Raw genomic sequence first — 62,978 nt, 5'->3', positions numbered from 1 at the left:
TGTTTCCTCACTTAAAATCCAGGGCACAATATGGATATCCTTAAACCGTCAACGGTGCTCTAAAAATAGCCCCCTTTTTCTGCACAGTAAGAGTTGGAAGTGGGAGTAGGAGTAGGAATGAGTGAGGTGAGGGTGAGCGGTGGCGTCTGGCAGTTGGAAATGGTAGAAACAAAGAAACACCAACCTGCCAGACAGCTGTGAAAAGCGATGGGTCAGAGAATAAGAGGCCTCAGATGGAGAGAGAGAGACTAAGTGTGGAGGACTGAAAGAGTGAAAGTGGATAAGAGACGACCCCAATTGAGATGAAAGACGTCCCTGTAAAACTCTCTTTGGTTCTGGAAGTAGTCAAGTGAAGTTGGCTGGGATCACACGATTGCTTACCTGTGGCATACAAGGAACTTGGTGCAATTAGCAAGTTTTTTCCGGTTTTGTTTTAATTGAGAGAATTAATGACACCTGTGTTTATGATTTACATCACACATTCAGGGAAGGACTGAAAACACAGCACAGAACCCCTTGAAAACAAGCCACTGAAAAGCAGCTCCTTCTTTGCTTTCATCACCCTGATAACCCCTCCTCTGCAGGTTACTCCACAGCCCATCACTGGCTAAATATATGCCGAACAAAACAGCAATGCTACTAGTGGCTGCATTATTATCAGTATTAAGACTCGCAGATTCAAGCCCTCAGTTACCTAACAGATCGAAGTAGATTAAAAAAGTGGTTATCTACAACATGATATTTCCTTTGGTGACTAAGCCAATGCTGTTTCACATGGGCTGGCGACAACATTTCAGGGACACTTTGACAGTCGTCATGACCCTTAACATGGCTTCACAGCCTTGCCCATTGTAACGCAGCACTATGATACAGCATAATGTGAGGCTTCTTATGTCACAGCGTTCCTCTTAAATCAGATGGAAGCTGGTTAATGGTCCCATTTCCCTGATAGGGTTGCTTTGCCTTGATATACACTAATATGCAATGCATAGTGTTGCACTCATAAACAGCTCAGGACGAATGTGCAAATCTCAAGTTATCAGAGGGAAATCGTGTAATCTCTCTGGTAGCACTGAGCACCAAATTCCAAACCATGTTCTCATATTAAGATAATCATTAATAACATTAGTAATAAATATTATCATTAGTTTTTTACAGACAGGCAATTTTCCTGGTTCTTGTAAGTGTGCTGCAATCATACACTTTGATCCAATGGTAATCAATAATTACAGATATATTTCTAATCGTTATTTCCTCAGCCAAATTTAAAAAAAAAGAAAAAGTTTTTAAAATATAGAAGGAATATTTTTGAACTGACAGTATGTATAAATACCAGTATGGTTTCGTAACAAATCATAGAACTGGAACAGCTCTTACCAAAGTCATCAGTGACCTGAAGAGCAACAGTGATTCACAGAGTTTCATTCTGACTTCTGCTTGATCTCACTGTTGCCTTCGACTATGCTGATCTTGACATTTTAATTCAAAGGCTTCATGATTCAGTCAGGTTCTCGACCGCTTTCATACCTAAAGGGCAGCGGTTTTTATGTTTCAATAAGTAGTTTTAGAACTGCGCAAATAAAACAGGTGTTCCTCAAGGGTCTGCTCTTTGTTCATCACTCTTTAACTTTTACAAGCTATTGGTTGGTACTGTAAATAAAAACATCTCCTTTCACTCTTATGCAGATGATATGCAGTTGTACTATCATTTTGCTCTCAAGATCTATAAGCTCCGCTGATGACACTAACTGCTGGATGACTAGAAACGTTTTAGACCTTTAGCCAAGCCTTTAGCCAAGACAGAAATATTTTTCATATATATCATAATTATTTCTAAAACAGTAAGGAAGCATGGGCGGTGATTTTTGTTTGGATGATCATATTAATAAAGTCGCCAGAACAGCTTTTTGTCACTTAGAAAAATACATGTTAAAAGTTAGAGCATTCTTGTCTCAGCCTGGCTCTTGGTCCATGGATTGCCGGCATATTTAGAATGAAGCAGAGTCACTCATACATGGAAATTTGAACATATTACCCCAGTACTGAGGACATTTCATTGGCTCCCAGTTCAATAAAGAATTACCTTTAAAATCCTTTGATTAGTTCATAAAGGTCTCAATGATTTGGCCCTTCAATATATTTTTGAATGGTTCAGCGTATAAGCCTCTCTGGCCAGGTCTTTAACTGTTCCCAGAAATATATCTGAGTGTGCAGAGGGTTACTGTGGTCCTGTTCTTTGAAATAAACTGTCTGCTGACCTGAGGTCAGTTACAACTGAGTCTACGTCCAAAATATACTCAAATCCCTTTTATTCTCACAGACATACATTTAATAACTGTAATTGCAATTGGCATAGTATTAATACACTTTACACTCCACTGTTGTAGCATGAAGAGACAAAAATCATGGCACCAGTGAACATAGCTACAGCTGCAGAAAATACTAGTCAGACCTTCTCTCAGGTTTCACAAACAGTTCCTTTCCTTCATTTATGTTCAGTACACCCCCCACCCCCCGAGTCCCAGGCACAGTTAATAAAATATGAGAACAAATTTGAACAAATTTTAAGAACATTTGCCTCACAACAGACTGCTGGTTATTGGTCTCCATGAACATGTGCAATGATGTTTCACTGCTTTGTTTAGCAGGCTGTAATTGTCTTTGCTGATTCCTTGCCTCTTATTTGTATTTAGAAACAGCTCACAAAACAGGCCAGTGGTTTCTGGTCACCTACGTGGGGTTTACCTCTCTTACTGAGGACTTAGATTAAAACCCTTCTTCAAGATAGCCAAACTCTTTTTCAAAAGGCTTTGAATTGTAGCATTGAATAAGGCTAAAAGAGGATGAATATGTGTTTTATTAGTGCCCACCCCCACTTATGTTGTCTTATTATCATTTATTATGTGACACAAAAGTCTGTAAAAACAGTGTTTCTCTCATCGGCTGTGTGATGCTATCAGGGCACCCATAGGGCATCCTTATGCACTCTGTAAGAGCCTTATCCTTACACAAAGCTCTCCTCAGAGGAATAGCAGTGAAGGAAATCGTTCATGGAACACCATACTGGGCATCTCCATGAACTTTCATGTGATCACCACATTTTAAGTGTGCTGGACACTTAAAGAAGTGTTAATACATCAGATGCTTTTGTGTACATGCTAAAAGGTGTTGCTCTAATCCAATTACGGATTAGTAGGTTGTATTGTGTGTTTTCCTTCCTTTTCTTATTCCAAATTCGAGGGCCTAGCCTTCCATGCACTGAAAAAAAGGGATTGGCCAGCTCTTGGATTTATGTAAGCATCTTGCGTGTATTTAACACAATTGCCTCATGGTTTAAAGTTAAGTGTAACTATATAGTGTAGAAAATACATAATATGCAGAGCGGGTAGATTAAATTGTTCATATCATGTTCGAGTGAAGTAAGTCAATGATATAGCAATGTTAAATCTCGCGACACTGCACGGGATTTCAGTCTCGCACGCTTTGGATCGTGGTTTGAGTCAAGTCGAACAGCCGCCTCTACTTTTTTTGGTATACTGAAAGAAGTAAATTGGGTGGTTGTTATATTAAAAAAGTCTAACTTGTAAATTGAACACTAAATTTTCATGTTTCTATCTTGAACATAATTAAATCATGTAGGATCTGTACGGAATTCAACAACTTAATTTGTTGTTCTTGAGATGACATGATACAGTCTAGTAGGAGTGGTTAATTGCTGGACTCATGAAATTAACAAGATCACCTGAGATTTCAAACTGCAGGAAAATCACTAGAGTTATAAGAGGCAGATCACTACACACACACAACGTGTATGCTATTGCTTTTTATTGTGGTTTAACCTGTCAAGGACAAAAACGTACAGAAAATTCTGCATCAAGCCTTGAAATCATAGCTTTCCTACTTTTGTCAACCCTGGATTGGTGACATGGTAGTTAGCGCTGTTGCCTCACAGTAAGAAGGTCCTGGGTTCAAATCCACAATATGCCTAGTTTGTACTGGTTTCTCTCTGGGTATTCTGGTGTCCTCCCACAGTTAAAAGTCATGCAGTTATTAGAGTTAGCTTAGGTTGATTGGTGATTCTAAATTCACCATGAATGTGAACGCAAATGGTTGTTTGTCTCTATGTGATTGACTGGTGAGCTGTCCAGTGTGTAACCTAGCCCCCCTGCAACCAGGATAAAGATCGGAGGATGTTAGTTGTTGTAGATCCATTCAACTTTTATGTTAACCAGACTCTAGACTTTGTTGAACATTATGTAATATGAAGACAACATGTAGTATTTAAGCGATCAAGCAGTACTGTGGTAAAGGTTATTGAATAGTGTTGAAATAAAATGACAAAATTGTGAGGGATTAAAATATTCCAAGAGCTCAATTTACTTAATCTAAACATGTTTCAATCACGTTTTATGAACACAAAATGCACAGGTTTATTGACTATGAATAAGTTGTGTTGATTTAACTCAGTTGTTTAAGTTTCTGCCAAAGCAAAACATTTGTGTGCAACCAATGTCCACTATTGAATCAAGTAAATCCAACATGGCCTTTTTTTCAGTGTGAGCTATAATTGCGCTTAAGTACTATGATGCCAGCCTAAGCGTATACAATAGGCCTCTAAGCTGGCTCCACCTGTGTCAGATGAAGAAAACTCAGGTCACACAGGTACAGTATCCACCAGAGAACCAAATGACACATGTACAATTTTGCTTCATGGCTTCAACAAGAATGATAACATTTTATACTTTAGAGACTTTCTGCAGTCTTCTGCTAAATTAGGTGCTGGGAAATATACAGCGGTATTCATCTGTTTCTTTTGACTAATAAGTGGGCTGGAGCCTATCTCAGCTATCATAGAGACCGAGGACAGGTCATCAGGGCCGATAGTCATTCAAACATAAGCACAATTACATGTTTTTCCACAGCTAAGGTAACTTTCCCTTTACACTTATACTCCTTATTCATACTTGACTTATCTGTTTCGTTTTACATCACATTTAAATACAATGACCCTGAGAGAAAACCGAGGAGGGCTTGGCTTAAACGACCTCTAGAAGACTTTTTGAATATTAACGAGAATAGCAGTTGACTGAGGTAAGTCGTTATAATTTAGTCCAGACCCCAGTAATTGTCAGTTGTGTCCCTAGCTGGCATGCTGAAAGTCAGAAACCTTGCCCCTCGACATGTAAGTCACTGTTTTTCTTGCTGCTCTAAACACGTTATTTTTTCCCCCCCCTCTCCCGTGTTCTCCCTGTCCTTCTGTCCGTCTCTCTCCCCATCTGTCTCCCCTGGTTGCTCTCCCTCTACGTGCCTCCCAGGCCTGCCTCTCCACCTCTCCTCTCTCGCTCCAGCCTTTTTTTTTACTTTCCTAATGAGAGCGTGCGTTACGCAGGCATTCAGAAAACCTCTGTTAATTACATGACAAGCATCTCGTTCTGAGACACTAATGAAGAGGGATAGCGAGCTGGAGACGCCACTGGAGTGGTGGTGCTGCGTGTATGTGTGTGTGTGTTGGTGTGGTGGTGGTGAGGGTCAGTGCTCACCACTGGGTGGGGTGTTTGAACATGTGTGTGTGAGTATGTGTGTGTTTGAGGGGTGTGGGGATGGGGATTTTGGCGCCAGGCCAGCAGCTTATCAACCAGTGAAAGTTGGACTGTGCATCTAGTCCTCTCCCTTCATCTTCAGACTGCTTGCCTTTCATCTTACTATACTCCCATCTTTTTTTTTCTTTTAGTGTAAAACATCAGTGTTTTGATTTGTTTTTCCTAAGCACCATTACATTTACACTTATCAAAGAATGCATTAGCTTTGAACAGCTTTGACTATGATACACACAACTGCTCGATATCCTGATATCGTGAGCTGTGCTGGGCTTTTTTTTTGGTGGGTGGTGGGGGGGGGACCAAATGCATAGTGTTAGCTTCAGCACGAATCAGTTTGTTATGGAATTAATTAAACAAAGTATTGACTGGCAAAAAAGCAAGAGCTACAGTTCGTGCACACACATAGCTTACAGATAAATCCACACACAGTGGAGTCAGAAGATCAGCGGGGAAAGAGAGCATGAGAGAGAGAGAGAGAGAAGACCTAGGCAGAAGTCCAGCGACTCAGCATGTGATTTGGAGGAACTTGCTCTGTCAAGAGGCACACTCGAACAGAAGATTGCTGTCCCGTACCATCCCTCGTGAAACGCTTGAGAAACACAAACCATCTGGAGGCTATAGTGCACACTCTCAACCCATCAAATATTGAGGATGTTTGTCTGATTTACAGAGCCTATTTAGAACTGTTTGGACAACTTGGCTGAAGGATTGGTGCCTTAATTAAAAATAATATCAAGAGCTAATATTGCCCCCGAGACCTTTGCCTCGCAGTCAACAGTGCAACAAAGTCACGGTTCTGTGGCTGGAGATGAAAATCTGAGCCACAAGCACTTCTAAACGAGTATAGTCAGGCCCGAAACAAAGGCTTCTCCACATTCGTGATTTCACTGAGGTTACTGTCCCATGTGCCCCCCCACCCCCCCCCACCCCTTTTTCTGTCTGCTGATGCCAATAGCAACGTAGGCTGTTCTAGGCCCAAGTCCACCACAGTGATGGCATATTGATACTGTCATAAAACATTACATTCTTACTTTATTCATTAGAACTGTGCTTTAATCTAAAAATATCATGGGCAGAGAATAAAACAGAGTTTTCAACAGCAGAAAGATTAGGCCTGCACTTCTCTCGCTGAGCACCACAGCTCGGAAACGCTGAGGCCCAAAATAGATGTTCCTCTCATAAAGGGCTCCTTCTTTGTAGTCGACATACAGCAACAACATCTGCAGGGCAGTTTCTATGGGGGGAACAGATTCGGGCAGGCTATCAAAGAGAGGCGATCTCCTGTGAGAAGTGGTGGGTGGAGGACTTCCATATTCTCCCTCTCTGTCTGTCTCTCTCCTTCTTTTTTTGTTCTCCTCCCTCGCTCTTTTTATCTTGCGCTTCCAAAAAATCTGTAGCAATCAGGACGATGCTAATAAAAGACCATTAATATCACCTGTCAGTGCTATCTTTGGAAGATCCAAAACGAGAAAATGAGACAAAAGGATTCACAGTCTGGAGCTGCTCAACAAGATGTGGGATACCAGTGGAGGACAAACGGCTGCAGCGTTTGAGCAGTGAGCTGACAGGAAACCATCAAGAAAACAAGAAGGATGATGAATATTCCTATATATCGTAACTAAAAGGAAAAACATAGTTTAAAGTGATGCTTGAGAACAGTGTAATTTCAGTATAAATATTAGCATATTTTATATAAGGGGTTGTGTTTCAGTATGGGCTGTACATAATGCTGTCATGACCTTAAGTTCACATGGTTTTAGATAAAATAAAAACAAGAAAAAAATGTATTAAATGTTGTTCTTCTGGTAAAATAACCCAACATAAGTTTAATTCAGAGCTGATGCAGATGCAGTTCAAACCAAGAGAGTGAATGTAAAGGTCGTAAAATCCTGCAGGTTGTTTGACTGATGGTTTTCACCGACTGCGATGGCAAGGCGTTCACTATCTGTTTAATGTAAAACATGAGCAAAGCCAGCAGACAGGCTGAGGCTCTGAGCGGAAAAAGATGGCACAGTAATGGGGAGGTGAAAGGCAAGGGGCAAAGTGATGATAGTAGCTTCATGCAGAGCAGAAGTGTATCTGGGGCCTCGCCTTTGAACTGGTGAGCCGGCTAATTGAAACAGCATTGCCAGGGCATCGGCTGAAGATCTGGATCTCATTCACCCCCGCTTTTATTCAATTTGGTTTCATCACGGGGGCGCGTCTCGTGCTTTTTCTCTCCACATGGCAATAAGTCATACCCTCGCCTTTTGCCCTCGACGTGTTGCCCATCTGTGTCCCCTGGGGGCCCAGAGTGCTGAGGCCCTGAGAACACCAAGGGATTCAGATGAGGTCTTGAGAAAGCCCCTTATGGTACTTTTTCACGCCTCTCACCTTGGACTTGACCCCCACCCCACATCCCCACAGCTCTTCACTCACTCATACACAGACACACACACACACAGACACACACCTCTTTACCCCCCAGACTTAAGATTTACTGGTAAGAGCAGTGGTTGTCAGGAGGTTTGGACCGTGCACTTTCTAATTCAAACAAATGCGGCACTGGGGTCACGCTATTATCATGGAGCCACAAGGTGTTTCAGATGCCTCGCAAGTGTTGAGTGCTGAGCTGATAGAGAGAGGGGAGAAGAAGCGGGGGGGGCTTCATGCTGTTAGGGAGCAATGCTGTGGATAGCTTGTGAGTTTTCAGTGTGGAAATAAGCAAACAAATGCAGCAATGAATAAGCAAATAGACAGATAAGACTCCGCACTCTCGATTAGTTATCAGTATCCTCTATCAGAACAGGTGGATGTAGATTTTGCCTTGTAGTTGGGGGTGGGGTGGGGGGGTGGGGGGGGGGGGGGGGGCTTCTCATTTTGCAGAAGAGCAGTCAGTGTTCCCTACCACAGCTTTAATCAGTGTCCCACATGCACCGGCCGATGCTTGCAGTTAAAGGTTGGAGGATGATATGATGGTCAGTGATGTACAGTAAATAAATATGCAGGTGCTTTCTGCTAAGACAAACTGATCTAACAGCCACAGTTTCCTTTAAAAGGTAATTTCAGCCTAGGTTGATGCCAGATCTAAGAAGTCTGGGATACTGTGTCAGGTTATACAGATAATACAAGAATGTAAAATTGCTGCTTGACACACATGCTCAGACATCTGAGATTCTTGTTTTAAAGAGAGAGAGAGAAAGAATTTGCATTTGTCAGACAAATAACATGTCAGAGGACAACATCACAGGAAAGTCAACAGTTGCAATGATAGTCAAAACCTTTGTTTTTTGCCTCCCTGCTGTTTCCCCCCTGTCATGACTCTGACAGAGGAAGAGGAACAAACAAACCAAAAAAAAGGAAATAAACAAACCTAAATCTAATTTAGCTAAAAAAAAAAAAAAGACCCACTGTTATATTTACTGAAAGAGAATATAGATATTATAAGCTTTTGAAACACAAGCTGACTGAAAATAGAGGAAAAGCTACACATGGCAGCACAGGCTCTCTACAAGTTTACACCTACTGTGGCTGCATGCGAACCACATGTGAAGTCCAAAGACTACATACAGAGGAAAAATTGGATTTGGAGAGGATCACCGTAGGACTGAGGGAGGGACTAAAAGTGTGCATATCATTTCTTCCTCCGTGGGATTCGCTGCGAGGCAGGTACAGCATCTCTGCAGTCCACCGCTCAGCTGTCACACTCAGCTGTCCAGCGCTCACAGGAAACTTTTAAACACCGCAGTCGGTAAGTACAAAGTTGTTGTTTTCTTCTTCTTTTCTTTCTGCATCTTCTTACAGGTCAGTGGTAGAATAAGAAGACGCTGTTATTATCTGCGCTCGTCGCTCCTTTGATCCACGAGAGGGAAAGTGTTGGCTTTAAAGTTTTAGTTTTTTCCCGTCAGGAATTCTTCCGAATGCGTGACGCGTTGTTTCCGACCTGTTCCACCTTTACTTATTTTGCGCATAAAAAGTTGCCTTCACGTTTTTGTTTTATTTTATTTTCTCTGAAGAAAAGAAATTTCAGGATTGCTAATTGCCTTCAATTAACGGGCTTTAAACTGACTTCTAACAGAGCTCCGAAATGTAGCTTCATATATAAATAGCATTTCTTTATATGACTAAATGTGGAGTTAGACCCATATGAATGTTTTATCTAGCACTGATTTATTGATTTTTTATTTTTATTTTTTGCCTTTTTCTCAATAAATCAGAGAGACTTGAACGGCTAAAAGTAAGGCATGCGTTTAAATGACAGAAGTAATTATTCACTTTGTGCTATTTTTCTTTCTTTCTACGGGAATAAAAGCATTTGAATCTTTTTTTTATTTAATTAATAATTTATTTATTTTGATATGCCGAACATCTGCAAGTATTGAGCGGCTGCACATCTTTCTGTCAGCAGCTGCCACAGACTAGAAATGCCAAATTGCTTAACATATGAATGTGACGAAGATGAGACCTGTATGAAACACAACACTGCCCATATTACAACCCACCTCTAATGCAGTCCTTCAGTTCACTTTTCAGTCTCTTTTGCTGGTGCTGCTTTGAGTAAACAATGTTAAGTGATAAGCAGAAGCGTGGAGGAGGGCGGCAAGGAGAGGAGGAGGAGGAGGAGGAAGGAGGGTGAAGGAGAAGAGGAGGAAGAAGCGAGGTAGATGAAAGGAGGAGGCAGACTGGTGTAATGGGAGGGAGGAAGACAGTGGAAGAAGTGGTGGAAATGTTAGATTCGCTTAGTGGATGGATTTACTTCAGCTGAAATCCATTTTTGTTGAGAACATACCAAGATTTTCTTATAAAAATAACATCCTGTCAGACTTAAACCATGAAGTAGCGCAATGTGAGATATTGATTGATTGACTACATGTCAATAGAAATAAAGTAACACAAATATATATTGTAAATCAAAAACAAATGTAAAAAATGGCATGATAACAGGATTTTGTATCTTTTAAAAACAGCTCAAATTTCTATTTCCCCATATTATCTTGTCTCTTTTTTGACCCCCTTCCCTCTCCCAGCTTTTCCTCTCTCACACACCTATGCATACATGCACATATACCATGGACCTGCACACACAAAGTGTAAACAGCATGTGACGGATAGGCTGCTTCTCTCTGCCTGCACTGTTTGCATGTTGATCCCTTCAGCAGGCCCTGCTTCTCCTGTCCACAGTGTCCGTGATGAGTTACTACATGGATCCAGTTTCTTCCTACCCAGCCCTTCACCCCTGTGACCGTCTGGGCACACTGGTAAGACCTCCCTCGTAAATTATCTCTGTGTTAAGACTGCCTCGGCTACCTACCACACAGCCATCCACGAGTGTGAGCGAATGAGCGTTTGCGTGTGTGTGCAAACTGCTCAGTGCAGGAATGTGTGCAGGAGCATTAGAGTGGTGTTCTTGTCAGTGTATTAGCAACTCTGGATTCCATCACCTTACAGGAGGATACTCTATTTCTTTTTCAGTTCACTCCACAAGGGTTTGCAGTAATAGTGCTTGTATCTGTACATGCTGTTCCTCATGATTTCATCAAAAGTTAGGAAACAGAGCTGTTGAACAAGACAATTCTCTACACGGCTGTGAAATTGCCCTTTCGAGCTCCTCTGTGTTGCACAACAAGCCTGCACCATGTACTTCTCTTTAGCAAGTAATATTGTAAATAATGAGACCTAGGCCTCCAGCCTTGGCACTAACCAGTCAAACTAGAGTCAGGCAATCCCAGCAGACCAGCACTTTTCTCAGCTGAGCCACCCGCGCTGTGCTTTGCAGCAGTGTGTTTGCAAGAACCCTTAACACTCTCCAAATGGTAGCACTGAATACAAAGTCAGAGACAGTTGCTGGGAACATTGGGATTCCTGTCAGGTGAGCATTTGAAGGGTGAAGGCCAGTGTGCTGCAAAATAAATGCCTCCATTTGTATGCAGAGCACCAGCACATTAGGATAATAGACTGAGGTTACATGCAAATGGCAACCCCACCCCGTTCTAATACAAAACACAGAATGATGCCTCTCCCTGTTTCCTAATTGGCTCAGGTGGTGGGGCTTGCCTTTGAAATTGAGACTACTGTATACAAGGGCAGCTTGGTCAAAAGGTGAGCCCATGTCACCTCGGTAGCTTTATTCTCTTGAATTTACATAAATTATCAGGAAAAAGAAAAGGCTCTGATATTTTTTTTCTCTCTTTAAGACAATATCTAAGTTCTATGTATTTCACAAAGGCAGTATTCAGAAAACAGCTGCAAAAAGAAAAAGAAAAACTCAAAGAATCACACAGCTTGTTGAAAATGAAATGGATACAAATGCAAATAGTTTCATTTGTAACTGTAAACCTTAACTTTTGTAATGCATTGAATTAGTCCTTTTCTTTACATATCTTTTTCACACAAATAATGAACACAATGAAAGAACCCCAGACATGAAGGATGGAGTGAACAGCAGCAGGTTGCAAGGGCTGTGCCCAGAATCACTCATTACCTCCACAGTATATGAAGACCAGTCATTGTTTTACTCAAAAGTGAGTTGCAAATTTAGATTTTGGATATTTGTGCACTCCATGTTGTTTTTATCTTTGAATGCATGGTGCAGAAATTTCACTTTAAAAAAAATGGTGATGCGTGGACATATGGATGTATGATTTCAGATACGGCTATTTTTGGAAATTTACATTTTGTCTTTGCAGAAAAGCATAAGTGCAAAAAATTATAACCTGTTAATAACACATCATTTGTATTAAGTATATTAAGAACCCTTGCACTATAGACCACATTTCAATTAACACAAAGGTATGTTTAATTAAATCTGCCTGGTTTGCTAGCAATAGACAAGGGCTTTCCTCTTAAAACCACTCGGTGGTAATTGAGTATGTGTTTGTGCACATATGTTTGATTGTGACACAGATGTAGCGTCTTGTAACAGTGGGTGTTTCAGTTGTTTTTACATGTGCACTGTAAGATTTCTTCACCATATTGCAAAATATGTTGCAATATTCTAAAGTTATGCCTTTCTGTACATGGAATGGCATAACTGGATTACTGGAGTGAGGCCAAACAAAAAAATACATCTAACTGCGTCACATACATGCTATATAAGAATGCTGAAGTCCTATACACAAAAGAGTATTCAGTTCTGCAACAACAGTAAGCATGTCATGCTCTCACTGATTAATAGGTATAATGTTTTGAAAAAAAAAAGTCATTTTCACACATTCCACTACACATAAACTCAATGTGCTTAACATAGATTGTTAAAACAAATAGGATGCTGCTAATACTCATACTCAAAAATGGTGAGCATTGCAAGCCCCACATCCAAAATATATGAATTTTCATATACAGTAGTCGACAGTAGTCTTCCCCCTGAGAAATTACTTGACCCTAAACTTCTATTAGATTTCCTAATACTTTAGTCCCTAAAATAACAGGTAGGCCTTATAAAAGCATGCATTATAAAGGCAGGCTCCTCCAAATATAGGCTGACCCCGACATTTAAAGTTGTTCTACATGAGCTGATCAAAGAATATTATGGTGTCGATGGTATCTTCATTGGTATCTGCGACAGCCTGTCTACTCCATAAATTCTCCATGTGGCTCCCTTCTTCCCTATCTAACTTTCCCTCCTTTGCTGACTGACTTGATAGAAGATGCCCCCCCCAAATGCAAATCTCTCAAGAACCTTGTAAACTGGCCTCCTTGATTCTTTGGTCATGTTAGTCATCCATAAAGCTAGATAGCTACTGATAAATGGTGCAGTGCTTAAACAGGAGCTGCTTATCAGATTGCCAGTCACTCTGTCTGCTGGGGCTGTCACTTACACATGTGACATAAAACATAGGATGCTGTAGCTCTCAGTCTCTTTCCTTGTGCTACAAAGTCAACTGTCTTGTACTGAATGACACTGTCAGTGAAACATCTATGAAATCAACATAATTTCATTTCAAGATAAATTGCATGTTGTAGCATGAATGCTGAGAATGTATTACTCCAGCATCAACAGGCTAAACACTGTATATCAGTATTCATAACCTGCACATTGATGTAAGCTCATTCTAGTCTGTATGAAAAGGATAGTTATATCTATTTGACTATAAGCCGTCATGTGCCTGTCAGAAAAACGCCAGTTTTAAAGAATGCTATTTCCTGATGTTTTTCATGAGTGGTCAAAGGTAGATTTTGATTACTAAAAATGGCTATCTTCTTCGCCACTGTCTCTTGTTTCCTCAAAGAATTTCATATCTCTTTAGCTCTGCTGCCAAGTGCTGACTTTAGACTTCCCCCCAGTGCAGCCTCTTACGTGAACAGTTCTGTGATAAGCGGGATAAAACAACAGAGCAAAGATAAACTGAATGAGTCAAATTTAGCTGCAGGGGTTATCTGTATGTGAGTACAATGAAAAAATGTTTTTAAAATACAAGGTTACACTCTGGGACAAAGCCACCGGACAGCTATATTGATAAGCTCATACGTGAACATTTTTCATTGGTTAACACATCAAATTTAGCTGCATAATTATTCCATGGAAAGGCACACTAAACAACAGGCTTTGCTTCTTGTTCTTCAAGGGTTCAAGTGATTTTGGGTGATTTAAAACCCTGACCATATCTTTTATTCTAACACTCACACACTACAGAAGTTTTAAAAGTAGCATTTTCCACATACATCCTCATTAGCTATGCTATTTGAGCTCACTATAACCACAATCACAATTAGGAAGACTGTATAACTTACTGTTAGAGGCATAAACTAAGCCCATACCACATTTTATGTTGCTAAATGATTTATTTAATGTTTATCAAATAAAAAGTCCCCATCCCTCGGTTAAGAAGTTTGGGTGATTTTTAAAAAGATTTCTTTTAAAATTCTAGTCTCTGCATGCAGCTACACATTCTGTTTGTCATTTTGTGCACGAATGATTACAAATTTAATTTTGTCTCCATTGTGCATTTTGTCTCCAGAGGCAGAGTGGAGGTGTAGCAATGGGCCCACAGACCCAGCACCCAGGTGTGGTTCACCCTCATCAGCAGTATTACCCATCACAGCCCCTTTACCCTCACGATATACCCCTGCAGGAGGTTCCGGACGGACGTGAAGTGTGTCCTACAGGTAAGAAATCATCAGTCTGATCTCAAATGTATGTAGTTTGTTTTTATGAACTGATTCTCAACCAGGAACCATAATTTAACAATTTTTAATTGTGATAGCGTTTTGATCAAGTTAACCTTTTACAATAAAATGTTAATGTTCCTAATAGACCCTTAGTTGCTTGATAGAAAAATTGTCATAGCTAGTATGAAACCACAAGACGCAGAAGTGGTAATCTGTAAGAAAATAGAGATTAAAATTTGCCTCCTTTTTAATCCTGTCTGTATGTGATTCGGCACTACAACAACAAAGAGCAACCAAAAGAGTTTGTATGCTAAATGGATTAATCTCTTCGATCATGGCACACACCAAATCTTGCTCATTTTGTTGTTATAACACAATAAAGCTATTTTAACACATGTATTGTCACCATGAACGTCAAACCCCGATGCCTGTTTCAGTCAGAGCTGACAGCCTTTAACTTATCAGCTCCCTGGTACAGAATAGTGAAGGTAATTGTCTGGAAAATTCACACCAAGCTGAGTGGGCATCATGTGCTTAGCTGTCTGCATAGGCTCTATGCAGGAGGCATCAATGCTTAAATAAAACTGAGTATTTCCAGTTATGTAAAAATAGTCCCTGCTGTGTGCTAGATGGGAAAAAGGGGAGCTCAGGACAAGGGTCCAACCTGATTGTCATCTTCCCTAACCCTCAACCTAACCTTAAACCAAGTTTTCAAAAGTAAAATGTGATGATTTACACTGTGGACATGCTTTGCTCCTATTAATAGAGACCCCAAAGTGGAGCAGATTTATGTCTCCACAACTTCAGTATTGCACACATTTAAGGACACACACACACACACACACACACACACACACATGCACGCGTGCAGAGTCTCAACTTGGCCTGTTGTTCTGCGTCTGCTGCACGGGGGATGTTGGTGATGCTGACCCTGAGGGCAATGCCTTTACCAGATACCCTCATACCCCCCTCTCGTATGTTCTCTATCTTCCTCCCACTCTGTTTCTGGGGGCAAATGCTCTCCATTTTTCTTCTAACAGCCCTCTCTTTCTAGGTTTTTTTTTCGTTCATTGTTTTTCAAATTAGTTTTATTTTAAACTGGAACATTCCTCCCAGTGCATTTGCCTGCGTTTGACTCTGGCCTCTTCTACTTCTCAAAAGTGATTGATGCTGTTGGACTGGGACACACGCCACGGGAGTAAGATAGGGGTGCTGGGGGGCACAGGCTTTCTTCCGTCACCTCCCTGAGCTGGATGCAGGGGCAAGACAGGGGGCCAAAGGGCGGCCATCTTTTTCCCAAGCCTCTGGTTTGGTCTCTGGAGAGGTGGAGGGGGGCTAAGTGCTTGTGTGTGTGTGTGTGTGTGTGTGTGTGTGTGTGTGTGTGTGGGTGAGAGAGAGAGAGTTTATGTGTGTGTGTTTGGACGTGTGTGTGTGTGCATATGCTTGCATACGCCAGTACAAGAGGGAGTCAGGATTTGATGGGATTTGCTGATGTTTGTTACAGAGACACACTCTTTTGGAGCACTCACTTCATTCCTCCCAGCGCTAAACCATTGACATAAACATTGCTAAGTGGAAAAAAATGACCGAGTGCTGACCTTCTTTTTTTTTTTTTTTCTTTTCTCGTTCTCGTCTCCAAAATCCATGGAGACCGCAGGTCTCAGAGCATTTGAGCCACCTGGAGATGCGGTTAGAGTCATTTAGCTCTTAACAGCAGTGTCATAAGAACTGCTTTGGTTTCTGTCCTACCACCATGCGCTGTTATGAGTTGCCGTTAACCTCAAAAAGCTGCTCAATAACCTCTGACACAGTCTCCACACCCCGAGCCGTTGATTTGACTCATTTCTTTCAAACTGAAAAAAAAACAGAGAGAAACTTCGCTTAATAATTTCACATTTGCAAATTCTGAATACCCACAAACGATTTGTGTAGACTTAGAAATACAGGTGCAAACAATTTTAAGTTTCTGGTGCTGTGCAAGCAGAGCTTTGGAGATTTCTCGTATTTGAACGCATACTTGTTCTTTTTCAGACCACTGAGGTTTTGCCAGTTTTAAATTCTGTTATTTTTTTTAAATCTGTAAACCCCCTTCTTTATGTATATTCATGAAACATTGCATTGGCGCTATAAATATAAATGCAAACATGTCATGTCTGTCTTGGATATTTGGGATGAAATATTTTGTGTGTCTTTTAAGGTGGTTAGAGCCTGATTTTGCAACTGAAGTCACTATTTTTCCCCTTGTGAATGGACCGGGTGTGTTTAAAATGAAACGTGTTACTGTGAGAAAGAAAAGAGTACAGAGCAGATGTGAGGCAGGGATTTTGGATGTTACATGCTTGGCCCTGAGCCCAATGTCACACACACTGCTTCCTGACAACAGCCATGCCATGGTGATGTTTACACTAACCCAGCTCTACTCTATACTCTCCAACACTCACACCAAAGGATCTGTTGCAAACGCCCACTGAGGAAATTCACTTTATGTGCATGTGTGAGTTAAGTATGTGTGTGCGTGTGTGTGTGTGTGTGTGTGCTAAAAAAAGAGTGAGCGTGCATTTCTGCACAATCTCACCAAAATCCAGGCACACACATACAAACACGCTCCACCAACATCCTGGAGTGATACACACTCGCGTATTCATTCATTAAATTCACACCCTGCACTCTTGTGTGTATTGTATTACAGCATCCTTCCATTCAGTGAAACAGGCACACACACACACACACATACAGGGAGGCGCACACACACATACATTCACTCCCAGGCTCTCCTGAGTTCACTGTACATTTAAACATGCACTCCCATTTAGTACACGCAGACACAGCTGTGATCTGGCACTCAGAGACCATTGGCCTGTGTTTTATATGATGTGATTTGACAGCTGGACAGTTGCAAGAGGAGGGGAATTGGGGTGGGGGGTGGAGTACAATTTTAGGAGAGAATATGGATAGGGAAAAAGAGAAGTCACAGAAGTGGGACTGCAGTGGTGGGAGGAGAAGAGATGAGGGGAGGAGGATCTAAGATGTGGGGCCTTGAGTGGAGTTAGGGGGGGGTTTCGCCTCTGATGAGGGGCACGTCCTCACGGGCGAAGGCCCATTTTTTATTTTCTAAAAGTAAACAGGCAGCCTGCGGGGGTCTGGAGGGTTATGGGAAAGGAGGAAACATTGATACTAATCAGGCCAGCGCACACTTCCCCCTCTAACAATAAAACAAAACAAGAGTGGAAACACGGAAAAGCGACAGACAACTGCGGGGGAATGGGCTACACGACTGTGCACATTTTAAGCGCATGGCATGGTGATAGAGCTAAAGCAAGAAATGCAAGTCAATAAAAATAGTGAAGAGTTCATCTGCTTCTACTACACTGCACATTTGTAGTTTTATTTTTAGATGTCTGAACTGTTTGAATGAGTTTCCACATTAGGCTTCTGAGACATGGTTTACAATAGAGCCACTCTGGAATCTCTATCCCATAATTCAAAGTTCTGCTTCGGTTAACTGAAATCTTGAAATTATTTTTTCACTTCTTCTCCTTTGATGAGCCATCTCCTCCAATGCTTTTTTAAAATATTACTTGAGATCATCAGAAATGCGTTTTTCCCCTTTTCACCTACAGCTTTTGGCATTGTACCCTGATTGAAAAATGATTGCTTTCTTCCCTGTTAGCGTTTTAATTTTATTTATTTATTCTCTTTTGGAAACGCTCTGCTTTTAAGTACCAATCATTTTTTAAACTTCCCTTTCCCAGAGTTCTACAGGCCATATTTCTAGGAAGTGTTCGTGTGGTAAGTTCCTCTTGATAGCGCAGTGACTAATTACAAACCACTTCAGTAGGAGAACATGCAGTTCTGAAAGACATGCAATCACTGACGGGGGTGATGATGCAACAGATGCCAGCTCACCAGGAAAGGTGGTGCTTTAACGAATCCTGTGATAGACCTCCCATTGTTTTAATGTTTATGTCGTGAGCATAGCAATATGCAGAGCCTTTAACAACAATGAGTGTACTTTACCAGTAGCGGTAAAAGTGAATTCCTCTGACTGTATCCCGTAATTTGCGTTGGTTGTTGAGTCAAGTCCTCTTTATAGTAGTTAATGGTCAGTCAGTTGCTCACATTTTAATATAAACTGAATTTATACAACAATTAACCAAAAGAAGAAAAAAAAAACAGAATCCAACAACTGCTGGTTTCTTAACTGAGTGGACCATTCCTTTGGGTGTTGCTATTTACTATGATACACAACCTTCATTTTTCATATGAAACATAGAGTAACACTGATGTATGATCCCTTTAGCTGTGAGGACTAGCAGACTGTGAGACTGTGCTAATAACGGAGAGGAGGGAGGGAGGGAGAGGAACGCAAGACAAGTAAAGGGAGGTCTGGGAGGCAAAGAGACGCGGAGGGGGGTGGGGATAATTGAATTATCTGCACAATGGAGTGATGGGGGGCACGTGGTGCCGCTAATGGAGGAAGAGATGTCCTTTTTAGCGGAGCTAATTGTTCAGAAAAGAGCTGAGCCTTTGTTCAGGGAGGCCCTGCTACTTTCCCAGTGCACTTTACATCCACACAATTTAGCGGCGTGTGCGCACACACATACACACAAAAACACATGCACGCGCACAAACACATTCTGGAAGAAAAAGATTTTGGAATGTGAGGCATAAGAAAGAGATGTGCACAAGCACAGTAGACATCTATGAGCAGAGACAGACTCACACATACAGGGACACAGCACTCCTGTCCCAGCTAACCCTCTGATCTCAGCAGGAGTGCATCCAGCCTGTGGCACCTTCAGACAGCATCCACCACAGATAGAGCTGAGACTGAGCTGTTAGACAGAAGCCACAAGGACCCCACTGTTTTACTGTTTGACTGTCTGCCCTGTGTGTGTGTGTGTGTGTGTGCGTGTCCCATATGTGTGTGTGTGCTTGAGTGGCTGTAAATAAATGACTGATTGATTACATGCTAAATGGCTTCTATTCACGCAACATACCATACCCATCAGATCATAGACATTCTCTGGGACTTTGGGATTTTATCCCGGTCATCTTTTAAGGCTTCACGTTTGTAAATGTGTGAGAATGCACACGCCAAACATCGAAAGCCTCAGAGCATCCAAGGCTCCTGCAACTACTGCGAGGGTGCCGCCATCAAAGACAAATATCACTTGACAGCTGTATGGATTGCTCTAAATCAAATAACCTTTCAGTTAACTCTGTGAAAAGTAGCAGGTGCAACGGTTACATCTGAGGATTATAGACAGGCAGAAAGCACAGATGTGCCAGTAAGAGACTGACAGCAAGCAGCAGCGAGGAGAGAGAGAGAGAAGGCTGTTTTTGCCGGGGGTGCTATACAGCAACACAAATGAGTGAAGGCAGCTAACTGTCAAAACCATGGAAACAGCATTTGCCAGGTGAAGAAAAAGAGACACTGCAACCAAAACTTGTTTGATCTAGGACATGTGTCCTGGGGGTACTGTACATGCATGAGACGATCGTTTCATGTTTATTGCTAAAAAGAAAATGACACGATTGTTTTAGCAATTGCATATGGAATTCAGATTGTTCAAAACTGTGTTATAATAAGCTTGTACCACTGATGATGAGAAGCTGATTGTTTAGCATTTAACCTTTCCTCATGTCAGAGTGCTGTTCGCCTTGCTTTTAAGGGTCATTGTACACCAGACTATCTAAGGCAATGGCCACTGCTCTGAGTAACAGCTCAACAATGTACTAACATAATATAAATATATTCAGATGCATAGCAGAGCCAAGAATTTAAAGAGCTTTTGTAATCACTTTTATTAAGATATTAGTTTACCAATTAGTATGCACGTTTCAGCATGAATAGACCACTAAAATCAAACGAAATATTAACAAAATATCTAAAAAAAATAGAGATGACAGGAACAAAGTGAAAATCATCCAGAGTGTCACCAGCCCAGATATTAGTCAGCAACACCATTAAACTCTAAATGGCTGCCCTTAGGCACAAAAGGACCCAGGCTGTCCTTTTAAGAACAGATACAAGGGAGTTCATTAACAGAAGACAAAGAGGTTCAGTCAGAGCGTTTGAGAGACCGACGTGCTGACTGCTGGAGAGCTACTGTTTCTTCCTCCATTCTTCTCCTCCAGCACCCCCTCTACTTTAAAGCCCCCCTCCGTCCCTGGTGAGGCAGCTTTTCTCACCGCAGAACCCACCAGCACTCCTCACAGATGAGGCTCCTATCAGGGCAATGAAACCCGATCCAGGGCTGCTAATGGAGTCGGTGAAGTACCACCAGTTGAAAAAAATCCATGCGTGATCAATATCCCTGGCTCCCCAGCCTCCTCCCAGATCGTCCCATTTAGACGTACAAGTGTACAAGACATGCAGATGTATCGTGTGGATGTGCATCATAGGATGTACCATTGATTCATTCTAACTAGGTTTCTTACGATGGGGCTGGCTGTGGGATATGTGCCCTAAAGAAAATTATTTACATTTTAAATTTCTTACAAAACCTGGTTAAAAATGAATCATCTGTTATTACAGTTTCTGTTGCCATGGGAGGTGTTCCTTGATGGTAGTAGCTTATGAAGAGTGGAGTCCTACTGTGGCAAAAAGCCCAGTCTTTCTTTTGTCTTTATTCTTTTTCAGCAGCAGAACAAATATATGATTCAATTTCCAGTGAGGCATGGTCATTGTTCCTGATTATTGGCAGATAAAAAAAAAAAAAAAAAAAGCAAGCAGAAAACTAAAGAAAAAGCAGTTTGCATTTCCCAAACTAGATTTTCATTGACGGTCTCGGTGACGCAGATCGATTTAAACATCCAGACAACTAAACCTCGCATTATTTTTGTGCCTTATTTTTATTTTATTTTTATATCTTCATTTTCAATAAAGGTTAATAGGGCAACTGTTTGTAAAGACAAACTTTGTTATGACTTGTGCTGCAGCAGCATAAAGAACACAGACGTGGCTGACTTTTATTGATCTCTGCAACCTGAACAGGAAATACTCTGAGGTGTTTATGAGGGTGAGTTACAAGTTATGAGGATGCCTGGACCCGCAGAATATATAGGACAGAGACAGTCCAGGTTCTTTTAGCTCTTAGTAACTTCATCTCAGCTATATAGCTTATTTGTTTTGAGATTTTAGTAGAAATACTATTTCCACACAGTTATTTAATAACTGTCTCAAAAACTGGTTGGGCTAAAAGTGTTGCTGTTTTCCCCTGTACCTTATGCCCCAGACTCTGATTTATAGATCTACATTAATTCATTCGTAATGTTTTGGCATGCTAAATTAGGTGATAAAGACGTTTTTTGCCGTTAGTCTCTCTTAAAAATATGTGTATACATATTTAAAATGTTCATCATCAAATCACCAGCGTGTTTCTCAACATCAAGAGCAAAGCGCCAAGTGCGTGCGATGACGTATGTAGGCTCCTCGGGGTCACAGGTAACAGCTTTCACATGAGCTGGTGTGTGTGGGGGGTGTGTGTGTCTAGAGGGAAGAGGTGGGTGTGGGGTGGGGGGGGTCCTTGTGATTGAATTGTGAATCAGCTAGCAAGTTATACCCAGTCACCGCCCCCTTCTCTGTCGTCGCACTCTGGTTCTTCACAAATGCAACGCCCATAGCCACAGATACAGAGGAGGGAGTAAGTGAGTGAGTGTGTGAGTGAGTGAGTAAGAAAGAACGAGGAAAAGAGGGAGTGTGTGTACCGGAGAGGGAGAAAGATAAGTTAGGAGTAAAAGAATCTGAATCGTTTCTTTCTTTTCTTTTCCCTTTTCCTTTCTTTTTTTAGTGTGAGAGGAGAATATTATATATATATAAATATATATTTTTTTACAAAATCAAGAACTGATCGGGACGCCAGAGGAGGAGGAGAAGATTTTTTTTCCTTTGAAATATATTGCGCTTTCGGAGGTGTTAGAATTAAAGAGGGAGGCGGCGTTATTAATTCACGCTGATCTGATGATCATGACGGCAGCTGTCGATATGAAACCGACGTTAACAATCATAAAGGCTGAAAAAATGGACGGTGAGTAATCTCAACTCTTCTGAGCGCTTTGACAGCTAACACGAGACTTACTGTACATTACTCCTCAATGTTTCCTTGTAACACAAGCGGCTGTCTCCGGATTACGCTCACAGTAAAGCACGCTGTTAATTCTCGAGAACAAGTAGATGAGCTGAGAGAGGGACATAACGTCCTGAACGCATTTCTTTGATGAAGGCGCTGCTGGTTGCTCAATATTGGACTCTACAGGCAAGACTTGAGAAAGATGAAATCACGCCTGAGGGTCTAGAGTCTTGCAATAGACTGTACTGTATGCATACATGCATGCATGCGTGCGTGTGCTCCTTATTGCTAGAAATCCGGCTCTGACAGGTGTGACTGTTTCAGATGTGATGATGTGCTAATATGAAAAAAAAGTTAGGACACTGGACTTTTTACATTTGTGATCAGTCATCACAAAGCATGCTGCTTTGCATAGCATTGGCAATTTTTACTAGTACATGCAAACAGCAATGTGACTTTTACTGTTTATGTATGTGTGTAGCTGCCACTTTAAGACACGCTGTATGTTTTATGACAGTTCTCTGATGATCTCAAGCATGAACAGCTATCCGAGTTAAGTTTTGCCACATTTCCTCTTTTTGTACAGATGGTAACCCTATCTCTCTAATCCTGCTTTGATCTCACCGAACACTGACCCATATATCCCATGCCATGCTGGAGAAATCCAAGGCATATTGCCCAGCCGGCATGGGAGACAGGCAGTGGTGCCTAATAACCCCCTCCCCTCACCCACCAACCCCACTGCCTCCTCTTTCTCCCTTTCTTCTCTGCCTCCCTCCCTCCCTACCACCTCCTCCTTTAGTGGCTGAAACTGACTTTCCAGAAATCAGGAGAGGCAGGCTGAGGTGATGAATCTGCAGTGCTGAGGCTTGCCTCTCTCTTAACTCCACTGCCCAGAACCCTTTGGATCGCTCCAGGGGTAGTCCAAGGCGCAGGCAGGGGAGGCCGCAACTGTAAGCTGTTTTCGTGTTGGGGTTTAAACCTTTGCGTGGTTTCACTTCTCTCTTTATCTTTTTTTTCGTGGCATATGGTGGCATGTTTGCAGGATTTGCATTCAGCAGCTTTTTACATTAACCAATCCCCCTGTGCTTTTGCAGTTCAGGTGCAGAGAACCTATTAGCAGAGTAGCAAGCAGCACTGATGCATCATGGAAATCTGATACTAATTGCTAGTGCTGACCCACTAAGGGGCTGTGACTCACCACATTAACCACCTTCTCCCTGCTGTCAATACCTGCAGAGCATAGATTCATACATGCACATCACACAAAACTCGCAAATTCTGCTGACAGCTGCAGAATTGTTGCCAAAGCGTAGCACAATCTTGCAAAAGCATTTCGCAACTCTCGCTCCTACTTACGCTAAGTTGGGTGCACTCAGGTCAAGCCAAGCCTGCCAAGGAGCAGTTCACAACTTCACACAAACACATCCTTTCTTCACCTCCCTCTCGCACGCATACACGCACACACTCACGCACACTGTTCTTGTTTACTTCTTGGTGTTACCATAGTCGCAAGATAGATGTACAACCAATGCCCAAGGCTGTTCTTCAGCCTGATAAGAAATAACAAATTTACAGGCATGACCAAGTTGCACTCGCCCTTTGCTTACAGCTTACTGAAAGAAGGTAGTCCACACAGGTCAAGTTCTTGGACTGTTACTGTGAGAAGCAGCTCTGCAGCAAGTGGTGATGGCAGCTCAGCTTTAGCCCCGTCAGATCTATGGCATTGTTTTGAATAACACCTGCAGTCACACACTGCACATGCATGCACACCCTGCTAACAGGCTTAAGTGGTTTCTAGCCCACCTTGCTCTTTTGTTTGTTTTCTTTTTTTGACGGAAGTGACAGCAGAGGTAACTCTTTAAAAGTCATTTGCGCACTGCCAGGGCCAGAGGTAAACCCAAAATAACACTGCTTACTTCACTGTTACGGGATTCACTTCGAAGCACCCCAAGCTTACTTTGTTGTGACCCAGCCGGTGGGGTTGTTGTTGCTGAAAGCACTCTGTAGCCACGAGGAAACTTCTACAGAGACTAATTTGAAAGATAGAGTAGAACATTACCTCACCGGGCGTATTGTAGTACATTTGAGAAACATTTATTATGGCTGCCCAGTGATGGATTTAATATTCAACAGAGTTAATTATTTACAATACAGTTTTTAGACCTGAATGAGCAGTCCCTCTTTTGTTTATGTCTCTGCCAGGCCTGAAGGTTCGAGGTTCAGTGAAAGACAGGAATGTTTTGTGAACATGCCCTGCTGGGTGGTATGCATAGAAGCATAGAAATAGCTTTGGCAAGGTTCAGTTTTATCTGATCAAAAATGCTGCACTTTGTTGTAACTGGCAGTTCTGACGTTGCTTCCGAGAGACCTTATATGGCATCCAGATCCACACTTTAAAAAAGGCAGCAGACGCACAAGCACATACAGGCCATGGCAAAAACAGTAGACTCATAGAAGGACTTCACCTACTTTCTCTTTCATGGTTCCTCTCATGTTGATGCACTGTGGAGAGGAGTAGTAGCTTGAGTCAGTAAAGAGGGAGTTACATAAGCTTTTTTTTTTCTTTCTTTAGTGCGTTTGTGACAGCACTGCTTGAGTAGCACAGTGTAATATATGCCAGTGTTTGAGTGTGCGTGGCTGGCTAGCAGCTGTGCAAACACTGTTTGGGTGATCTGTGCTTCTCTTGATGTGGTCTGTCAATGAACTGGGCCAAACAGAGCAAATGGGTCAGTTTTTCTTCTGATGTCTGGCCTGTCGAACTGAAGACTATCTGGTTTGTGAGATCAAAACTTTAGTCCAGCCTCACCTACATAACATGAGGTTTCATTTGAATGGGATTCGACTGTCCCTAGAGGGCAACAGATACCAGTTTGCTCAATGGGACTCCCTGTGACAATTTGGCTTTCACAATGACTCTTTCTTTCTTTCTTTCTTTCTTTCTTTCTTTCTTTCTTTCTTTCTTTTCTGTTTCTTTCTTTCTTTCTTTCTTTCTTTCTTTCTTTCTTTCTTTCCCGTGTTGCACAGTGGTGCCACCTTGTTTCATTAAATGGGTTATTCCCGCATCCAGTCAGCCGGCCATTCACTGGTTCCTACATCTGTTGCATTGCCCATAGAAACATAAAACCGTTATTGTGCGTGGGTCTTTCTTGATGCTTCCCCCATGACTACACACCTTAATATTTGCTTATAAAGCTTAGTCATAAAAAAGGCGTGCTAGCTCCACAGACAGCAGTCAACTAAATAATAAGCATATGGTGAGTAAGGGGTTGAGGAGCTACCAAGGTGTGGCCAATGAGGCTACAGTAAATGGCTATAAAAGCAAAAGAGATCACAATGGCTAGAATGCCTTTCTCGCAGCTTCTCATTTTATTTGCATTACATAAAAACACCGACAACCAAAGCAAAGGAGAGAGGAACAGAAAGCATTAACAAGCATTTTTTGTTACTCTTTTCAGTCATTCACCCACCCACTGACTCAATTCCTCCACTAGCATTCTTCCCCCCTCCTTTCCCTTTCTCCCTCTGTTTCCATGTCTTTCTGTTGGCCACATGAGTTTCTCTCGTGCCCTTGATGTGGTATATTCTGTAGTGAGTTCCCGGTGAATGCACTTTGTCCCATCCCCAGTCATTCCTAGTTTGTAATCCCTGAGTCATGGGACTAGACGCCTGCTACACCACACGCCACTGGCTATGCGCCGGTGTTGATTAGCTTACAGCTATCACAGTCCTCTGCCCCTCATTACTAGTATGACGGGGAACCCTGACTAGCTTTTCACTGTCCAGAAAGACCTCCAACAACTGCCCACGGATCTCTACATTGTCTTGAAAATCTTTTTTTTCACAGAGTTTCTGTTTTATATTTCCACATTTAGTAGCTGTGTTTCCTATAATAAAATGGAAACTTGGCCGGTTTAGGAACAGGCCTGCTTTGGGGATCAGTCCACTGTCTTTAAAGGTAGTCGGTTTGTTTCAGTGCAGATGTTCGGCTGTCCACAACGAAGTCAGATAACTTATTTTGCTCGGCGTGTGCTCCACATTGTGCTCACTTTCTTCTCTTTTGTCTATGCTTGCTTCACAACACCTGTTTTCGGAGTTGGTGTGCATAGGATGCTGCTTTTGTAATCAGGTGAGCAAATGGGGCACAGCCACCGAGTGTGCCCGTATCAGACCCACAGCGTCAGATGTATGTAGATCGACCAGCCCGCCAAAGCAACAGATGACAGAGAGGGGTGGTGTTTGCTTGGTGTTTAAGGTTGATTCTGCAATGCCTATAATGAGCGACACAGTCAAATGGAATACACATGTCCAGAGTGTGTGTTTTTTGGGCTGTGTTAGTTAGAGTACTTTTTTTGTATTAAACATTTCATCACCATCATTCTGTCGTAGAAATTGGGCTTGTAGACCATTGTTATTTTTGCTTCACGTAAGTTCTTATTGCAGATACTTCTTTGTTGCTCTGCAACATGTATTTGTTTTATGTGTGGTTTCAAGGTAACTGTGACCACATTTTGAATCACCAGCAGGAATTTTACAAGATCTGGTCATTGCTTTCATCATGACCAGTCACATTGTCAAATGAAGCAGCACGATATCCCCTGACGTCCAGTCATCCTTTGACTAAATGAGTCACACCCTGTCTATGTATGCTTGTCTATGTGAGTGTGTGTGTTTAAGAGAGAGAACTAAAGAGAGTGAGATAAGACATTTTGAGCACCAGTTTACACAACTGCAACGTTAGTCTCATGTTTTTTGAAATCACTTCCATCTCGTATTGCAAAACCCTGAGTTGTAACTTTCCAGCTATCAAAATCCTAGTTTAAATCTTTCAATCAGTACAGTCAGCCAAACCTGAGAAGTTTCACAGCATCGTGAAAAGCGTGCATATCTTTATAAAAAAGATAAAGGAAGAAAGATGTGGCCAGATGTTTGATGTTTTACGCTCCTATTAGCTGTGGAGCCGACACGGAGCCCAAAATAGAAGAGCGATTCATCTTCTTGAGCTGAGACCATTTTGCCACTCAGACCGCGAGTCATTTTTGGTCGCATTAGAGGAAAACAAGAAAGCTGTGAGAAGCACATTAGCGATTGTAAAACAGAGGTGGAATGCCAGGCATGCAACATGAAAACATGGCGGTCTAGGGAGAATTTATTTATCAAGTATCCATCTGCCGCCCAAAGTTCGCCGTCAAACAAGCAACAGTATTTTTATATGTGTATACGTATGATGTCTAATTGGACCCAACCGTTACAAGCATACATGTTGCAAACCGTAAGCATGGTTGTGTTGCAGACGGCTCCATCCAAGTGTGTGAACGTGCATCTTTATACTGTCCCACATGAATCGTGCGTATATCAGGAACCCGATTGCGGAATGTATCAGTTTGGACTATAAATGGGGCAGGCACCATGTTTTGTGGAAAAAATGCAACACAGAAAGTAAACTGTTTGTCAGATATGTCGTGTGTTTGGTTTAACGCCTAAACAGTTCCTCCAGAGCATCCCATGTCTGTTTATAACAGCAATGGAGCCTGGACATGGCTAGGCTAGCGCCACCTGCACTCTGGACTGTAGCACTTCCCTGTCAATACCCCCCCCCCCCCCCCCCCCCTTTTTTTTTTCCCACTATGCACTGGTGCATAAAACAAGATGAACTGATCTTATTGGACTAAGTAAGTAAAAACAGACCTTTTCACACTGTTAAAGACAGACCAGTGCAGCTTTTAGCCAGTTAAAGTTGCAGCAAGGAGCCAAATCCTACTGAAAACTCTTTATTTTATTTTTATTTTTTTCTAGGACAGAATTTCTAACAAGCTTTTAGCAAAAAAAAAGAAAAAAAGAAAAACAATGTTAAGTGTCTCTTGGTGATGGCGTGGATCAAAGTGAATGTCATATCATGCACCGAGGCCATAGCATAAACAGTAGCGTTAATGCACTTTCACATCATGGTCTAATATGATTTCAGAGAAGGAGGGAGTGGAGGAAAGAAAGACAGAAAGGCAGCTATGGGGTATTAGTCTGACTTATTGTCTGCTTCAGTAGCCAGTGTGTCTGTGGTGGTGATGATCCTGGGCAACTCTATTTTCATGGCCAAAGACAGATGTCAGCAGTACTAGGCTTGTCCCGTACAGCAGCTTTACACCACCACAGGCTTGTGTTTCAGGAGGGCAGCCAGAAGGCAGTGGTGAAGATCTAAGAATAAAACTAGTTATTCAGCACTGCTGCCTGTGATGGTGGGATTGTACTGGTTTGCGCGTGGGAGGACTTCAGCCTGACGTTGTCCTGCTTCGAAGCATGCTAAGGTCTGCTGCCGGTCTGGCCGGCTTCATCGCCTTGCATACACTTCAATTCCTGGTTTCTTGGCATTGAGATGGAAATTTAAACAGTGTGGCTGACTGAACAAGCAGCCCTCTTAAAACCAGACCGCCACCCGTTCTTCTCCTTTTGCTCCACTGCAGCCTTCAGTCACCACTTTATCACTCTGTGGTGCTGAATGGGTCCCCTTCATACCGGCCGAGTTTATGACCCTGCTTTTGCAGACCGGGGGTCTAGATATGTATCTCCATCAAAGGCGTTCTCAGATACTGCTGTCACCTCTGGTCAGCTGTGGGCTGGTCTGCCTTAAAGAACCAATTATAAGCTCTTTACTATTAACCAGGAGCTCCTGTTTTTTTTCCTCACAACTTGCCGTAACCCTGTTTAATATGTACGTGTGTGCATGTAGGGATAATCAGGAAGGGTATAAGCCCTTAGTGGTTGTTATGAAATGTTTTAACCCTCACCCGAACCCTCAATTCACCTCACCTCCCACAGGAAGTGGCAACTCAGCCACAGGAAATGGACTTATGCAGATCTTTATAAAGATGTCCCCTCACCCCCCCAATGTGCTAAGATGTGCGTATAGCGGGATACCCAAATTGCCACAATCTGATATAAATAAACGGCTATGCAGTCCTAAGTACTGGCTCCTTACTATTGACAAAGGCTATCAAAAGCCCAGCTTTGATTTACCTTTTCAGATCTTGTCCTTATTTTTTTAATCACAGTCCGATCTTGCTTCCTCACACCAACACACACCCACTCATAAACTATAGGCCTATTTATAGCTCAATCGCATGATAGAAAGCATATTGTCCCTTATTTGTTGGGTCTGGTTGCCTGCTCTGTTGTATCATTGCATCATTCGGAGCAGAGGCAGCAATCCAGGCTTTATGAATGAACTGACTCTCCGCCAGAGGCTGGGAGATGGCACCGATCCCACTGTGATGTCATGCCACAGACAAGGAGAAGAGAGGGAGCTTTATGAAACCTCCCATTCATTGGTTTCGCTCTCTCTCTCTCTCTCTCTCTCTCTCTCTCTCTCTCTCGCTCTTTTTTTTTTTTTTTTTGCCCACCCCTCACTCAACTCAGTCACCCATCACCCACCCAAGATGCTTTCTTGCTATCTTCCCCAGCCCTGTCCCGCCCTGCCCATCCGTGCCTATTCCAGCCCAATAGACTTTGGCCCTGGCTGTGAAAATCCCAATTTCACACCCACGCTCTGGCGCACAGGCAAAGACGGCCACTAATTTGGTGTGTATGTGTGTATGTGTGTTTATGTGAGTCACTTTAACAGCCTGAGGTGCCAAAGAAGTACCTCTGTCTAAAGTTGGGTTGGGCCTTGCTCACAAGGGCAGAGCAGTAAAGGTGGAACAGCCTCAGCGAGAACCCCTGGGGGAAATATCGTCGTCGCACTCAGCAGCTTGTCCATTACTCATTTCATGGCAAGAGGAGAGTGGCTAATCAATACCTTTTACTGTAATCCAGACTAAACATCAGTCTCAATTCGTCAGTGATTCTTAGCATAGATGAACTTAATATGGTTTTTACCTCATTAGTAAAATTGGTTTCATTTTGTACTTTTTGCTGCAGAAGCTCTTTTTCTTTTTTTCTCTTCTTTTAAGTCAGATACTTGTCAGTGAAATGCCATAATGTTGCCTGTGATTTACATCCATTCCCACATTTCATGAGCTAAGTGGATGGGACTCATTTTGCGGACAGACCCACACAGTCTAATGTGGAAAGTGATGACTAGTGGATGCTCTAGCTCTCAGTACATACTGACCGTTCTCTATCTAATGGGGCTCGCAGGCATTGAAATCGTATCAGGACTTCATCATTTACTCGAGACTGTCTAGATCCAAGCTCGCCTCTCTCGCTAATGGATGCACATTGTACATTAGCACTGCCGCAGATAACTTTCATATGGATCATTCACCATGGAGACTGCTCTATTATCACTTCACTGTTACATTTAGCGTTCTCCTTTCAGCCTTGCTGAACATTCTGCATCATGTTTTTAGGAGATCAGCACAGATCAAAAGGAACATTTACAACAAAGGAGTGTATGTACATAAAACACACTATTTGACTGTCACCTGACAGTCAACCTTCTTCTTCTTTTTTTAATTGTGTTTGTGGTTTGAATTAGAGCCTGAGCAGGATTTTAAGAAGTATTAAAACAACCCAATAATGATATGCTTTGTAGACGGGGTTCACATTTTTCTTTTTACTCTCTGTAGTGTCTAATGTTAGTTCTCATGCACTGTAGTGTTAAGTGTCTTTGATGGAAGATTTAGTGCTAAAGTGGGTTCAAGTCTGTGTGGGCAAGTACGCGCTGCGGATGGGTTGATAAAAGCGGTGTGGAGGGAGGGGTGTAAGCGGTTCGAAAGTGCAGACAAACTCCACTTGAGCCAGCTTAAATAAACTGCCACATTTTGCCTTTGCTTTCACATCAAAGCACAGACTGTCTGAGCCCCGGTCACATCTCAGTTTGCAGCCATTTGCAACATGTACCTCTCTGCATTACCAACACTACTTAAAAGCAAAACGAGCTCAGTAGAAACTTAGACAACCTTGCAGTCTATTTTTTTTTTGTCAAATAGAGAAACCAGCTTTATTTTGATGTGTGAGCCATGTCTGACAGTAGTTAAACAGGGTTTTTGTGTGAGACTGTAAAACAATGGCTGTTCTCAACTCTTCAACCTTTTACCTTCACTTCTGACTGAAATGGTTACATTCTGTTTGTTCAGAATATATTATTACAGCCCAAATTGAATCACAGGAAGAAGCAAAGAGCTCCTCTGTCTTCTGTCTCCAGTCTGCTGCAAAAAAGCTCGAGAGGGGGAAGAAAAGGGAAAAAAAAAAAAACGACCTAAAGACCGAAAAAACAGAAACTGGGAAACCTAATTTTACAAACAGCCAGACAGACATTGGTTACATGGGCGAAATCGGGACGGGGGTGGGGTTACTCTGCTGTGCATTCCAGACAAGGTCGCGACGTCAGCGAGTGGTGAAAACAAGCATGAACTGTATGTTGCTCTTGTATACTACTGGCAGATAAAACCACCAGCCGGTGGAGATGCCAGAACATCTGGGTTTGACACATGGCGGTGCTGCAAGTGTGACACAACCACTCCTCACAGCTTGTTTGCCCTGAAGACAAGCCTTTCTGTGATCTAGGATTAATGATTTGAAATTGCATGTAATGGACAAAGAAAAAAATGATCTAAAGAAATAGACTCACCGGTGAAATCAAGACCTGGCTGACTCTTTGATTTTTTTTATGTGTTTGCATGTTAACCTACTTGAGACCTAAGTTGACCTGTTGTGTTTTTAAGTTTTGCCGTATGCACGTCGCCCCCCCCCAAAAGTTGATTAACAAGAAAATGACATTAAGCTTTACCGCACAGTAACAGATAATAACAGATGTAATTGTGTGCTGTGCAAATGTGTGTGGACGGTTTGGAGATTTAAACGATAAAATATGCCTTAACTGAAACTCTAGGTTCTTTTTTTGTGGCTGTTTACAAGTTATTTGGGTTTTTTTGTTTTTGTTTTTTTAACTAGTCTGTTTTTATATTAGAGGCCAGAGGGTCTTTCCCCTTCTCTCCTCATCATCATATCCTCTGTTTTGCCCCCTTATCGCCATACTTCTGCAGCCCAGTCAATCTAATTAGATGAGTGCGAGTCATCAGGCACTGTTTAAAGCCATCAAAGAGAGCTCTGTGTCCCACTGGTTGCCCACTGGCTGTGAGCCGAGAACAGTAACCCTAGTGTGTAACTGAATCCCCTCGAGACGGGCCACCCCCGACTTTCCAAGTCACTCGCCAGCAGCCGTGGTGACATCATCACCTTATCCCTTGACCCTTGACCTGTGAGAATGCTTGACCCCGTGCTGGGTCCTGTGACAGTAGGCCCACTGTGTCGGGGCAACGTGGTAGGAGGGCTAGCAGAGGTCATAGTGTCGCTGATGGGCAGCACTGGCCACTGACCACTCTCCCACCCAGGATGTACAGGTAGAAGATAATAAATGTGGGGTTTACCAACACAGTATACACACAGTGACACGGCTCTCCCTTGCTTTTTAAACAGGTCAGAGCCAAAGCTGTGACAGTCCTTGTTTCAATAGATTGTCTCCATATCGGCTCCAATGTCTGTCTAGACGGAATGTAATTGTTGAACCATGTTGTTGATCACGGTAGATATAAATGTTTGCTGTGTTTGTGTGTTTGTGTGGACGTGGATGCATGTGCGTGTAACTGTGTCAATGTCTAACTGAAGCGCACATTCACAGGACTCTTCCCGCCGCCTCTTTGTCTCAATTAAATTTTCCATTCAGCGGGCTTTATCGGCATGAAATATAATACAGGATGCACTGCCGCAGCCTCAGTTGTCAATAGGAGTGAAAGGAGCATGTAATATTAGTCATTTGGATTTCAAGTCTAACAGATGCTGGTGTTACTCAAAATAAATATTCTTCTTTGTGATTTGTGATTTGCAGATCCCGAGTGTGGAGATGTCCCCCTGCTAACTCCAGGAAGTAAAGAGATGATGTCCCAGGCTTTGAAGGCCACCTTTAGTGGCTTCACAAAGGAACAGCAGCGACTGGGTATTCCCAAAGGTAAGACTGCCAGCTGCTTTTTGCTGTCATTAGTTCCTGTTAATGTTTTCATTTGAAAACTCAAATTGCAGCACGAGCCCTCTAAGAATACCTCCGTGTGTCACATATCAGGCGCGCACATCTGCAGTTCTTTCACATTTCGGCTTTCTTCAGAGGATTCTGAGAAAGCACCTCTTAGAAAGACTGACTAAAAAGGAAACGCCCAGTTATTCCAGAAATGGCGTTGCATTATATATATTCAGTCAGGGCAGACTGACTGACTGCAACATCCCAAGAATTGAGACACAGAGACAGACAGCAAAGAGATGGCATTGAAAACTGAACCAATTACAGCAACCCATGTACTTATATGATCTGCAAATTATGATTTTTAGCTTTTCATTACCACTGTGGTTTACAGTCACTTCAGCTTCCCACTTTGCTGTTGGTTATTAAGTGAAAGTTGGCTCCAGCTCAGACTGCAAAAAATGAGAATCTGTCCAGTCGTATCATTCACAAGCTGACCTGAATATTTGAGTAAATGTGTCTGGATGGTGTTGTCGATGTTTAACAGTAACTGCCACTCTTTGCAATCCTGTGCAGATCCTAGACTGTGGACAGAAAAGCACGTCGCCGAGTGGCTAACGTGGACCGTGAACGAATTCAGTCTGAAGAACGTCGATTTCGACAAGTTTGGCATCAACGGAGCCAGCCTGTGTGCGATGGGGAAGGAGCGATTCTTGGACTTGGCGCCTGACTTTGTGGGCGACATCCTTTGGGAACATTTAGAAATGCTTCAAAAAGGTAACGGCGTAAGATGGTTATCCTCTGATTATCAGATAAGTTTAAGAGATTTAAAAGTCTCAGTTTTGTGATGCAAGTCAAATAAGAAAGCTCTCACCACACAGGCTGACATCACTGCTTACTCAGTTTAGGACTGTTGGTATTTGCTCTTGTAACAGGAGCCAAACAGGAAGACACGATTTAGCTCAGGTCATTAATTTTTGATAGAGCAGGATGCAGTTACATGATACATAAAATCAATGATGAGGTCACTGATTCTCATTCTCCATCTATTTTTCATGAAGAGGATACAAAGCATTACCCCATGAATGGACTGAACTCTAACTTCCAGGAATCCCGCTATACCTCAGACTACTTTGTCAGTAAGTATTCATCACAGTCAATCTAATAGCATAAGAACACAAATATTAAAATATGAAAGGGAATCCAAATAGAGGAAGTGGATGAGGTGGTTCAGTGTGCTAAGTAGGTTAGGGTTAAAGAAAACATCAGTTAAAAGTGATTTGGGTTTAGCGTTAGCAAATAATCCCCCCCCACACATTTTTTTTCTTGGATTTATTTCCTAGATATTGATCCTCAGTACATCTTTGCAGCTGTAGATGAATAGTGACCACACGTACAGTGGCATCACTGTGAATTTTTTGCTGAGGTTAGGTCCAATCAATATGTCTTGCTGAAAATCTGCAAGATTGTTCCCGTGTGCTCAGGGCTATATTTTTTTTGGACTATTCACACGCCGAGAACTTCGGTGGTGGCTCAGCACAGGAGGGATAATGACTCCACTCCTTTTAAGATCGATCTTCCTCCTCTGTGTTGCTCCTTGCTTGCCTTCCTTCTCTGCTTTCTATCTACACTCATTTCCCTTTGTTTGCTCCAGGCTATGGTGTTGAGCACGCTCAGTGTGTCCCTCCTTCTGAATACTCAGAGCCCGGCTTCATCACAGAGTCCTACCAGACACTTCATCCCATCAGCTCAGAAGAACTGCTGACCCTCAAATATGAGAGTGAATACCCTGCTGCGGTCATCCTCCGGGACACGGCCCTCAACGCCATGCCGGGAGACTACTTTTCTGTCAAGCAAGAGGTGGTGTCACCTGACAACATGTGCGTGGGACGCCTCAGCAGAGGTGAGCGATCGTACAATGCATAAGTACGTGGCTGAGATTTGAGGAGACATTAAAGAATGTGGGATTAGCTTTGCAGTAAAAATGTGGTGCATTTACATTTTACTCAGAAGGTTTGCTCGAATTACCTGCTTAATAAATGCGTCCACATGCACTTGCTCGAGTTTGTCTGAATGCATGTAAAAGTTGAAGGTTTCTGTGGGTGTCTGCCTGCGTGTGATTGTGCTGAAGCTACCAGAATCTTGTCATGCCACATCAGTGTGCAAGTATTAGAAGAGAAGAAAAGCAGGCCTTCTGGTTGGCTTGTGGTTCAAGCAAACCCGACTTGTACACTCTAGACTGGGTTGGGAAAAAAAAAACTCTATTGTTTTTGTCAGAGCGATACACGAACCAAAGCCACAATGTGTTCTGTTCTTGCCGCATGTCCCTTATGTAAAACAGTTCAAGTGGTGTAACCTTCAAAAAAAAAGAAGGTATTTTTTTTCTCTTTCTTGTTTTTCTTGGCCTCCTTTCTTCGGCTCAACCTTAGGGTTCTGGGTAAGGAGATAGAGGTGTCATCCTCAGTTAGCAAGCGTGGGGTTTTCTCATGAAACTGTTTGCTTTTCTGAATGCTCGAGCTTGTTTTCTCTCCCAGCAATAGTTTACAGAGGAATTAGCGGTATGATTTAGACTGTTACCCATAAAGCTAGGGTTTTTCTTCTCCCAAATCCCCAGCTGTATAAATTATTAGCAAGTGCCATGTAAACCATACGAGTCCTCCATCCAGTGCTTTAAGCATTTGCCTGCAAGGCTTGAGATCCAATCCCCATGCATCACACATACCAAGTGTTTGCGCATTGAACTGTGCTCTCCCAACGTGGGAAAGTATTTTGTAGCACAATTGATATCCACATGTGGCTCCAATTTTACCAGTTGAAGATTTCAGCATCAATAGCGGCACGGCATTATCTGTCATTTGTTAATGGCTTACCACTGAAAGACTCCTCTTATCGTCCTCAAGGCCAAAAATAGCGGGACAATTTGTGTGAATGTCTTCCATTTAAAATCAAACCCAAATGCTGGTTGTGAAAGTGAAATGAGGTGTGAAATGGAGGGACGTGGCACTGTACAGAGCAATAAGCTATAGCTTAGTGAGGAGCAAAACAATTTACTTCTAAGGTGTGGCTAATGTCCCTTTTGTCAAATCTCAGCAAGGTTTTCGCAATTAATTCAGAGTTATTTGCTATTGTTCAAGTTTCGCCATCCGACAGTTTTGGAGGTAATAGTGATTTGTCATCGACTCTATCCGTGTCATATAGCGAGTGCACTTATTTCTTTTCCATCAGTTCAACTTTGGCTCTTACCGAAAGCCCAAAGTCACTTTCCATCAGGCTGTGGTAGACTTGGTTCATCTTGGGATGACTAAAAAAAACATAGCCTGTGTGTGACTGTGACAAATTGAATGATGCTATAAAACTGAGTAATTATTAATGTGCAATGCCAACATCAATGCAACATTGACGGGAATCATCTTAAGATTTTTGCCATCATCAAAATGGCCTAATTGCTAAAATTTTAATATCATATAGCTTGTCCACAAACAATGTCAGAGTTTCAAATCACAGTAATGTGTGTGAGTTTAGAGTTTCTACCTACATGACAATGGCTTTCTTGCCAATTTTTATTTTTTATTTTTCGCCCTTTCCCTTCCAGGTAAGCTTGGTGGCCAGGACTCGTTTGAGAGCATTGAAAGCTATGAGAGCTGCGACCGACTGACCCAGTCCTGGAGCAGCCAGTCTTCATTTAGCAGCCTGCAGCGGGTACCGTCTTATGACAGCTTTGACTCAGAAGACTACCCCGCTGCCTTGCATGGCCACAAGCCCAAGGGCACCTTTAAAGACTATGTGAGGGAGCGCTCAGACCTCAGCAAGGACAAACCCGTCATCCCAGCAGCAGCACTGGCAGGATACACAGGTAAGATGTCTAGACTTTATATTTATACGCAGTCATTACATTAAAAGAGTAATATTGGTCTATATGTATTTTTTCTGATCGCGTGCATGCAAACGGTAGACGTATATGGAAAACCTGTCCGATTGTTGATTTCTGTGAATATCATTTTAATATAAACACTTCTGTAGGGCACAAAATGCAGTGTATAATGTGGTGTAACAAACTTGTTGATGCTCTGCAAAAGTGCCAAATCTTGTGGTGCCTGAATGCAACACTTTTAGACCAAAGAAGGGAAAAAAAGCACACCTTTTACCCAGGCAACCCAAGTTATGCACATCACAGGAAATAAAACAGATTTTACTCATGCCTCCTTTTACTTCACTTCTTTTTCTCTCGCTTTTTTTTTCTCTTCTTCTTTTCTGCCTTCTCATCTACCTTCTTCTTATCGGCAGCCCGCATCTCAACCTATTTTTTCCAGGTCGTCCTAGCAACGCTCGTGAAACTTAGAAATTATGCCTGCCCCTGCACATAACACCAGAGCAGAGTAAAATTATCTCTTCATCTCATGAGGCATCTTCTCACTCATGCATGCTGAAAAAGCTGCTTTATGTATGTTCTTCAAGTTCAGTAAGATGGAGAGATATTTTAAATGCTCTTGTGCAGCAAATGCACTATTTTAGCATCTGGCATGACTTTTGGTTTCAAAAGGGTGCAAAAAAAAGAAACCCAACTGCTGCTGTTACTACTTCTTAACCGTTTATCGGCACTGAGCCATAAATACAACTTTTAAGTTAATATGAATCAAGAAAGATGACATAAATAACTCAGTTTTTTTGGCCTCAAGTTAGCTGACTTTTAATGTCAATTGCCATACGAACATACGAAGAGAAAAGTTGTCAAATCCCTGCAAAGGGGTTTAATTCAAGTTATTCTAGTTTAAAGCTGAACTGTAAACACAGCTGAACACTGACACAGTTGAACGCTGATGCTGAATCGACTCTTCACAGAGTGTTTGGGACTTTTTTGGTCTTGTTTAAATTACAGTCACACGGCAGTAAGACTGCCAGTATTGGAAAAAGGGGGAAATCCAAGCATATTTTCCAACGTCACAAACAATGCATACATCAGATCTCTGCAGAGTGCCCCAAAGTTGGTATGCACAAGTTAATTGGTCAGCTGTATGGTCATTAGTTCAAGAGCCACTTTTAGAACAGTAAGTCATTTATGAAATGTTGGAAAGATATAGTTATGAATTTATAATCAAATGGATTAGACCAAGGCACAGAGCTTCTCTAGAATGATCTAAATCTGTTTTCTCCCAGCGCACTAAACCAGCAGAGGCAATGCAAACTGGCTGCAAGCAGTCAGGGCGTAAACATATTTTAAACGAGTCATAGTTGCATAGTTTCCTCCTCCATATGTTTCCCCAGCATCTTTACAATAATCTGTCTTTTTATGTACTGCATGTTTCAACTCCAAATTGTGTACTTGTAAGGAAAGCATGGCAGCTGTTTTCAGCCTAATGTGAGAAGAGACTTGTTTTGACTATGAAACTATAACTATGAAGGTAATAATGCCACAACACTCCAGTTTTTAAGACAAAAAACAACCAAAAACTTCTAACTGCTGCTCTGGACCCTGCTATTTTAAAGAGCAGTGCAAAGAGAGTTGTGGTCTTTCAAAGATGGAAGCATTTTTGTGTTTGCCCATGTGCATGTGTGGGTGGGTGAATAAAAACAGAAGAAAAAAAAAGATCGGGGGAGCAAGAGAGAGAAAGAGACCTCTATCTGGAAAAAAGAAATCCCTCAAAATAAAGAAACAAGCTCTTGTACAATTCCAAAACAGTGTTTATGACAGCTCGACAGCTTGCTCTTGCTCGACTTCCTGTTTAAGTCACGGGGTGACAGGTGACACTTGTAACGAGGACAGGGGACCTGATAAGGCTGCAGGGAGATAAGGCTCCAGTTGCCATCTGCGTGGTTTCCTGCGACAATTCATCATTTACACCTCTGTCTGCAATAACATCAGGCCACCTTACAACATAGCAGACTCTCATTTTGGCTCATGATATTTCGCTCTCTGTCTCACTATTGCATGTATTTGCTCGTACACACAGAGGGCTTTTGCATTGCAACGCTGTAAAAAATAGTAATTTGCCAGTCAATATTAGCTGGTCTCGCCTTTAAAAAATTGTATCCACACCTTTGAATTATTGTCCTTTAAATAGCCACATAGGTTTTAGACTCATATATCCATGGATTCAATACTTAACGTTATGAAGACGAGCCCCAACCTTATGCTTGTTCAGTAAGGCCCATTGTGCATTAAGATTTTAACATATTTTAAAAAGGGTTGATTACATTGTGGCATGAAAGCACGAGGTTCTGGTATTACCCTTATGTGGGCTCACAGTTACTGCAGCAGGAACACGAGTCAAAGCTTTCTGTATGAGTGACACCCGGTGTTGCAGAGCCACTTATTTTCCAAACTCGGAATGGCTGCTGTCATGCACCTTCTTCTTCAGTCCCTGCGAGGCCTTAGAGGGCTCTAAATTTCGAGTTGTTCAACCCACACATCTGTTTCCCTGAATGCTTTTGTTTTTGTTACAAAAAGGGTACGTTTGGTTTTCTGAGGCACTCGAGAGAGGTGACTTTTGCTTAGCTCCAGTTTTGCTTAGGCGGTGTGCTGCACTGGCAGGTGTGATTTCAACATGCAAGCCTCAAAAGTGGGTGGGTTCGTGTGTATGCTGAAAAAAAAAAAAAAAACAACCAAAAAAAACCACACGATCAAAGTGCACTGCAGTGAATCTAGTTCAGAGACAAAACCAGGCTTTTTTTTTTATCGCCTTTGTTCTGCTTTCCCTCCTTTTTTTTTTCCATGAACTCTAATAAACTTTTTGCTCTTACATTGAAATGATGTTTTACTAGTTTATTCATTTAACGTTACTCTTGGAAAAATGCACCCTCTTAACTTTGCATTGAACTTGGCAACTGCCCTCTTTCTTAAAACACACTCTATTCAAGTACAGTAGATGTGCTGCTGAAGCCTAAATGCAGCCCTTCTTATTTTTAAAATAGTGATTTCATCAGTGTGGAACTCTTGCAGACAGACTCTCACTCTAAATTCACATACTGCACAGGGCAACTGGCAGACAAGGGAATACATGATGAATGGGACTTCTGTGCTTGGGACGACATTTAGTTCCACTGCTGTACTTCAGTCTGACCCAGATTAGAAGCTTTACTTTGTTCCTCTTTTCAAATTAAGTGAATAATTTGCATGAATATGTAACACTTTTCATATATAGCATAAGTACTTAGTGTCGTGCTTCTTCTGGCCCTGACTTTTATCACAGACAGTACATTGTACAGACAGTGCTGTTCCTCAACGCATTCTGCATAGCTCATGGACTGATGGGAATATATCTCCTAGATTCGGTGTATTATTATGTGAAATGTACTAGTTTAGTTCGATAAAATGTTAAGCAGACTATGGGACTTGGGAATATTTTCCAACAACAGGAGATCTTTTGCTCTGAACTTAGCCTCACCTCAATCAATCCCCACAGCAACTGGCATCTGCACAAACAACAATGTGTCCTCTCAGTGTATATAGCTCTTCTTCTTAAACGAACACCTTCTCCCCTTCCACCCCCATCTGCTCTGCAGGCAGTGGCCCCATCCAGCTGTGGCAGTTTCTTCTGGAGCTACTGACCGACAAGTCTTGCCAGTCCTTCATCAGCTGGACAGGCGATGGCTGGGAGTTCAAGCTTTCTGACCCAGATGAGGTGAGAGGTTGCGACCCCACTGGTCATCTGGCACACGTGCTGGGAGGTCTTAAGTAGTTAGCCAGATGAACAAGATGGCTGCTTGTTCCATGTAGCTCAATTAATTGCAAGTTTCAACAAAAGTATGTATTCTAATGTTTCTGGCACATCTTGACAGGCTTGTTCACTGTGCTTTTTCAGGTTGCTCGAAGGTGGGGCAAAAGAAAAAACAAGCCTAAGATGAATTATGAGAAGCTGAGCCGTGGCCTGCGTTACTACTATGACAAGAATATCATTCACAAGACATCTGGGAAACGCTATGTCTACCGCTTTGTCTGTGACTTGAAAAGCCTGCTGGGGTACACTCCCGAGGAGCTGCATGCAATGTTGGATGTAAAGCCTGATACGGACGAGTGAATCAGATATGAAAAAAAAAAAAGGAAGTGAAGACAAAAAGTTAAGGAGCCACTTGGACTGAGGCTCATAAAGTGGTCTTAACTGTTTGATAGAATTGGTAAACCAATTATTTTGGGGACCAAAAATGTTTTGTTTTGGTTTTTTGGGTTTTTTTGCTGTTTTTTTTAAACGAATAACTGTGGTCTTTGTCAACTTTGAGCTCCTGTCTCTCAGACCATAATTTTAAAACCGAAGGCAGAAGCCTAAAACCTGTATTCTTACCCTGTTGCGTTTGAGGTGCGTGTGTGTGCACGCATGTGTGTATGTGTGTATGAGTGACTTATACTGGTGTCATTTAGCAGCTCAAAGCAGACAAAGTGTTACTGGGTAGATTTCAGGTTCTGTTCTGACTAAGTAGCAAAGTAGGGGAGAACTGAGAGAGAGACAATAGAAATGTTGGGCTAAACGAAGCGGAAAGTTCCTGCTAAGAAAACGGTTGCCAAAATGCAGAAAAAAAAACCTGAACTGAACTGAACTGAGGAAGGTATAATCTCATACTTGCATACATGCTTACTGTTTTTCCCTTTGGCAGTGACAGACTTTTTTCAGCTAGGACCAAAAAAAAAAAGAAAAGAAAAGAAAAAAAAAGTGTCTGGTATAAATTGCTGTTTAAAGAGCATACGCTTGTGCCACTATACTAATGCCGATTTCTCAAAACAGTTGCTGTACATCTTCTGGATAAGTGTTGTAAAGGGTATTTTTTTCACATTGTTCTCAGTGACGGTATTACAGTGGAACCAAATATTAGATGCCAAGTTTTACTCATCTGTTCTCAAGGAACCTTCAACTGAAATGTGCTGATGCGTTATCAGACAACACTATAGACACTGGCCCCTTGCTTTGCAGAGTGTGAAGACCTGGTGAGGTTACTCATAGCAAGAGTGTCTGAAAGACAACTGAAAGTAGCCGTTGCTTTTGAAACTGACACGTTCACCTTTATGTACATGTTTGCCACCTCGTTAGAGACGCATATTGTGACTGAAAGTCGTGCATTTTTTTTTTTTTTGCATATACCACCAGTATTAGCAAACTGTAGACAATCTTATGTGGGGAAATTCAGGAGTAAGAGGAGCTGTTTCATGTGCAGATTAGATGCATAATTTCATTTCACTGCCCATGTAAGCTTACTTTTAGACACGTTTTCATATTAATCGTGTTTGCCTAGAGAGTAAAATTGCAAGTTGGTTTGCTGATGTTATCTTGCATAATTCTCTTTCAAATGTGTTGTACGTTTTGGCCATAAGGAAGGGTAGTATAGTGTGAAGGTACAGTGTAGGAAAGCAGGTCAGGTAATAGGAAAACTGACTATAAATGTTGACTATAGAGAATCTGAAACTTTAGAGGATAGATGAAGGTGATGGGTGATGTGGATAATGTAGGTGATCTCTCGTGATGTCTGATGAAGACAGGTTGATACAAGTGATGCAAGTTAACTTGCTTGAGACATATAGGACGGATGGCAGAGGCTTCCATTTCAATTTTACGTTCTTTTGCAACTTATCTACATTCAGTTCAGAAATGAATGACTGGTTACAAGCAAATTGGCAACAGTTTCCTCCCAAACAGTGGGAACAGTGGCTGTACACTAGCCTTATGGGAAATGCCAAAGTTGAGTATTATATTAGAATACAATGTTATTGTTTACAGTAGCTGAAAGTTACCCATATGGATGAAAATAGCTTCTGAGATGTCTATTTGTACAGATTCTGTTTCATAATGCTTTACTGAGACCCAGATTACACAAATAAGCAAAAGACAAAGCAGGAATAATAACCAAAGCCCATGTGAGGTCTTTGGCCACGGTGCACCCACAACGTTAGAAGATGGGGACCAGAAACCTCTCACGTATTCGTGAAATGTCGTCTTTTATCTTTTGTTAATATGTCAGAAAGCACACAGCTTAAGGACAAAGAGTAATGTCTTTGCTGATGTTTTTTTTTTTTTTTTTTGGATACCCGCTAAGTTTAGGTAAGAGATGATGTATACGTTCATACTGTGTAACTGGTAACAAGCTTGTCCATTGTTATTCAGCACTGGCTTAATGTTTCCTTATCCAAGATAGCGAATAGGAAGTTAAACAGTTGGGTCAGTAATAAGCTGCACTGTATGTTCATTCCTTTATTGCATATGTTGACGCCAGTGTTTTGAAAATCTTCTTTCTCTCTTTTTTTCTTTTCTCTTTGGTATTGTTCAGGTATTTTTCTGATGTCAGTGTTCTGTATTAAAGTGAGCTTAAAAGACTTATTTTTTATCTGTTTGTATTAAAAAAATGTTTTCTTTTTTCCTCCCAACACAAACGTCATAATGTTAGTATGGTTGGCTTCATAAGATCAATGTGCTCGAAGAAAACATTTCTGTTACCTAAAATGTTAATATTTTGACATTTATTTTGTCAGGAAATTATACTGTTGTTAAATGTCAGAGTCTACAGTCTACTGCAGGTCTTATGTATTAATGAAACCTAGTCAGGCAAGTGTACACCTAACAATATTTTGTGGCATATGCATATCTCGGAATGGATTCAGAAGGAAAACTTGTTATTTTGGATGTTGTTTTTTTGTATATTTTATAGTGTCTTTGTATTTTTGTTATGAGATCATTTTTATTGTATTTAGTTCACAAGCATTTGAATATTTTTCAATAATTTATATTTTATAAAAGACGAGATGCAGACAGCTGGTGCTTTCATGGGAATTTAAAGGTAGCGCAGGACAAAATAATGTAGCTAATTTCTTTTTGTTTTTGTTTTTGAATTCATTTTTTATATAGAAAATAGACCTGTCTGCTAGAGGTAAAAAAAGGCTGATGCTGGCCCATCAATGATTTCTGCTGGAAAGGTTTTATAAACTGTAGCTTCTATTTCCAAAATGTACTTAATGTACTTCAAAATGTTATAAAATATATGTGAAGAAAGATTTTATCACTGCGTGTGGTGTTTTTATTGTGAAAGTTCACATGAAAGGTTAACCATCTGCCTACCTAGTGGTTTTCTTCACTTTGCTATATAGTTTGAATATAGATTTTAACTTTGATAGTGGTCACAGTTCATTGGGTACCATTGGGTACCATTTCACACCCATACCATTGTATGGGTGTGAAATGTAGGGATTACATGCCATTACTGAAAATAACATATATGGAAATATTGTATGTATATATGTAATGTGCTTTGATTTGCATAGTCTCTTTACAGCTCCCTATATTCATACTTTGGCTGCAATACTGTTCTTGAACAGCAAACAACAACTAAATGATGAAATTTAATCATAGTGTTATTAATATTGTTGTTTGCATTTCCAGATATTGTGCTATTGTCACTGTGATAATACTGCACAATAACTGGGCAGTAAAATGACAGCCCTAGTTTAGAGTTATCACTCATCTGCAGATCACTTTGTAAAATATGAAGTGAAATTAAGAGAAACTATTAATCATGTCAAAGTACATACCCCAGACACTTTATTAGGTATACCTATTGAACTGCTTGTTAAAGTGAATATCTAATTAGCCAATCACATTGCAGCAACTCAATGTATTTAGGCATGTAGAAATGGTCAAGATGACCTGCTGAAGTTCCAACTGAGCATCAGAATGGAGAAGAAAGGTGATTTAAGTGACTTTGAATGAAACATGTAACAGGCGGACTGGTCTAAGTTTTCAGAAAATGCTGATCTGCTGGGGTTTTCCCTGCACAACCATCTCAGGGCTTTTCTAAAGAATGGTGAAAATGAATCCTTCAAATTGTTCAGAAAGCATCAAATAACCAAGGCATGCAGAAGAATATCTTTCAATGCATAATATACTGTAACTTGAAGCATGGGAGCTAGAGCAGCAGAAGACCACACTGGGTGCCACTTGTGTCAAATAAGAACAGGAAACTAAGGTTACAATTCACATAAGCTCAATAAAATAGCACACAGTGGAAGACTGGAAAAGCATCGGCTGTTCTGATGAATTTATTCCTGCTGCGACATTTGTATGGTAGCATCACAACTTGGCATTAACAGCATGATAATGTGGATCAATCTCACCTCAAATGTTCAGGGTGCTGGTAGTGTAATGGTATGGGGGATATTTTCTTGGCATACTTTAGGCACCAGCTGAGCATTATTTAAACACCTCAACCTACCTGAGTGTTGCTGCTGAGCATGTCTATCCCTTTATGACCACATTTTGCTCATTTTCTGGTGGCTCCTTCATGGTATCTCACAAAGCTTAAATAATCTCAAACTGTTTTCTTTTAAGATGACAGTGAGTTCACTGCATTCAAATGGCCAACACAATCATCCAATCAATCCAGTAGAGCACCTTTGGGATGTAGTAGAACAGGAAGATTCACATCATGGATGTGCAGCCAACAAATCCACAGCTGTGTGATGCTATCATATCAATATGGACCAAAGTCTCTGAGGGATGTCTTCAGCACTTTGTTGAATCTATGCCATGAAGAGTTCAGCCAGTTCTGAAGGCAAATGGGGGTACCGAATAAAGTCTCCAAAAAGTGTATGTTTATATACGTATAGTTTTGATTTACTAATGAAGACAAACAAAAACAGATGCACAGAAAAATTGTTTGAGTAAAGACCTGATTCTGTAATAACCTCAAGGTCATAGTGGTAAAATTTGTCAAACACATTCATCCTTTGTACATATTGCTGTGGTGCTTCAAAGGAGGCGTATTGTTTCCCTTTGAAATACATTCCGTCCATAGTGTGTCTGAGTTTCAATAATTGTGCTTCGTGCACACTGATGAGGTGACATAAAAACGAAACCAACACACTGAGGCCCATTCAACCCTTCAAATAAATTCCACTCTAGATAAAAAACATGCAAGGACGTTGCCTGCTGCCCACAGCTGTTTGGCTCCACTATAACAAGCTAAAGTTACAAAAATAATCATTAAACATATTTTTGTATTTTTTTTTTAATTTGATATGTTATTTTTATTATTTCAGGGAGTTTAAATGTATTCATTTAGACAAGTATATTTTATATTGACAAATGTAATCCTTACAATAGACTGCCATGTAAAAAAAAATGATGTAAAGTGATAAGACTCATGATACGATAGAGCTGTCTTCTGACAAAATTAGACCCATACTCTTCTCTTGGATCAGTGTTTTGTGTTCTTGGCAGAGGACAAGCTGAGGTTACGCAGGTGGGTCTTCTCTTCTTCCACCTCCCTCTCTCTGACTGGGCTGATGATCCAAAGCAGACACATTCACGAGGCAGGTTTTTAAAATACTTCACCAGACAGTGCATGTTCCAAGAGACCTGGAACGAAATCCAAATCATTATGATACTACTCATACCCACCTCTTCCTCATCCACAGACACAAAGCTGGCTCACGCAGACACAGTACTCTTCTTTCTCCCCTTTTGTGCCTTATTCAAAGAAACCTTCCACTGATTTAAGCAGTGTCTCAAGGTGAGAAACAGAAAACTGAGACATAAAAGGAAGAGGACGCCTGTGCTCAAAGTGAGAAGTGTAACACCTGTCAGTCTCAGAAGGATATTAGATCATTTCTCCATTTTTTGAGATTCTAAAGTAACTTGCAATTAACTGTCAAGCCATTTTGTGTTCAGATGAAGGCTATTGCTTCATCATTACATTTACAAATGTATGAATAATAATTACTGCAATATATGCAAATGCAATGTATGTATTATCTGAAATCTGTAACATGCCAACTGGTTAAATTACAAGATTTGTTTTTGATTTAAAGTAGTACGCATTTAAATGCAAGACACAAAACAAAAAAACAGTGAGAGATTAGACAATTAAAGGGCTTACTTACTCATCAATAGCCATATTCAGTATTTTCTAAAATATTTTAGGATTAGTTGCAGAGACGTATGTGACACTTATACATGGAAATTTAAATACATACACACAATGTGCCCTTTGCCTTGGATCAAGTGTTAAGGAGCAGCATAGCATCCAAATGTAATTATAGGGAGAATAGTTGCTGTGCCAGATTACAGAATCAGTTTCAACAAATCCTAAATAACAAGCATGTGACAGATGTTGCAATGTTGTCTGGTCCCTAAGTAACATAGTAATTTTTAATAGATTAAGTAAATCACCCTTTGGCTCATTTAATCAGTCAAACTCCTCAGAGTTTGTGAATGGAACTAGAACAAGTTGTGGTGACGCTATAGTATTTGTCCTCTATCAGTTTTTCGTATTAGACTACATGTATACAGAGTTAGAACATCTAAATGAACTGTGAAGAAAGCAGTGGAACTGGAACAACCATAAATCCAACACTGGAAGGCAAAGCGTGTAACACAGTCTACATGTTATTATATGTCATATAATATGGAATATATAATACTCTATGTCATTATATGTCACTCAACATATTATTGTAGGGTCTTTGTCTTAAAATATAATGTCCCTTAAATTGATTGTTATTGTAAACTGAACTCCAAAATCTTTTCCAACTTTTAATTTCTTCTGTAGCTCAATCTTTAATGTTAATGACCTAAAATTCTGCTGTGGATAGAACATAACTACATCTATCTTCACTGCCCAACATTATATCCTCTTCAATGAAACAGAATCCCTGTGACGCACGAGACAACAGCTCAGTGATTCCATTACGCAGTTTTGAAATACAACCAATGTGTCCCTGTGGGTCCTTATGGCCCAAAAGAAAAAAAAACTGTTATCAGAGGACATATTCATGTCCTATTGCCCTTCAAAGTTGTGCTGCCTTGTGTTAGTATAGTATGCAGGCACTAACATAAACAGAGTTAAAACCATTGTCTAAAAAAGACCCTGCTAAAGGATTATGGAGGTTTGCCATTTCATAGAGACTACTGGTCTATCTCAAAAATAGACTATCATGGAAAAGTGAAGGTGATTTTTAATTAAACTTCAATTTATTGTTTTTTTAATACATATATCTCAAATATTTTCCGAGATCAAGCAACAAAGTTTTATACAGAAATGTTTACCTTGTAAAAAGGTGTGTTGATTTATGCATTGATTAATTGATGCTCCTTTACAACAAATTACTGCATCAGTGTGGTGTGTTATGGAGGTGTTACTGCTAAGGTGTTACTGAAGTTGCTTTGATAGTGGCCTTCATCTTCCTCTTCACAGTTCAAGCCAGGTTAGTTGGGTGGTGAGTCAAACACAGTAATAACGTGGTTAGCAAACCTTTTCATAGTTTTGGCATGGTAGGCAGATGCTAAATAAGGAAATCTGCATCTCTGTAAAGCTTGTCAGCAGATGGAAGCACGAGTTAATCTAAAATCTACTTGTAGATGACTATGTTGACTTTGGACGTGATAAAACACTGCAAACTGACACCACAGGACATTGCAATGCAATTCACCACAGAATGCAGAAACTTCACACTGGACGTCAAACACCTTGGATTCTGTGACTTTCCTCTCCTCTTCTAGACTGTATGGCCTTGATTTCCAAATGATGAAATGCAAACTTTATCTTTATGTGGAAAGAGACACTTCTCGTGGCTTTGGTTGAGGAGTGGCTTAACATTAGGAATGCAAGAGTAGCCTTGATGTACTCAAACCAGCTTAGTGCACTCTTTGTGAAGCTCTCCCAAGTTTTTGAAATAACTTTTCGAGACAATATGTACCTTTTGCTACCACACTTTCCTGTCCACTAAACTTTCCATTAATATACTTCAGTACAGCACTCTACCAACAGCCAGCCTTTTCAGCAATCATTTTTGTGGCTTACCCTTCTTTTGGAGGCTGTTGATAACTATCATCTGGACAGCTGTCAGGTCAGCAGTCTTCCCATGATTGAGGGTGTGTGTAATGAACTGGACTCAGAGATACAGTTTTTGCTAGTAAATCACGCTGAATCTTACACACTTGGCCTTTAACCTTAGTATGGAATATATCAGACAAAGCATAATGGATTAATTTGCCCAAAGTTAACAACAATGAGGATACAACAGATTTTCTAATAACACCAGAATAGCTTCACTGCACTCTGGTATTAACTGCCCAAGTCTCTGGAGCTACTAGAAACATCACCCATCAGTCTTAAAAAACATTTTCTCTTTTGGTGTTATGGTGATTGTGGCGAAGAGTGCTGTCTAGCATGTTGGTTTCAAAATGTCAAATAGGTGTTAAACCATGTTGAAGTCGTTTTCATGAGAACAAAAAATAACTTGAAGAATGGTAAAAGGTTTGTAGAGACCAGTGCTGTTCAATAGCATATTAACTTTTTTTTCTTACCCAATACAAATTGTACATAATGGAGACTTCTAGACAAATCAATGAGAAGTGACAGTGATAAAAAGAAAACTCTTTTAGTTACCGGTGTTATGGTCTCGAGGATAGACGCACACGCTCCCTTCCTCTCACTCATTGTATTGTTATGTTTGAGACGTGTTGAACCGCATGTCTTAGCAGGTGTGTGCTGACTGTATTATGCAGGCTTATGAAGGGCAGATCCAGGCCATCCCCTGCTTTGGATGGCAATTTGCATTTTTATTGCCATTGTCACATCCTCAGTTAATACACCATTGACTCCCGGTGCCACCCCTGGACCTAACGGCATCACCTCGCTATCCCACCTGAAATGAGAGCGCCTGCAGGGCCCTGGATCTTCATCGACCGGAGCTCAGGTACCAGTCGACCTGGCATTCTGAGACGGAAATGGAGTGTCTTCTCATGTTAATGTGGACTTTCCATTAGGAAAGATGATTGATTTGTGCTGTGCCGTTGCTGTGAATAGGCAATAGACTGGCACAATAAAAGAGTGAGATGGAGCTTTGTGTGCAGGTGAGGCCATATGTGAACTAGACTGTGACTGAATCTGGGTGCTGAAGATGGAGTGAGAGGGGGCTGGGGGCAGAGACGAACAGAGAGATGAGAGATGGAATAGAAAAAGTTGAATGCAGGAGGGTGAAGGTTAGGAGGTGAAAAGGAGCAAAGGAGCAGTTGAAGGTTTAGAAGTGTGAAGGGATGGGGAGATGATAGTGCGAGGAAACTCTCATTCGCATTCATTTGAGCCGACTAGATGAAAGAAAAGAATTAGAGGTCTTAAAGACATTTTTCTTACAGACTATTCTTCTAAGGTTTCCTTTTGTGAGGCAGTTGAATGAATAACAACTTGAAAAGCAATCCATTTCAAATGTATAAATCTGTTACACAGTGCTAATGTATTCACTGTCAGCTTGTACATGCACTGAGAGTTCATCTGGATTAAAACATGCTTTGGTCACTGTCCAGTTAACCAAGCAAATGTTTTCGCTTTCTTTTACTGTGAGTTGAGTGGGATTCAGCAACTTTCCCAGGACATCTGCTCCCAACACCCACGTTCACGTCTTCATCCAATAGAAGTGCTTAGTTCACCCCAAAGACCAGAGGGTGCTCTGCAATGATTGGTTGCCTGGGCCAGGGCCCAGAAAGGGAAGGCTGAGCCCTGAGAATTTTCCGAAACATTTTCTTTGCTGTCTTGGCTTTCGCCAACATCTGTTTCCAATCAACGTTAGTAAAAAGGCCGCTTTTCTTTCTCCCTGCTGTCTGGGGTGCACACACATGGACATATATACACAGACACATACACATACGCACTGATCTCAGTCATCTACATTCCTACTTGTTAACATAGAGGAAATTTTATGTTTTTGGCAACATTAAAGATACTTCTTAGTCGAGTTTATTTAATTATACCAGTATAGTATTTTACTATCTTTACGCAGACAATTTTATGCTGTTATTTGATAGATAGCCATGATAAATCATTATTCTGTTCATGAAATAGATCTCAATGAATTGAGTGAGAGCAAAATTTGTATAAATTGGTTACATTTTCAAAATGTACACACTCGAACACATGTTGAACATCCTTGTAACTGCTGTCCTCAGCACAGCGTCCCATCTTTTTCCATGATAAATTAGTACTAAAGTTCAGCTTCCTACCGCAAGTTTTATGTGTTTTGCTACTGCTTCTTACTTTCTATCTTTGAGTCACAGCTCTGCCCTCCTGTGTGGTCATTGCTGTTGCTTCTATTGTATCACTTTTGACTGCAAGTCAACAAACTCCAGAAAACCCTGCTTATTATAGCAGGTACTTTCCACAGATATTCAGAAATAACCATAGTGATTCACTGTAGCCAAAGAGAAACACACAGTGTAAGCAGCAGTTGCTTCAGTTCTTAGCAATACCTCCCCATTAGTAAGGCTGCCTATGTTATTTCTGCCAGCAAACTACTTAATAGGCTTTGGCCCCCTTGGCTATACAACCATGGGAGAAATAACTTGGAAGTTATAAGGCTGGTCAAGTGAAATTTAGGAGTTCTTGCAGACAGTTTTTTGGAGCAGCTGGAGCAAACTGTAAAGGCCAGCCCAGCTACAAATCTAAGCATTTTAAACAGGTAAATAAATGCTTACTTATGTTACCTTTGATGAAATACACAGTACTGAGATTGAAAGATGGTTCAAACATGCTTGAATGTCATTATATTTACTTTTTGGTATTGTCTGAAATTGCATTGTAAACAATTGTTAGTATAACAACTGTGTCATTTAGTGTAGATAAAGATATAACTAGCAGCTGCCTGATTTTGAGCTTCCTCCCAATGACCCTTGACCCTGAAGGCTATTGACTTTGTGATCCTGCTCCTGCTGGGCACAGCTTGATTTACAGCGCAGTAGTTACTTGGTCTTTGAATGTAATCCTGGGTCAGACTGAGCTAATAAATCTGAAGTGTGCTACTTTTGTTGGTATTTTTTTAATCCTTTCCTTAAAGATTACATTTTTTAATCATAATTTGTTAAGTTCATAGCCTCTTTATATGACTGTTACAGCATTTAAATATCCTGCCTGCAATACATAACACTGGGTTTATACTTCAGAACATGTTACAATGAGTTACATGTCTGTGTTAAAATGAAACTACGGGTGGTTAAGTGTGGAGGTTTGAAAGTTTACATGAGACTTAATGAACATATGTATAATTCTGCAATGGAATGCATTTGGAGAGAAGAAAATGCCAATCAAAAGTAGTAAGCATTGTGGAAAAGGAGAATTCATATCTCTGCTGACTTCTTGCTCTACAGAAGTGTATAATCATACCAATTACCAATGATTTTTTTTTTAACAGAGCCTTTATATTGCTGTCAATCTCTTCTTAGTTTGAATTACAAAAAAGTCACTTGCAATTACCTTTGCCCATGCCAGGCATTTCACAGATGAATGCCGAAAGAAAGAGAGGCTGATGATGGCGGAAGAATGGATTAAAAAAGAAAAAATGGCTAAGGGTAAGCTGAGGAAGCGTGAAAGGAAAGGTGTACACTTTGAATTCAATTTAAACCAGTTCCCACAGAAACCTCCCTTTTCATTTCAAAAAACAAAGCAGGTTGATCAAGTGAAGATGTGTAATTTTCATGCTTTATTTGGGCTTTGCACACGTGATTTGCACAAATATAATCTTTTCCATCTCGGAGGTCCCTTTGCCGAGGGCAAGGCAGAATCTGAACCAAAAATTGAACTGTTTCTTGAAGGTTGCCAAGCAATACATATTCACCATGCTCCAATGTAGCATTTCTTGTGCTTTATTTCCTGTTGAAAAGGTTTGATAACATCAGTGTTTAGTGGATTTTTACAAATGTATTTACTTCCTAATTGATGGTTTTCATGAGGGTCTCTTATCCATTCAGTTCAGGGCTGTTCTTTTTTTTCGTAGCTTTCGCTTATAGGCTAAAATTCTGGATATTTGTTCAGGTGGAAATGTCTAAAAGAAGCTGAGACCTTAAAAGGATCCCCGGCTATTAAGACATGTTTGCGCTAAAATATGCACTGTTTTCAATAACATATATTTGGTATTAAAATACGCCAAATGTTTTCCTTTTAAGCACATTTTATATAAAACTGATTTACCAGTAGGCCGCCATTGTTATTTACTTCTCAATGCACTCTGGGTAGTGACGTCATACGGTTGCACCGCATCCAGTTCACAGTTAGCAGCGCACTGGAAACCTTTCAACCTTTCCAGTTTGAACCAGAGCAAACCGAGAGAGAGAATGAAAATAGTCAACCAGCACTTAGTTTAGATGAAGATGAAAAAAATCCGTCACACGAGGACGCGAGAGTGAGGGAAAACTACTGGTGTCTATGCGGCTACTGCTTGCCAATGGCAACGGTGTCGTGCCAAATTATGTATCCCCAACAGAATTTGTTTCCCCTGCTTTGGGACCTTGGCACAACATCGGATTATTTCAATAAACCAATGACATTTTGACTGATCATTATTTGTATCCTTCTGTAACTGTACAGAACTGTACTGAGCTAAAACCTCCAAAATTTCAGGAGCAAGTCTTTGGACAGGGGGAACAAATTGTGGCAGGATCAGCCTGATATTATTTGTATCCCACTGTAACTTTAGTGTATAAAGAGATAACATCGCCAAAATGTCTGGAGTAGTTAGTCATTATAAGAAGTGTTTATTAACTAAAAAAGTTTTGGTGCACTGTGTTGCATGGAGAATCTGTAAAAATAACAATATCATAATTTCACTGTATAATAAAAATTAGAATTCTATTGATGTTTTTATCATGCAGTTATGCGATACCATGGATAGCCGCTGCCATAAAATTGAGCTCTTTACAACAAACGCTCTCAGTCGCCGTTGCCATTAGCAAGCAGTAGCCGCATAGACACCAGTAGTTTTCCCTCACTCTCACATCCTCGTGTGACGGATTGTTTTTATCTTCATCTAAACTAAGTACTGGTTGACTAATTTCATTCTCTCTCTCGGTTTGCTCTGGTTCAAACTGGAAAGGTTGAACAGAAGCCATTTCCAGTGCGCTGCTAACTGTGAACTGGATGCAGCGCAACCGTGTGATGTCACTACCCCGAGTGCATTGAGAAGTAAATAACAATGGCGGCCTACTGGTAAATCGGTTTTATATAAAATGTGCTTAAAAGGAAAACATTTGGCGTATTTTAATACCACATATATGTTATTAAAGCACAGTGCATATTTTAGCGCAAAAATGTGTTAAAAGCCAGTGTTCCTTTTAAAGGGGGTAAAGGGGATTGACAGCTGATTAGAAGCAATTATTGATTTAGCACTCAGCTGCTCATTTGATGATAACGCTGTAAATATTCGGTGAAAGTATTTCTGTTTAAATGAGATATTTTGAGGTTGTCTTTAAAAACACGGTCAGTGTAAATACACCAAAGTGATATGTAAAGAATAAAGGAGAAACCAAGTTTCACAGCACCTGCTGATCTGCAGTTTGTAGTGAGTCATGAGAACTGGCATATGACGTGTTTCATGAGATGTCTCAGGCTCTGTTTTGGCTTACCTTCTGGACAACGGGTCTGAGAAACTGTCTCATGTGGATGAGCCCAGCATATGATTTTTCTGAAAAGATAAATTAGATTGGCATTAGGCAAGAATGACAATGAGGGAATAATAGCATTGTGATCCAAATGTAGTATTTACTGAGCAGCCTGAAAAGCAAACAAAAAATTAAAATAACAAGAGAACTGATCAATTTTAGCATACACCCTTATGCATCTACAAAAATGACTGAAGCACACTGTTTAACCTTTGGCACTTGAGAGTTTAGAGCTTTGTGTGAAAGGACAGAAACACCCATGAATTGTGTGAAGGCATGTATATACAACATCAGTCAAATATCTGTGCTCTGATAACACAGTTAAATATATATATATATATTTTAAGTATCAGTGTTATAACAGCACTAAACAGAGGAAGAATGCAAGCACTAAAAAGTTACAAGTAACTATTACATAGGAAGGGTACTCCTAATCAGGTATGTATATGGATCATCACAGCATTATGTTGATACAGTCAGCTATAATTTGGTCAACAGAAAATATATTAACCTCCTAAGACCCAAACTCTTTCATGGCATGCATTTTTAATTTCTCTTGCTATTTGGGCTGATTGGGGCCTGATGAATGTAAAAACAAAGAACTATCTTTTTTTTTTTAACCTGATTTTTGTTTCTGAGAAAAATGAAAACCACGTATGCGGACATTCGTTTTAAATTTCGATAGAACAGTGGCAGTATAATTTCTTCGTAAGTGGATATCAGGCCCTTGCAGAGCAAAATTGAGTATTTTGGTCTAGACAACCCAAAATGTGATGTCCACATATGTGGACGCCAGGTCCTAGTTAATGAATGTAAAAGAAAATGAAGTTAATGAGAAAATTAAAGATTCCACTAAATCCCTTCCTGATATTATATAGCATCAATCTCAGCTATACTTTGTAATTTATGGCAGTTAGCAATTTTAGCATGCTAGCATGCTAAACTAAGATTGTGAATATGGTAAAAACAACGACAACAAAAACCCCCACCCGCTTTGTTTGCATTACTACTGTAACCATGTTCTACAAAGCATGATCAAAACACCACTGTGCCAAGTAGTCTAGGAGAGCCATTACTGTAGATGTTTGGTCTGCAGTGCTTTATGTAATTATAATAATAGAGACATTTAGCAACTTGGATCTTCGCTGAACCGAAAAAAGCAACTTTCCCGGGCCGATAATGTCTAAGCTAAATTATTTCTATCTTGCCAAAGCAGACTGTCTGATCATGTTCCAGTAAAACAATTATAAAATCTCTATAACTCAGTTGGAGTAAATGCATCATGTCGATTATCCTCTATAGAAGACGTTTTAGGAGAGCTTTGAACAGATTTATTTTGGAGTAGACAGAGTCCCATGATTCTCCTCTCGACGTCCAAGCTTATTTTTAGTCGTGTCGCCAAAAGTCAGCAAATACCTGCAAAATCATCCATCCATTCTCTTCCACTTGTCTTTATCAGGGTCATGGTGACAGTTTAAAATATGTGTGAAAGTTTAAAATAAAACTTAATTTCAACATTAAAGTCTAAACAAATATAAAGAAAACAATGAGTAACTTCCTTGTTTCTTTCAGGTGTACAGTAAGTGACATCAGTTATAAATATACGTGACTATTTCTCCCTTAACTGTAACCACAGAACATTAGACATTTTTAATGAGCTACAAATACCCTTGAAACCCACAGTCAGCAACATCTTGCCTGTATATACATGGACATGCTAAAAAATTCTCTGTGGTTGCTATGTAATCATGTGTTTACTGCAAATCTGCAAAAATAGTCTGATTTTTTTTAACAATAATACTGGTGGTGTGCTCACATCCTCCCCTTTCTCACAGTGTGTGAGAGTCATATGACAATGTGCCAAAAAGCTCTTGTTCAGATAACCACAAACCAATCCCCACGCCCCAACTCGCAATCACACACAGATACAGGGGGCAATCCTTGCTTACGCTGCTTCCCCCAAGGCTATGACACTGCATGTATCTCGAAAAATCCAAGAAACCTGAGTAAATAAACTGTTTTCCCAAGAATCCTTCTCTTTGACAGCACAAGCATGACTCTCCTTGTGACTCAGAACTAATGTAAAGCAGACACTTGGCGATCTGGTGCCAACTGGTCACTCTTTCACTGAGACAATGAAACTCAAAGATAGCATAAAGCTGTGGAGAGTGTGGAGGGGGAGTTTTTCACATGGCGTGGAGGAGAAAGCCACGCCTCAGGTCACAGAGTTTCCCATACAAAGATTTGCTCCCTCACATATGGACTGTGAATCAGTGCAAAACTCTCAGCTGAGAGAGGGGGTCTGTATGTGAACATAGAGCAATCATGACGTCTGATTCCTAATTATCTGCACAAATAATAATAATAATAAAAGCCTTTTCCCCTTCTTGATTTGATCTACTCTCATAAACACATTGTGACACAGAAGGTGCAAGCTGTGGAAAAATATTCCCATTCCTATGGCAAGAACTTCTCGTGAAAACATGCAAAAGCCTTAAAATTATAATGCTTTCAAAGCCTAGATGAAGGTCAATGATCTCTTTTTGTCTTTCCTCATGTTTTGGCGTTCTTATCCTCTCTGCTGATGCAAAGTCGTTTTATTCGTCATTGTGTGAGCATGTGCGTGTGTTTGGCTTGTTATTGCATTTGACACTGCACAGACGCTCCTGCTCTTTGTCAGTATTACAAGGGAACAAGCCCGAGATTACTCACCGAGCCACCACGCAGTCCCTCACGCTTGCCATGGAGGTTGTGTAACTTTCAAATGTTAGCCATGCAGCTGGAGAAGAGTCATTACACTTGAAGCGGTTGTTAACAGTAATGATTATAGCAGTGACTTGTTACAAAAGCGGTAAGAAGGCAAGAAACGATATGGGTTTCAAAAACTGCAGGTCCGGCCCGGGAAAACAACTCTGAAGCCAAACAGATGCAGAGTGTATGGAGATCTTTTTAAGTAGTAACACAAAGTCACGAGTCACTGATGCAATGCAGCCTTACTCATTCCCACTGCAACTTGTGTGGCAGTTTGTGTTTGGTCTGAACCACGGTGAAACAACATGGTAAAGAAAACAATCATGAAGTGAGCCTTCTGTAATGAGCACAGCCTGGCCTGCTTGATGCTGCAGCTGAGAGGGCTCCAGTGATAGGTTTTAAGCCCGGGACGTCTGCCTGAGCACGCTCAGTGGGACACCCTCCCCGGCTTTTCCCACATCACTGGGGGCCGGGGAAGGGGAGGTGGGGGGTGGTGCGGTTGTGCTGAGGCGAGAGGTGGGCTCCTTGCTCTGCAGCAATCTTTTCGGGCTGTGGCTGGGAAAGGCTACGGCCCACTGTTCTCACCATCTCCCCCTGTAGCAACTAACCCAGGAGAGAGTGAACAAGAGGGGGGGCGGGCGGGAGCGGAGTTAGACATGACAAGTGACACTGCTCATGATTTTGGGGTAAATGTTTATTGAGAACTTGGAGGGATATTTGCTCAATTGGATTAACGTCAATGTTTCTCTGTCGCAGACGTTTTTGTGTACGTCTATTTCCAAGCCGAAGTGAATGACTCACCAGACAACTGCATAATATTATCAACTCAGCGTGCCTACGCAACATGTGAGCCTCCTGCTTACATTTTAGCATGTAGTCAGTGTCCAGACAGAAGTGTTGCTTGTTTCACTGCACAGCATTTGATTTGTTTGACTTGAGCCTATTTGGCATGAGAGCATTGCGTTCATTGTTTTGTTTTGCCAGGTATACATCAGTTTATCTGCTTGTCCATAACCCTGGCTGAATTAGTGCCTGCATTTATTGATCAGTTTTATTCAATTCAATTCAGTTTTATTTATGTAGGGCCAAATCCCAACAACAGACGCATCAAGGCACTTTATGTTGTAATGACAAAATGTATATAATAATAATATATAATAACAGAAAACCCTGACCTGTATAAGCAAGCACTTGGCGAAAGTGGTAAAGAAAAACTCAGTTTGAACAGGCTCAGAGAGAGGCAGCCATCTGTTGCGATTGGTTGGAGGTGAGGGGAGGGAGACAGGACAAAAGTTAGATTTGCACTCATCTGTAACTATTACATGCTGAAATATGAGCATTAAATCACTCCCAAATTACTCTTATTCTATTTATTTTTATTTCTAAATGGCTTTTTAATGATAAATAAGCAAACACCGATCCCTGTTGTGATCAGTGGGAAGCTACAAAATCAAATTTTGCCCAGATCTAATTACAGTTTTACAGAGTACAGTAACAAAGAAACTAAAACAAAAACCCTGTGTAAAAGTTTTAACCCACTTCGCATGTCTTTATAGTTTGTTAGGAAAATGGGAAATAGGTGGAGCAATTTATTGAAGTACAAAGTGCAAGAAACAGAGTTTGCATAATGCTATTGCTAAAGACCAGTCTAAAGAAACTAGTATTGGCTCAAGACTTTTGCACGTCACTGTACTTTTGTCTTATTTGTCATATAGTATGACATAAGTCAGATAGCATGCTAATTATGAGACAAACAAGCAAGACAGAAAAAAACAAAAAAAAACAAAACATACCTTCTGTTCGACAAGCTATGATTTAAAGTTCACCTTTCACTCATAAACTTGTCAGCTGTATGTCAGCAGAGTGCAGTGAATGGAAACAGTGGTTTTAGGCAACTGCGGCAGTCAGTTTGTGTGTGGGCATGAGCATTAAGTTCAGCTTGATTTGGAAAAATATCTATTGAGGATCATGACAAAATGTACATTTTACTGCTCGTGACTTTTAAAAGCCTGAGGTGATGTCCTGAGTGAATCTTCGTGGTTTACAATGTGACTGAGTGTTAAAAAATGAAGTTCAGTATGCTGCATAAAATGCTCGAGAAAACTGACACACAGGAGTGCCGTCTTGCTCACCCTTGAAGTAATGAAGTAGAAATCGATGTGTTTACCTAAAGCCGCTACGGCACTTTCAGTTTCTGCAAACGTGGTCATACCTCCCATTTTGCGAATGAGAACGAGTGGGCGGCAGTGGCAGCACAGATAAGGACTGGTAAGCAGGAGGAGGAGGTGGGGTAGAAGGGTGGAGGGGGCTGTGTTTTGGGGTCATTGACCAAGCAACCATTAGCAACTTGCTATACAAGTTGTAAACACAATGTATTCGCAGTGGAGAGATCACACATGCATATCAGCATGAACATGTACCACTATTTATAGACACACACAAACACACGCAAAGTCGCAAACGCACACACAGGAATGACCAAGAGGATATATTCTGCTGATTGCACAAACTCTACTTTTTCTTTAGTTAGAACTGCTGTCTCTCTCTCCCTCTCTCTCTCTGTGTTCGACACACGCACACACTTTCTCACTAAAAGAAGCATATACAGGAAGTCATATGACTTTTTTTTCTGCACCCGCAAAGATGAACGCCTTTAACCAGCTCGAGCTAAAATATGAGCATTGTGACGGCCCTGCACCACAAAGCTCTCCAAACAACCATTTCTAAGAAAAAAGAAAAAAAAAACATTTTAATTAAAATTCTGGGGGGGGGGGGGGGGGGTAGTGTCACTACACTGACACTACACTGCAGTGTCAGTGTAGTGTGACATAATAAGTAGCAGTATTAATATAGTTCCTCAAACTTTCAGATGTCATTAAAAAAAACAAAAAATAAAACAGCGACTCACTACCTCTGTCTACCTCCAGAACCTCAAAGCCAACACATTTTGATAAGGACAGAGCTCACAGAAATGAAATTTATAGTATAACCTCTACCAAACAGCTTCTGGTAAGATAGTCAAGCCAAGCATCCAAAATGTCAACAGAATTTAGAATTATTTATCACTCTGACAAGACCTCACTAAATAAATGAACGTGGTAACATTGTTGCTTAATGCTGGAAACTGGGCGATCTTGCCAATATAAGTGAAGTTGCCATAAAATTCATATGCAAACTTGCATGCAGGTATGTTACTATATGTAACTAGCGAGTGAGGGAAAAAAGACAGATCAGCATTGTTCGAAAGGAAACTCCCAAACCGCTCGGGGTTTTCTCACATTGCTGCATTTTTCATACCTTGTTAAACATATTTAGAACAACGTTTACATGAAGAAATCCGCACAATGTGCATTCGTCACAGTGCAGAAGTTAATGTTTACAAAAGAGTGATGAATAATAATCGCAGTGTTGATAGCGGTTGTAAAAATGGGGCTTTCGGGTTGGAAAGAGTGTAAACGCTTGTGCGGCTGGGACTCGGGGCTGTGAGAGCAATGGCAATTTCTAAAATATAATGTTTATTTTTCACCATGAGTAGATGTCATTGGCAGGCTTTGTCAGAAATGAATGTCTGTGTTAGTGCTGATAAAGAACTGTGCTATTGGAAATACAACACACGAAAGACAAATGTGTTGTACTAATGCTCCTGCTATCTTGAAAGATATCTATCAGCTTTTTACAAATTATATTTGACTAGGATCTTTTTAAAGCTCTTTGGCCATCTACCAAATGATACAAGTTTATAAATGTATCTTAGTACTTATTACTCTTAAACCGTATGCAGGAAATTCATATGCATGGCAAATTCTAGCCATACAACTGCTGCAGAAATAAGAATGAATACCAGGGGTGTACATCTAGAGGCAGTTTATAAATGATTGTATTACACTGAAGCCAGGAAGGTATTAATGCACAGCATCTGTGCAAGTCAAGGGGTAAATCTATGTATTTCTGACCCAAGTTGTGTTTTTTTATTTACCTATGAATGAATAAAGAGCTGATTTGTCAATTCACCTCTTGTGTTCTAAGCTCTTTCATTCCCCTCCTCTCCTGTGGAGAATTAATCACTCTTCTGACACATCCACCAAAGCAGACAGGGAGGTAGACAGAGTGAGGGAGATAGTAAGAATGATGATGATGATGTGTGTGTGTGTGTGTGTGTGTGTGTGTGTGTGTGTGTGTGTGTGTGTGTGGTGGGGGGGGGGGGGGGGGGAGATAAGGTTGGCATGAGTCAAATTGGAAACATATCCTTTCAACATGTTCTACCTGAGCATTTCATCTGTAAAAAGAGGCCTGGGGGTAGTGCTAGTGGTGTCACACTGGTGGTTCAAAGGCCCAGCTCAATTCAGTGATGAAAAAATCAAGAAATTCAAACCTAAACTCCTCAGAAACCTAAACAACTTCAACAGCTGCCAAGACTCAGAAGTATCGCAAAACCTGATTCCCAGCACCTGCAACCCTTCAGACGGCTCTCATTAAAATTAAAAGAAGCACATGGGTCAACACCAAGGACATACTCCTCCCCCTTTTAAGAAGAAGGACTTGTGAATCTATGGCCCTCGCCTTGTTTCTATATATATATCTGTGTCCAGGTGGGACTGGATGTAGATGTGGCACCTGATCACCTTTTTCTTTCTCTTTCTTTTTCTCTGCGTGTATGTGTGGTGTGTGTGTGTGTGCGTATTTGCTTTGAGCCAGAGTTTCTGTGCTCAAGCCTAACCCTTTCAGTGCCTGCTTATGCCTGATTCCCTGGAAACTCGATGAGGCTGAGCTGGAAATTCAATCAAACAGTGAAAAAACAGCTGCATGCGTGCATCTGAAGAGTGTGAGCCCTGTAATGATTTGGAAATCATATAACCAAACAACAACTGTAATTTCTTGATCCTTTTTTTTTCTTGCAATGTGCACAAGATGTTAGCTGCTAACATTGCTTGTTTGGAATGGGAGCTCCCCAATCCGTCTTGCAGATCACCTGCTCTTTATGACTGACAACAGAGGTAACTGTGGCATTAAAATAGCTTGGGGGTGGAGGTTTATATTTTTGTATGAAAACAGAATATGATACAATCCTATACCAAAAAAAAAAAACAGAAAAGAAAAAGAAACTGCTCAGTGGTGATATTGC

General features: G+C 41.0%; 1 protein-coding gene across 3 annotated transcripts; it reads left to right on the top strand.

The window, feature by feature from the left end:
• Window positions 1-9,172: 9,172 nt before the first annotated feature.
• ets1 (v-ets avian erythroblastosis virus E26 oncogene homolog 1) lies at window positions 9,173-44,684 on the top strand. 3 transcript variants are annotated; one of them, XM_063493622.1, is made up of 10 exons: window positions 9,173-9,330; window positions 10,736-10,837; window positions 14,537-14,684; window positions 33,585-33,704; window positions 34,287-34,487; window positions 34,772-34,849; window positions 35,365-35,613; window positions 37,303-37,563; window positions 41,211-41,329; window positions 41,510-44,684. In XM_063493622.1, exons 2-10 carry the CDS (start codon window positions 10,769-10,771, stop codon window positions 41,723-41,725), a joined length of 1,461 nt encoding a protein of 486 aa, XP_063349692.1. In that variant the 5' UTR covers window positions 9,173-9,330; window positions 10,736-10,768; the 3' UTR covers window positions 41,726-44,684. The 3 variants fall into 3 exon arrangements, with proteins under 3 accessions (XP_063349692.1, XP_063349691.1, XP_063349693.1); XM_063493621.2 differs by having other exon boundaries at window positions 9,218-9,330; window positions 10,761-10,837; XM_063493623.1 differs by lacking the exons at window positions 9,173-9,330; window positions 10,736-10,837; window positions 14,537-14,684 and adding an exon at window positions 22,340-22,720.
• Window positions 44,685-62,978: the final 18,294 nt, after the last annotated feature.

Source organism: Pelmatolapia mariae, linkage group LG14, assembly GCF_036321145.2.
Source record: "Pelmatolapia mariae isolate MD_Pm_ZW linkage group LG14, Pm_UMD_F_2, whole genome shotgun sequence".
Classification (NCBI taxonomy): Eukaryota; Metazoa; Chordata; class Actinopteri; order Cichliformes; family Cichlidae; genus Pelmatolapia; species Pelmatolapia mariae.
Note: the sequence above shows the minus strand (reverse complement) of the source record. Positions and strands in the feature narration are given on the sequence as shown.

Bases quoted from the DNA above. Each gene is read 5' to 3' on its own strand.
- ets1 (XM_063493622.1), top strand. From the start codon at position 10,769: ATGAGTTACTACATGGATCCAGTTTCTTCCTACCCAGCCCTTCACCCC. The intron at 14,685-33,584 runs GTAAGAAATCAT...TGTGATTTGCAG, and splicing joins ACGTGAAGTGTGTCCTACAG to ATCCCGAGTGTGGAGATGTC. The intron at 41,330-41,509 runs GTGAGAGGTTGC...GTGCTTTTTCAG, and splicing joins AGCTTTCTGACCCAGATGAG to GTTGCTCGAAGGTGGGGCAA.